The following is a 72,089-nucleotide window of genomic DNA, read 5'->3' on the forward strand; positions in this document are numbered from 1 at the left end:
ACGGATGAATTAAGTTGTAATCCCAGGACTCCGGATATAGATAGAAGGAAGAAAGTTGAGCTCAGCCTGAGTTCCACGGTGAGACTCTCTCAAGTTTTAACAATGGAATATGTGCTGATGACTTACCTTGTTATAAACAACCCAGTATCTTTCTTCATCTTATGCCATCTTTTCTGCTAACAGTATCCTTTGAAAAGGTAACTCCACTCTATGATGAAAATTTTCACATCCTGGGGGGGGGGGGTCATTAACTCTAGGAATATACGTAAAATATTTCAGATAGATGGTGTTGCTTATTCATGAACAAATCTGATTGTGTATCTTTCTTCTTTGCTCACTACCATCTCAAGATAATTTCCACAGATCTTAAAGACCAAGAGCAAGGAGAATGTTTTCTTGTAGACCAAAGTTATAACACTGCTCTTGGGCAAATGAAAATGGATTGAGATAACAAAACTACTGTAGGCATATCTAGCAATATATGTCTGTGCTAAATTTTAGGGATTTTTTTGTGATGGACTTTTGATGTATCTTCATATACTTTCTGTGTATGCTTTTTATTCAGTGGAGGTATGCATTTAAATTTAATTACATTTCCAACACAAAAAGAAGGTACAGGGGCCACATTCCCAACATTGTGAAGACAGAACAATTATATTTAGATAACAGTGGGCAACAAGAATGCAGGACAGGGAGGTATTTCTGACTCACAGAAAGGCTATGGCAGCATTTCATAGAGAATAGATTTCAAGGTGATGGAAAAGTAATGACTCAGAACTTGCTTTGTTTACTTTAATCAAACGCAGAAACAACCTAAAATTCAATTAACGATTTTAAAAACAACAAAATCCTGAATGTCACGAGTAAAAAAAACCCAATCTCAAGTGCAATTATTCTCAACTGAGTTCAGAATCATTGCTTTTTCCTAAAGGGAAAGAAAATAAGACTGATTTTGAAATTAAAATGTCAACTACATTACAAATAGTTGTGTAGTATGAGTGCAAACACATGATGTCAACATATTATGAATGTAGCATGCCCATACAAAATGAAGTGCTAGGCATTTCTAGATAGGCTAAGTAATTGCTTAAGGCAGGGCCCCTGGATCTCCTTGGGAAGGGGAAGTAGAATAGATTTGGGGAAGGTAGCTATGGGAACAGGAGGAATCAGGCAGAGGTGAGGAGGGATAGGGGGAAATACTACTGAAAGAGAAAACTATTGAAACTTGGGGCATTTTGGAGGTGATATGGTAGATCTAGTGTATTGGAAATTCCCTGGAATCTACAAGGGTGACCCTAGGGAATATTCCTGGTAATGTGGATACAGAGCCTGAATCTGCCATCTTCTGAAACCAGGAAAGGCTCCCAGTGGTGACATGGCAGTCAGGATGTAATATATAGAAGAAGAATGAAGTAAAAAAAAAAAATCCACTTTGGATATTAGCCAAACAGTTCAGAATACCCATGATTTAACTCACAGACTGAGGGTAGCTTACTAAGAAGGAAGGACCAAGTATGGATGCTTCAAACCCACTTAAAAGGGAGGACCATAATGAACATGGGAGGCAGAGGGGGGAGAGGGACCTGGGTGGAAAGAAGATGGGGAGGGGACATGGGGATGTTAGAATCAGGTATGGCAGAGGGAGTCAGGGGAAAAGTCCAGAGGGCCAGGAGAATGAATCTAAATATGTAGCTGTAGGGGTTGGGTGGGGGATGGAGGCAGGGGTGAGGGGTGGGAGATGGGGGTGGGTGAGAAGCAGAGGGTAGAGGAAACCTCTAGAAAATCCAGAGACCTGTCATGTGAGAGGCTACCAGGACTCGATGGGGATAACATTAGCTGAAATGCCCAACAGTGGTGAGATGGAATTTGAAGAGACATGGCTCCCAGTTGAGGCAGGAGGCCACTCACTCATCTTCAAAAATTTTCACCCAGAATTTTTTCTGTCTAAAGGAAATGCAGGGACAAAAATGGAGCAGAGATTGAAAGAAAGGCTATTCAGTGACTGGCCCAATGTGGGATTCATCCTATGTGTGCACACCAAACCCTGACTATTACTGATGCCATATTGTGCTTGCAGACAAGATCCTACAAGATGGCTGTTCTCTTAGAGGCTCTACTAGCAGCTGACTGATACAAATGCAGAGACTTAGAGCCAACCATTGGACTGAGGTTGGGGAACCCCTATGGAAGAGTTAAGGGAAGAACTAAAGGAGCTGAGGGAGATTGTAACTCCATAGGATGGGCAATAGTGTCAACTAACCCAGACCCCTCAGAGCTCCCAGAGACTAAGCCAAAAACCAAGGAACATGCATGGGTTGGTTCATGGCCCTTGGCACATATGTAGCACAGGGCTGCCTTGTCTGGCCTCAGTGGGAGAGGATGTGCTTAATTTTGTGGAAACTTGATGGCCCAGGGAAGAGGAATTGCTGGTGGGGGTGAGGAGGGGGTGGGTGGGGGAGCACCACCTCAGAGGTGGGGGGGTGAAGGGGTGAACTCAGGAAGGTGGGATCAGGAAGGGGAGAAACCTTTGAAATGTAAATAAATAAAATAATTTAGTAATAATAGGGCTAGAGAGATGGTTCAGCAGTTAAGAGCACTGACTGCTCTTCCAAAGGTCCTGAGTTCAAATCCCAGCAATGACATGGTGGCTCACAACCATCTGTAACATGGTCTCGCTCTTCTGGAGTGTCTGAAGACAGCTACAGTGTACTTAGATATAATAATAAATAAGTCTTTAAAAAATCAAACAACTTAAAAATTAGTAATAATAATAATAATAATAATAACCTCCCCCACTTTTCTAAAAAGTCATGGAAACCTGCTACTGTAGAAGCTACTTAAATATACTGTAAACATATATAAAAAAGGATCAAAGTGGAGTTATCTTAATAATGTTCCCAGAAGCTAGCAAATTAAAAAAAAAAAACTCAGTCCCAGAAGTGGGTTACTTCTTAAGGTGCTGTTGGCCAATAATCTCCCAAAGACCTTTCAAATATTACAGACTACTCCTGCTTCTCTTGGCTACACTCCAGAAATTGATGGTAAGAGCCTCTTGCTGAAGGTACCACTCACTTGAGTCATAGACCATGAAGAAATGAAACTGGAACTAGCCAGGAAGTTAGGACCCTGTTGACTAGCATTCAGAATGCTGGAATGTATTAAGCAGGCTGCTGGAGGGGGAACGTAATCATCGATCTTCCCCGTATTCATACTTAATATCTTGACTTTACTGCCATAGCCCCATAAGCCAACCTGAATCCTGGGACACTGATAATAATTCCAACAGATGTTTCATAATTTAGGATTGCTTTAGGAATCATCAGTATTTTTTGTGCTTCCATATGAACTTTATGATTGTTTTATTTCAATATCTGTGAAGAATTAAATTTCTGAGTTGGCATATTGAATCCATAGGTTGCTTCTGGTTAGATGAACATTCTCAATCTCCTGGCAGCAACAGGCCCATGGACCCCAGCATGGCCCTCCAGGGCAGCACAGACCACAGAGGTCTTTTGAGGAGGCCTAGTCCAGAAAAATAAGGCACTCTTTAGATATTCTTCTCAGAACCAGGGTAATAGTGGGGCTGGGCAGTACGGTCAGGGGGCAGAGTCTGCACAAGCTATAGGCTGCTGCATACCACCCTGTAGGTCCTACTCAGACACATGTTTCCCAGTCATTGGTTCAGGGTCAGAGTGATGTCCCTGCTGAGCAGGGCATCTTGAGGGTGGGTTCTGTGGAGAACCTGGCAGCTACACATCTCCCTATCCTGATATCTGCTGTCCTGAGACAGCAACTCAATTCTTCATAGAATTTTCTATGAAGAATTGAGTTGGAATTTTGCAGATTGCATTGAATCTGTAGATCATCAAGATAGATAAACCCTTAGCCAGACTAACCAGAGTGCACAGAGACAGTATCCAAATTAACAAAATCAGAAATGAAAAGGGAGACATAATTGAGGAAATCCAAAAAATCATCAGACCCTACTATAAAAGCCTATACTCAATAAAACTGGAAAATCCGAATGAAATGGAAAATTTTCTAGACAGATACCAGGTATCAAAGTTAAATAAGGATCAGATAAACCATATAAACAGTTCCATAACCCCTCAAGAAATAGAAGCAGTCATTAATAGTCTCCCAACCAAAAAATAGCCCAGGACCAGATGGGTTTAGTGCAGAGTTCTATCAGACCTTCAAAGAAGACCTAATACCAATACTCTTCAAATTACTCCACAAAATAGAAACAGAAGGAACACTACCCAATTCATTCTATGAATCCACAATTACTCTGATACCTAAACTACACAAGGATCCAACAAAGAAAGAGAACCTCAGACCAATTTCCCTTATTGATGCAAAAATACTCAAAATTCTTGCCAACTGTACTGGCTGGTTTTGTGTGTCAACTTGACACAGGCTAGAGTTATCACAGAGAAAATAGCTTCAGTTGGGGAAGTGCCTCCATGAGATCCAACTGTGGAGCATTTTCTCAATTAGTGATCAAGGGGGGAGGGCCCCTTGTGGGTGGTGCCATCCCTGGGCTGGTATTCTTTGGTCCTATAAGAGAGCAGGCTGAGTAAGCCAGGTGAAGCAAGTCAGTAAGAAACATCCCACCATGGCCTCTGCATCAGCTCCTGCTTTCGGACCTGCTTGAATTCCAGTCCTGACTTCCTTTAGTGATGAACAGAAGCATGGAAGTGTAAGCTCATTAAACCCTTTCCTCCCCAATTTGCTTCTTGGTCATGATGTTTGTGCGGGAATAGAAACCCTAAGACAAATTGGTACCAGTGTAGTGGGGTATTCCTGTGCCAACCTGACCATGTTTTTGGGAGGACTGTGGAAGAACCTTGGAACTTTGAGCTAGAAAAGCCATTAGAATATTAAGAGCTCGGTGAAAAGTTCTGTAGGAGCTTGGAAGACAATGTTAAGAACAGTGCAAAAGATGGAGGCCTGGCTTGTGAAATTTCAGAGGGAAGATTAAAGACTCTTAGAGTGGCTGTGTTTTGATTGTGAAGATTCTGTGGTTTTGGTTAGCTGGGGCTGAAGAATCAGCTGTGAGTAACAAGATACCAGAACCACTAAAGCAAACCTTTGTTTGTTACTGGGACTATTGATGCTGGTTAGCTAGAGCTAAGAAATTAGCAGTGATTAAGAAGAGACCAGCATCACTGAGATGAAATCTTCTTGGAAGTGTTTTCTGAGAGCACAGAGAGTGTGTTCCAGAGATAGCCCACAGTTGTATTTTGTGCTGTGGCTGGACTTGGTACTGTGTAAGAGTCACCCAGATGGTACTGGTTTTGAAGGCATGAAGGGGTCATGAAGAGCAGCTGAGGCTCTTGGCACAGCAAGAGGCCATGGAAGGCCATTGGTGAAGGTGCAGCCTCCGTTGCAATTGATAGCCCAGGACTTGAAGGGGTCATGCATAGGAGCAGAGGCTTGTCACCATGAAGAGAGCCTATGAGAGGCTATTGGTGAAGCCTAATTACAGTGGAAGATAGCAGCGTTTTGGAGATGCCAGTACCATGCAATGACCACCAAGAACAGCAGCAGCAGTGGAGTACAGGCAGCTGGAGCCTAGAAGACAAGCTGTGTGCTATAAAGGGCAGAGCTGGAGAAGTGACCCAAGCCCTTGGAGGAACCCAGAAGATCATGAGTTGGATCCCAGACATTGAACCACTGGAGTTTGAGTTTTGCTTTTGGTTGTGACTGTGCCCTGATATGTTTCCCTCTTGAAGGAAGAAAGCATTTTAGTGGAGCCCACAGTTGAGAGACTTTGAATTTTTAAAAGACTTTGAATTTTAAAGATATTGGACATTTTGAAGTGATTGAACTTTTAATGTGTAAAGACTGTGGGACTTTTAAAGTAATTTAGATCTTGGGGAGGAATAAGAAAGTAAGGGTTGAGGCTTAATAGTGATGTGTTTGTGTGTCAAGTTCACAAGGGGTCAATTGTACTGGCTGGTTTTGTGTGTCAACTTGACACAGGCTGGAGTTATCACAGAGAAAGGAGTTTCAGTTGGGGAAGTGCCTCCATGAGATCCAGCTGTGGGGCATTTTCTCAATTAGTGATCAAGGGGGGAGGGCCCCTTGTGGGTGGTGCCATCCCTGGGCTGGTATTCTTTGGTTCTATAAGAGAGCAGGCTGAGTAAGCCAGGTGAAGCAAGCCAGTAAGAAACATCCCTCATGGCCTCTGCATCAACTCCTGCTTCCTGACCTGCTTGAGTTCCAGTCCTGACTTCCTTTAGTGATGGACAGCAGCATGGAAGTGTAAGCTCAATAAACCCTTTCCTCCCCAATTTGCTTCTTGGTCATGATGTTTGTGCAGGAATAGAAACCCTGACTAAGACACCAACTGAATCCAAGAACACATCAAAATGACCATCCATCATGATTAAGTAGGTTTCATCTCAGGGGTGCTGGGATGGTTCAATATATGGAAATCCATTAATGTAATCCACTACATAAACAAACTCAAAGAAAAAAAAAAACCACCAAATGGTCATTTCATTAGATGCTGAAAAAGTATTTGACAAAATTCAGCATTCTTTCATATTAAAAGTCTTGGAAACATCAGAAATTCAAGGCCAATACCTAAACATAGTAAAAGCAATATACAGAAAACCAACATCAAACTAAATGGAGAGAAACTGGAAGCAATCCCACTAAAATCAGGGACTAGACAAGGCTGTCTACTCTCTCCCTACTTATTCAATTTAGTACTCGAAGTCATAGCCAGAGCAATTAGACATCAAAAGAGATACAAATAGGAAAGGAAGAAGTCAAAATATCACTATTTGCAGGTGATATGATTGTATACTAGAGTGACCCCAAAATTTCCACCAGAGAACCCCTAAACCTGATAAACAATTTCAGCAAAGTGTCTGGATATAAAATTAACTCAACCAAATCAGTAGCCTTCCTCTAATCAAAGGATAAAGAGGCTGAGAAAGGATACATGCTCTACTATGTTCATAGCAACCCTATTTTTAATTGCCAGATGCTGGAAAGAACCCAGGTATCCCTCAACAGAAGAGTGGATGCAAAAAAATGTGGTATATCTACACAATGGAGTACTATTCAGCCATTAGAAACAATGAATTCATGAAATTCTTAGGCAAATGGATGGAGCTAGAGAACATCATACTAAGTGAGGTAACCCAGGCTCAAAAGGTGAATCATGGTATGCACTCACTAATAAGTGGTTATTAACCTAGAAAACTGGAATACTCAAAACATAATCCACACATCAAATGAGATACAAGAAGAAAGAGGAGTGGCCCCTGGTTCTGGAAAGACTCAGTGAAACAGTATTCGGCAAAACCAGAACGGGGAAGTGGGAAGGGGTGGGAGGGAGGACAGGGGAAGAGAAGGGGGCTTACGGGACTTTCGGGGAGTGGGGGGGCTAGAAAAGGGGAAATCATTTGAAATGTAAATAAATTATATCGAATAAAAAAAAAGGAGGCTGAGAAATAAATTAGGGAAACAATGCACTTCACAATAGTCACAAATAATATAAAATACCTTGGTGTGACTCTAACTAAGCAAGTGAAAGATATGTATGTAAAAAACGTCAAGTTCCTGAAGAAAGAAGTCAAAGAAGATCTCAGAAGGAAAGATCTCCCATGCTCATGGATTGGCAGGATTGATACAGTAAAAATGGCCATCTTACCAAAGCAATCCCCATCAAAATTCCAACTCATTTATAGAGTTAGAGAGAGAAATTTGCAAATTCATTTGGAATAACTAAAAACCCAGGATAGCAAAAAATATCCTCAACAACATTCCCAACAATAAAAGAACCGGGGTGTGTGGGGGGGAACCTCCATCCCCAACCTCAAGTTGTGCTTACAGAACAATAGTGTTAAAAACTGCATGGTATTGGTACAGTGAAAGTGAGGTAGATAAATGGATTATAACTGAAGATCCAGAAATGAACTCATACACCTATGTTCACTTGATATTTGACAAAAGAGCTAATACCATCCTGTGGAAAAAAGACAGCATTTTCAACAAATGGTGCTGGCTCAACTGGTGGTAAGCATGTAGAAGAATGCAAATGGATCCATTCTTATCTCCTTGTACGAAACTCAAGTCCAAGTGGATCAAGGCTTCCATATAAAACCAGATACACTGAAAGTAATATAAAAGAAAGTGGGGGAAGAGCTTTGAGCACACAGGCACTGGGGGAAAATTTCTGAACAGGACACCACTAGCTTATGCTCTAAGATCAATAATTGACAAATAAAACCTCACAAAATTGCAAAGGTTCTGTAAGGCAAAAAACACTGTCAATAGGACAAAATGGCAACCAACAGATTGAGAAAAGATTTTTACCAATCCTACATCTTATAGGATTGGTATATAATATCTAATATATACAAAGAACTCAACAAGTTAGACTGTCTCCTGGGAGGCACTGCCAGTACCTGACAAATACAGAGGTGGATGCTCTCAGCCAACCATTTTTTTTTTATTTTCTATATTCTTTGTTTACATTCCAAGTGATTTCCCCTTTCCCAGATCCCCCAGCCCCATATGTCCCATAAACCTTCTTCTCTCCATCCATTCTCCATTCACATCCCTTCCTTTTCTCTGTCCTTATATTCCCTTCCAATGCTAGCTCAATCCTTTCCAGGATCAAGACCCTCTCCATACTTCTTCATGGGAGTCATCTGTTATGTGATTTGTGCCTTTGGTATTCAGAGCTTCTGGGCTAATTAATATCCACTTATCAGAGATTGCATTCCATGTGTATTCTTTTGTGATTGGATTACCTCACTTAGGATGATATTTTCCAGATCAAACCATTTGCCTAAAAATTTTGTGAATTCATTGTTTCTAATTGCTGAGTAGTATTCCATTGTGTAAATATACCACATTTTCTGTATCCATTCCTCCTTTGAGGGACATCTGGGTTCTTTCCAGCTTCTGGCTATTATAAATAAGGCTGCTATGAACATAATGGATCATGTGTCTTTATTGCATGCCGGCGAATCCTTTGGGTATATGCCCAGGAGAGGTATAGCACGGTCCTCTGGAAGTGTCATGTCCAGTTTTCTGAGGAACAGCCAGACTGATTTCCAAAGTGGTTGTACCATCTTACAGCCCCACCAGCAGTGGAGGAGTGTTCCTCTTTCTCCACATCCTCGCCAACACCTACTGTCTCCTGAGTTTTTGACCTTAGCCATTCTGACTGGTGTAAGGTGAAATCTCAGGGTTGTTTTGATTTGCATTTCCCTAATGACTAATGATGTTGAGCACTTCTTAAGGTGCCTCTCGGCCATCTGAATTTCGTCAGGTGAAAATTCTTTGTTTAGATCTGTACCCCATTTTTTAATAGGGTTATTTGGTTCCCTGGGGTCTAACTACTTGAGTTCTTTGTATATGTTGGATATTAGCCCTCTATCAGATGTAGGGTTGGTGAATATCCTTTCCCAATTTGATGGTTGCCATTTTGTCCTTTTAACAGTGTCCTTTGCCTTACAGAAAGTTTGTAATTTTATGAGGTCCCATTTGTCAATTCTTGATCTTAGAGCATAAGCTATTGGTGTTCTGTTCAGGAACTTTCCCCCTGTGCCCATGTCTTCAAGGGTTTTCCCCAGTTTCTTTTCTTTTCTTTTTTTTGGTCTTTCTTTTTTATTGATATATTTTTTATTTTCATTGCAAATGATTTCCCCTTTTCTGGGTCCCCACTCCCTGCAAGTCCCATAAGCCCTCTTCCGTCCCCCTATTCTTCCATCCACCCCTTCCCACTTCCCTGTTCTGGAATTCCCCTATACTCTTGCACTGAGTCTTTCCAGAACCAGGGGCCACTCCTCCATTCTTTTTGGACATCATTTAATTTGTGGATTATGTCCTGGGTATTCAAAGTTTCTAGGCTAATATCCACTTGCAATTAGACAACATAAGGAAGTCAAAGGGATACAAATTGGAAAGGAAGAAGTCAAACTATCACTATTTGCAGATGACATGATCGTATACTTAAGTGACCCTAAAAACTCTACTAGAGAACTCCTACAGCTGACAAACAACTTCAGCAAAGTGGCTGGCTACAGTATCAATGCAAGCAAATCAGTAGCCTTTATATATTCAAAGGATAAACAGACTGAGAAAGAAATTAGGGAAATGACCCCCTTCACAATAGCTACAAACAGCATAAAGTATCTTGGGGTGACTCTAACCAAGCAAGTGAAAGACCTATATGACAAGAACTTCAGATCTCTAAAGAAGGAAAGTGAAGAAGATCTCAGAAAATGGAAAAACCTTCCATGCTCGTGGATTGGCAGGATTAATATAGTTGAAATGGCCATCTTGCCAAAGGCAGTCTACAGATTCAATGCTATTCCCATAAAAATCCCAACCCAGTTCTTCATAGAGCCAGAAAGAGCAATTCTCAAATTCATCTGGAATAACAAAAAACCCAGGATAGCTAAAACTATTCTCAACAGTAAAAGAACTTCAGGGGGATTCAATATCCCAGACTTTAAACTCTACTACAGAGCAATAGTGATAAAAACTGCATGGTATAGGTACAATATCAGGCAAGCGGATCAATGGAATAGGATTGAAGACCCAGAAATGAACCAACACACCTATGGTCACTTGGTCTTCGACAAAGGAGCTGAAAGCATCCAGTGGAAAAAAGATAGTCTTTTCAACAAATGGTGCTGGTTCAGTTGGAGGTCAGCATGCAGAAGAATGCGCATCGATCCATTCTTATCTCCCAGTTTCTTTTCTATTAGTTTCAGTGTGTCTGGTTTTATGTGGAGGTCCTTGATCCACTTGGAGTGGGGTTTAGTACATGGAGATAAGATACTGAATCCCCCAGAATTTCTTTTGTTGTTGAGAATAGTTTTAGCTATCCTGGGTTTTTTGTTATTCCAGATGTATTTGAGAATTGCTTTTTCTAACTCTGAAAAACTGAGTTGAGATTTTGATGGGGATTGCGTTGAATCTGTAGATTGTTTTTGGCAAGATGGCCATTTTAACTATATTAATCATGCCAATCCACCAGCATGGCAGATTTTTCCATTTTCTGAGGTCTTCTTCGATTTCCTTCTTCAGAGACCTGAAGTTCTTGTCGTATAGATCTTTCACTTGTTTGGTTAGAGTCACACAAGATACTTTATATTGTTTGTGGCTATTGTGAAGGGTGTCATTTCCCTAACTTCTTTCTCAGCCTGCTTATCCTTTGAGTATAGGAAGGCAACTGATTTGCTTTAGTTGATTTTATAACCAGCCACTTTGCTGAGTTGTTTATCAGCTGTAGGAGTTCTCTGGTGGAGTTTTTTGGGTCACTTAAGTAGACTATCATGTCATCTGCAAAGAGTGATAATTTGACTTCTTCCTTTCCAATTTGTATCCCCTTGACCTCCTTATGTTGTCTAATTGCTCTAGCTAGAACTTCAAGTACTATATTGAAAAGATGTGGAGAGATGGGGCAGCCTTGTCTAGTCCCTGATTTTAGTGGGGTTGCTTCAAGTTTCTCTCCATTTAGTTTGATGTTGGCTACCAGTTTGCTGTATATTGCTTTAATGATGTTTAGGTATGGGTCTTGAATTCCTGTTCTTTCCAAGACTTTTAGCATGAAAGGATGCTGAATTTTGTCAAATGCTTTTTCTGCATCTAATGAGATGATCATATGTTTTTTTTCTTTCAGTTTGTTTATGTAGTGGATTGCATTGATGGATTTCCTTATGTTGAACTATCCCTGCATCCCTGGGATGAAGCCTACTTGATCACAGTGGATGATCATTTTGATGTGTTCTTGGATTCGGCTGGCAAGAATTTTATTAAGTATTTTTGCATTAATATTGATAAGGGAAATTGGCCTGAAGTTCTCTTTCTTTGTTGGATCTTTGTGTGGTTTTGGTATCAGCGTAATTGTGGCTTCATAGACGAGTTGGGTAGTGTTCCTTCTGTTTCTATTTTGTGGAATAGTTTGAAGAGTATTGGTGTTAGGTCTTCTATGAAGGTCTGATAGAATTCTGCACTGAAGCCATCTGGTCCTGGGCTTTTTTTTGGTTGGGAGACTTTCTATGACCTTTTTTATTTCTTCAGGTGTTATGGGACTGTTTAGATGATCTATTTGATCCTGATTTAGTTTTGGTGTCAGACATCTGTCTAGGAAACTGCTCATTTCCTCCAGATTCTCCAATTGTGTTGAGTATAGGCTTTTGTAGTAGGATCTAACGATTTTTTGAATTTCCTCAGTTTCTGTTGTTATTTCTAAGTTTGTTAATCTGTATACTGTCTCTGTGCCTTTTTGTTAGTCTGGCTAAGGGTTTATCTATCTTGTTGATTTTCTCAAAGAACCAGCTCCTGGTTTTGTTGATTCTTTGTATGGTTCTCTTAGTTTCTGCTTGATTGATTTCAGCCCTGAGTTTGATGATTTCCTGTCTTCTTCTCCTCCTGGGTGAAATAGCTTCTTTTTGTTCCAGGACTTTCAGATGTGTTGTTAAGCTGTTAGTGTATGCTCTCTCCATTTTCTTTTTGGAGGCACTCATGGCTATGAATTTTCCTCTTAGCACTGCTTTCATTGTTTCCCATAGATTTGGGTGTGTTGTGTCTTCATTTTCATTAAATTCTAAAAAGTCTTTTTTTTTTTTTTTCCACATTTTTTTTTATTTGATATAATTTATTTACATTTCAAATGATTTCCCCTTTTCTAGCCCCCCCCCCACTCCCCGAAAGTCCCGTAAGCCCCCTTCTCTTCCCCTGTCCTCCCTCCCACCCCTTCCCAGTTCCCCGTTCTGGTTTTGCCAAATACTGTTTCACTGAGTCTTTCCAGAACCAGGGACCACTCCTGCTTTCTTCTTGTATCTCATTTGATGTGTGGATTATGTTTTGGGTATTCCAGTTTTCTAGGTTAATAACCACTTATTAGTGAGTGCATACCATGATTCACCTTTTGAGTCTGGGTTACCTCACTTAGTATGATGTTCTCTAGCTCCATCCATTTGCCTAAGAATTTCATGAATTCATTGTTTCTAATGGCTGAATAGTACTCCATTGTGTAGATATACCACATTTTTTGTATCCACTCTTCTGTTGAGGGATACCTGGGTTCTTTCCAGCATCTGGCAATTATAAATAGGGCTGCTATGAACATAGTAGAGCATGTATCCTTATTACATGGTGGGGAATCCTCTGGGTATATGCCCAGGAGTGGTATAGCAGGATCTTCTGGAAGTGAGGTGCCCAGTTTTCGGAGGAACCGCCAGACTGCTTTCCAGAGTGGTTGTACCAATTTGCAACCCCACCAGCAGTGGAGGAGTGTTCCTCTTTCTCCGCACCCTCTCCAACACCTGCTGTCTCCTGAATTTTTAATCTTAGCCATTCTGACTGGTGTAAGATGAAATCTTAGGGTTGTTTTGATTTGCATTTCCCTAATGACTAATGAAGTGGAGCATTTTTTAAGATGCTTCTCCGCCATCCGAAGTTCTTCAGGTGAGAATTCTTTGTTTAACTCTGTACCCCATTTTTTAATAGGGTTGTTCGGTTTTCTGGAGTCTAACTTCTTGAGTTCTTTATATATATTGGATATTAGCCCTCTATCTGATGTAGGATTGGTGAAGATCTTTTCCCAATTTGTTGGTTGCCGATCTGTCCTCTTGATGGTGTCCTTTGCCTTACAGAAACTCTGTAACCTTATGAGGTCCCATTTGTCAATTCTTGCTCTTAGAGCATACGCTATTGGTGTTCTGTTCAGAAACTTTCTCCCTGTACCGATGTCCTCAAGGGTCTTCCCCAGTTTCTTTTCTATTAGCTTCAGAGTGTCTGGCTTTATGTGGAGGTCCTTGATCCATTTGGATTTGAGCTTAGTACAAGGAGACAAGGATGGATCAATTCGCATTCTTCTGCATGCTGACCTCCAGTTGAACCAGCACCATTTGTTGAAAAGGCTATCTTTTTTCCATTGGATGTTTTCAGCCTCTTTGTCGAGGATCAAGTGGCCATAGGTGTGTGGGTTCATTTCTGGATCTTCAATCCTGTTCCATTGATCCTCCTGCCTGTCACTGTACCAATACCATGCAGTTTTTAACACTATTGCTCTGTAGTATTGCTTGAGGTCAGGGATACTGATTCCCCCAGATTTCCTTTTGTTGCTGAGAATAGTTTTAGCTATCCTGGGTTTTTTGTTGTTCCAGATGAATTTGATAATTGCTCTTTCTAACTCTGTGAAGAATTGAGTTGGGATTTTGATGGGTATTGCATTGAATCTGTATAGTGCTTTAGGCAAAATGGCCATTTTAACTATATTGATTCTGCCGATCCATGAGCATGGGAGGTTTTCCCATTTTTTGAGGTCTTCTTCCATTTCCTTCTTCAGAGTCTTGAAGTTCTTGTCATACAGATCTTTCACATGTTTGGTAAGAGTCACCCCAAGATACTTTATACTGTTTGTGGCTATTGTGAAGGGGGTCATTTCCCTAATTTCTTTCTCAGCCTGCTTATCCTTTGAGTATAGGAAGGCCACTGATTTGCTTGAGTTGACTTTATAACCTGCCACTTTGCTGAAGTTGTTTATCAGCTGTAGGAGCTCTCTAGTGGAGTTCTTTGGGTCACTTAGGTAGACTATCATGTCGTCTGCAAATAATGATAGTTTGACTTCTTCATTTCCAATTTGTATCCCTTTGACCTCCTTATGTTGTCGAATTGCCCGAGCTAGTACCTCAAGTACAATATTGAAAAGATAAGGAGAAAGGGGGCAGCCTTGTCTGGTCCCTGATTTCAGTGGGATTGCTTCAAGTTTCTCTCCATTTAGTTTGATGCTGGCTACCGGTTTGCTGTATATTGCTTTTACTATGTTTAGGTATGGGCCTTGAATTCCTGTTCTCTCCAAGACTTTAAGCATGAAGGGATGCTGAATTTTGTCAAATGCTTTTTCAGCATCCAATGAAATGACCATGTGGTTTTGTTCTTTGAGTTTGTTTATGTAGTGGATTGTATTGATGGATTTCCGTATATTGAACCAACCCTGCATTCCCGGGATAAAGCCTACTTGATCATGGTGGATGATCGTTTTGATGTGTTCTTGGATTCGGTTGGCAAGAATTTTATTGAGTATTTTTGCATCGATGTTCATAAGGGAAATTGGTCTGAAGTTCTCTTTCTTTGTTGGATCTTTGTGTGGCTTTGGTATCAGCGTAATTGTGGCTTCGTAGAAGGAATTGGGTAGTGTTCCTTCTGTTTCTATTTTGTGGAATAGTTTGAAGAGTATTGGTGTTAACTCTTCTTTGAAGGTCTGGTAGAATTCTGCACTGAAGCCATCTGGTCCTGTGCTTTTTTTGGTTGGAAGACTTTCTATGACTCCTTCTATTTCTTTAGGCATTATGGGACTGTTTAGATGGTCTAGTTGGTCCTGATTTAATTTTGGTATTTGGTATCTGTCAAGGAAATTGTCCATTTCCTCCAGATTCTCCAGTTGTGTTGAGTATAGGCTCTTGTAGTAGGATCTGATGATTTTTTTGGATTTCCTCAGTTTCCGTTGTTATATCTCCCTTTTCATTTCTAAGTTTGTTAATTTGGATACTTTCTCTGTGCCCTTTGGTCATTCTGGCTAAGGGTTTATCTATCTTGTTGATTTTCTCAAAGAACCAGCTCCTGGTATTGTTGATTTTTTGTATGGTTCTCTTTGTTTCTACTTGATTGATTTCGGCCCTGAGTTTGATGATTTCCTGCCTTCTACTCCTCCTGGGCGAAATAGCTTCTTTTTGTTCTAAGGCTTTCAGGTGTGTCATTAAGCTGGTAATGTATGCTCTCTCCATTTTCTTTTTGGAGGCACTCAGGGCTATGAGTTTTCCTCTTAGCACTGCTTTCATTGTGTCCCATAGATTTGGGTATGTTGTGTTTTCATTTTCATTGTGTTCTAAAAAGTCTTTAATTTCTTTCTTTATTTCTTCCTTGACCAAGGTATCATTGAGTAGAGTATTGTTCAATTTCCACGTGTATGTGGGTTTTCTGTTGTTTCTGTTGCTATTGAAGACCACTTTTACTCCATAGTGATCAGATAGGAGGCATGGGATTAGTTCTATCTTCTTATATTTGTTGAGGTCTGTCTTGTGACCAATTATATGGTCGATTTTGGAGAAGGTACCATGAGGTGCTGAGAAAAAGGTATATTCTTTTGTTTTAGGATAGAATGTTATATATATATCTGTTAAATCTAATTGGTCCAAAGCTTCAATTAGTTTCATTGTGTCCCTGTTTAGTTTCTGTTTTCCTGATCGGTCCATTGAGGAAAGTGCAGTGTTGAAGTCACCCACAATTATTGTGTTAGGTGCAATGTGTGCTTTTAGTTTTAATAAAGTTTCTTTTACGAAAGAGGGTGCCCTTGCATTTGGGGCATAGATGTTCAGGATTGACAGTTCTTCTTTTTGTATTTTTCCTTTGACCAGCAAGAAGTGTCCCTCAGGGTCTCTTTTGATGACTTTGGGTTGAAAGTCAATTTTATCTGATATTAAAATGGCTACTCCAGCTTGTTTCCTGAGACCATTTGCTTGTAAAATTGTCTTCCAGCCTTTTACTCTAAGGTAGTGTTTGTCTTTGACCCTGAGGTGTGTTTCCTGTAAGCAGCAAAATGTAGGGTCCTGTTTACGTATCCATTCAGTTAGTCTGTGTCTTTTTATTGGGGCATTAAGTCCATTGATGTTAAGAGATATTAAGGAATAGTGATTGTTACTTCCTATCATTTTTGACGTTATTTTTTAAATTTGAATGCTTAACTTCTTTTGGGTTTGATGAAAGGTTACTGTCTTGCTTTTTCCAGGGTGAAGTTTCCCTCCTTGTATTGGTGTTGTCCTCCTATTATCCTTTTTAGGGCCGGGTTTGTGGATAGATATTGGGTAAACTTGGTTTTGTCATGAAATATCTTAGTTTCTCCATCTATGGTGATTGAGAGTTTTGCTGGATATAGTAGTTTTGGTTGGCATTTGTGTTCTCTTAGAGTCTGCATGAGATCTGCCCAGGACCTTCTAGCCTTCATAGTCTCAGGTGAAAAGTCTGCTGTGATTCTGATAGGTCTTCCTTTATATGTTACTTGGCCTTTTTCTCTTACTGCCTTTAGTATTCTTTCTTTGTTTAGAACATTTGGTGTTTTGATTATTATGTGACGGGAAGTATTTCTGTTCTGGTCCAGTCTGTTTGGAGTTCTGTAGGCTTCTTGTATATTCATGGGCATCTCTCTCTTTAGGTTAGGGAAGTTTTCTTCCATAATTTTATTGAAGATATTTGCTGGCCCTTTAAGTTGTAAATCTTCACTCTCATCTATGCCTATAATCCTTAGGTTTGGTCTTCTCATTGTGTCCTGGATTTCCTGGATATTTTGGGTTACAAGCTTTTTGCATTTTGCATTTTCTTTAACTGTTCAGTCCATGGTTTCTATGGAATCTTCAGCATCTGAGATTCTTTCTTCTATCTCTTGTATTCTGTTGTTGATATTTGTATCTCTGTCCCCTGATTTCTTCCCAAGGCTTTCTATCTCCAAAGTTGTCTCCCTTTGAGTTTTCTTAGTTGTTTCTACTTCTGATTTTAGATCCTGGATGGTTTTGCTTAGCTCCTTCACTTGCATGTTTGTGTTTTCCTGTAATTCTTTAAGAGATTTTTGTGTTTCCTCTTTCATGAGCTCAGGCTGTTGACCAAAGTTCTCCTGTATTTCTTTAAGAGATTTTTGTGTTTCGTCTTTCATGACCTCAGCCTGTTGAGCAAAGTTCTCCTGTATTTCTTTAAGTGTTTTTTGCATTTCCTCCTTGTTGGCTTTTGTATTCTCCTGGATTTCTTTCAATGATTTTTGTGTTTCCCTTGCAAGGGCTTCTAACTTTTGATCCATTGTCTCCTGAATTTCTTTATGTATGACCTTCATGTGTTCCTGTACCAGCATCATGACCAGTGATTTTAAATCCAAATCTTGTTTTACTGGTGTGATGGGGTATCCAGGACATGTTGGTAGAGGAGAATTGGGTTCAGATGTTGCCATATTGCCTTGATTTCTGTTAGTGACGTTCCTGCGTTTGCCTTTTGCCATCTAGATCTCACTGGTGTTACTTTATCTTGTCAGTGCTGGACTCACCAGTGCAAGCTGCCCCTTCCCAGTTGGCCTCTGGTGCACAGCTTACCTCCTGCACTGCTTGTAGACAGTGTGCTGCTGCCCAGGCTGTTCCGATCCCAAAGCAGGCACCCGAAGGCTCCCGCTGGGGCCCGCTGGCTTCACTGGAGCACACTGACTTCTCCCAGCTGGCCGCCCGGAAGCCCAGCTAGCCACTTGCAGGACTTAGAGATGTAATGCTGCCGCCCAGACTGATCTGGATCCGGAAGCGGAGAGAGTAGAGCTAAGGGCTTCTGCCTGAGGCCTTGCCCCAGATTGTGTCTGTGGAGCAGATTGAGCCCGTGTGGACTCCCAGGGAGTGCCGACGGTGTATGCTACTGTGACCTCCCCTGTGTTCCGCTCACTCCGCTGGGCAGCCGATCTGCCAACCGGGCTGTCGCACACAAGGTTAGCCTGGCCGCCCAGTCCCTGAGTCCAGGCAAAAGCCTGGGAGGCCAAGGTCCGAGCAAAGTTCCCCTAGGGCTATGACTGTTAATTGGGTTTGCCAGGTGACTAGGATGGCGGGCGTGCGCGCCCGCGCTCCCTGAAAGCGCCGGGAGAGTCTGCTTTGCTAACAATCACCTGGGCGGGTTGACTCACAGATGGCCCACCAAGCCGCCCAGTTCTTGGGGTCAGTCCTGTGCCTTTTGGGGCCTGGACCCCCCGCTTTGTTAGCCTTAGGCTATGCCTGTTACAGGTCTGCCCGCCTGAGCTCTCTGTCGTCCTGCAGGCAAAATGGCGGCGGCTCGCTCGCAGGCCTGGGCAAAAAACCTCCTGGTTGGGTTGGCACCCCGATGGCCCCCCGACCCGCCCAGGGCCTGGGTGCAGGCCAACGCCCGTCGGGCTCAGACCACCGCGGTGTTGGCCTCGGATTATGTTTGTGTACCTCAGTCTGTCCGATTCCTGGAGTAAGGAACCAAGATGGATGCTCCTCTCCTGACTGGTGGGAGGCCGAGTTCTGAAGTGGCCTCTGTGCAGGAAAGGCGCCGCACAACTGCAGCTGCTTGCTGCCCGACTGGTCAGCGAAGGTCAGTGGTCGTGGGCGCAGGGCCTAACTGGTCCCTGTGACGCCTTGGTTCCACTGCTGATGGCCCTTCAGCTGGAGCAGCCACTGCTGCCGCTGCTGCCGCCGCTGCCGCCGCCGCCCTGAAAGCCATAGGGTCCTTTTTATGTATCCAGTCAGTTAGTCTATGTCTTTTTATTGGGGCATTGAGCCCATTGACGTTAAGAGATATTAAGGAATAGTGATTATTACTTCCTGTAATTTTTAATGTTATTTTTTTTTTTAAATTTGATTGGTTATCTTCTTTTGGGTTTGATGAAAGAAGGTTACTATCTTGCTTTTTCCAGGGTGAAGTTTTCCTCCTTGTATTGGTGTTTTCCTCCTATTATCCTTTGTAGGGCTGGGTTTGTGGGTAGATATTGGGTAAACTTGGTTTTGTCATGGAATATCTTAGTTTCTCCATCTATGGTGATTGAGAGTTTTGCTGGGTATAGTAGTTTTGGCTGGCATTTGTGTTCTCTTAGAGTCTGCATGAGATCTGCCCAGGATCTTCTAGCTTGCATAGTCTCAGGTGAGAAGTCTGGTGTGATTCTGATAGGTCTTCCTTTATATGTTACTTGGCCTTTTTCTCTTACTGCCTTTAATATTCTTTCTTTGTTTAGTACATTTGGGGTTTTGATTATTATGTGATAGGAGGTATTTCTGTTCTGGTCCAGTCTGTTTGGAGTTCTGTAGGCTTCTTGTATGTTCATGGGCATCTCTCTCTTTTGGTTAGGGAAGTTTTCTTCCATAATTTTATTGAAGATATTTGCTGACCCTTTAAGTTGTAAATCTTCACTCTCATCTATGCCTATAATCCTTAGGTTTTGTCTTCTCATTGTGTCCTGGATTTCCTGGACGTTTTGGGTTACAAGCTTTTTGCATTTTGCATTGTCTTTAACTGTTGAGTCCATGGTTTCTATGGTATCTTCAGCATCTGAGATTCTTTTTTTCTGAGTTGTTTCCCTTTGACTTTTCTTAGTTGTTTCTACTTCTGATTTTAGATCCTGGATGGTTTTGCTTAGCTCCTTCACTTGCTTGTTTGTTTTTTTCTGTAATTCTTTAAGAGATTTTTGTGTTTCCTCTTTCATGACCTCAGCCTGTTGACCAAAGTTCTCCTGTAGTTCTTTAAGTGATTTTTGCAGTTCCTCCTTATTGACTTTTGTATTCTCCTGAATTTCTTTCAATGGTTTTTGTGTTTCCCTTGTAAGGGCTTCTAACTCTTGATCCATTTTCTCCTAAATTTCTTTAAGTATGTCTTTCATGTGTTCCTGTAGCAGCATCATGATCAGTGCTTTTAAATCCAAATCTTTTTTTTTTCGTGTGATGGGGTATCCAGGACATGCTGGTAAAGGAGAATTGGGTTCAGATGCTGCCATATTGCCTTCATTTCTGTTAGTGATGCTTCTGCATTTGACTTTTGCCATCTAGTTCTCACTGGTGTTAGTTGGTCTTGTTGTCAATGCTGGACTCACCAGTGCAAGCTGCCCCTTCCCAGGTGGCCTCTGGTGCACAGCTGACCTCCTGCACTGCCTGGAGACAGGGTGCTGTGGCCCAGGCTGTTCAGATCCCGAAGCAGACACCTGAAGGCTCCCGCCCGGGGCCTGCTGAACTCACCAGAGCACACTGACTCCTCCCAGCTGGCTTCCTGGGTGCCCCTCTGGCCTCGTGCAGCGCCTGGAGATGTGGTGTTGTAGCCCAGGCTGTTCAGATCCCGAAGCAGACACCTGAAGGCTCCCACCCAAGGCCTGCTCGACTCACTAGAGCACACTGCTCTCTTGTATTTCTTTAAGGGATTTATTTATGTCCTTCTTGAAGTTCTCTATCAGCATTATGAGATATAATTTTAAATTCAACTCATGCTTTTCTGGTGTGTTGGGGGTATCTGGGACTTGCTGTGGTGGAAGAACTGGGTTCTGATGTTACCAAGTTGCCTTAGTTTCTGTTGGTTGGGTTCTTGTGTTTGCCTTTTGTCATCTGGTTATCTCTGGTGTTAGTTGGTCTTCCTGTCTCTGGCTGGAGCTTGTCCCTCCTGTGGGCCTGTAAGCCTGTGTCTATACTCCTGGGAGACCAAATGTTTTTTGGCAGGGTCTGTGCACAGAAGGTTGTGGAGCCACCTGGCTCCCTGGTGCAAATGGTGGCCAAAAGATTCCTGTCCCAGCAGCTCCACTGATGGTATGCCTTGTGTGCTCCTAGCTGTTCCCCTCCAGAGAGAAGGTGCAGATTTTACCTCTGCTTGGAAGTGAAAGCACTGCTGGGAGATCGCTCTCTTCTGGCAGGTGGTGTGCACTGAAGGCTGTGGAACTGTCTGGTTCCCTAGTGCAAATGGCGACCAGAAGACTCCTGTCCCAGCAGCTCCACTGGGATCAATATTTCTTATCCTTCTTTTTCACAGAATAGAAAACAAATAATAATAAGGGATATTAAAAAGACAATAAAAGAATCTGTTTAATTAAGATACAAACCACGCAGTTATAAAGATGCATTCCCGGCATAGATTACAATAAAATACTGTTGTGGGAAATGTCACTTCAAACCATGTTAAGGACAGAGGAACTTGTTTTCCTAGGAGTAATGATTGGCTTATAGAAGTTTGTACATTTTCATTTTAAACAAACACCTTTAAGTTATCAAGGGACAACTTTAAGAGACTTGTATGCATGGCTTGTAAAACAGTAAAATTTAATGAGACTTAGTTTTCAGGTGGCCTGGGTCTACTCTCAGATGTCCATGCATTTGCTGTCTGAGTCAATACTCTATTAGAATAGAAGCCTCACAGTACTCAGCCGTGAAATAATCTAGCTTCCTTTTGATTCTATGGCTTTACTAAAGAATGAAGAGACATTTAGTGTGCTGTTGGATCTCTCTCTCTCTCTAATATATATATATATATATATATATATATATATATATATATATATATATATATATACACACACACACACACACACACACACACACAATTTAATGATAGTGATTAAATTCAATTTTTATCTGATACTAAATTTAATAAGAACAGAATCCCCACCATCAGTGGCAATTCACACAACATTCCTTCCTGATTTAGTCAATTTTGTGAAGGGGATTGTAGGCTGAAATTGCTCATTGACTCACACTTTTCAAAATTGAAAAGTGCTAGTTGTTAGCATTATTTGCATGTTTAATTTTGCCTGAGTACCTAGAGAAGTCATTATGCTTATATTTAAGTCTTAAAACAAAATATTTGTTTTGTGGAATATCAACACTCTTTTGCATAGAAAACAAAATATTGGTTCACACAGACAGGCTTTTGTCATTCTTTCCAGGGCATCAGCTCTAAATGTCACTAGCAGGATAGATACACAGAACATTTCATTGTCATGAGTGCTGACCTTTTTATTCACTAGCATGTGTCATGTAGACATACTCTCCAAAAGGGCAATGCATTACATAAAGGCAGCATTTACAATCCTATTTCAATTAGTTTCTTTTTAGTTGAGGAGGAGTCATAGAAAATTACTGGTATACAATTCATTGTTTTCATATTTTTAATTTATTTTACTTTGTAACATCTATGAAACAAATCAAACTTTCTACAATCAATTTTATTCAGCATTAAACAAAATGGATAGGATTTTCTAGCATCATTACAAGACTATTTGACTTTTATTAGTTCAACTTGTTTAAGTCACCTGTCTCTGAAGAATTTCTGAAGCATTCCAGGACTCCTGAGCCCATGTACTAGACAGGAAATCATGTGTCCTCTGGTGAGCAGCTGTCACTCCTCCTGGAACACAATGGACAGGGTTTTGCTTTACCCTCCCATTAGATCTGCATCTACCACAGGGCTCCCTTGGCTCAGGAGTCATTGATTTCAAACAACTTTACCATCTCCCTCTCATCTCACCTGATTGTGCTCTTTAGAGAAATCATTCTTGCAGGCATTGGCTTTAGATCCTGGGTATTCATAACAATGGTCTCATATGGACAAAGTTAGTATCCCAAATCCCTGTCCCAGATCTGCCAAACACACCTGTCCTTAGAGCCGTAGTTCCAGCATGTGCTTGCTCTCTACCTTTTGCCAATCAGATCTGCTTCTGAAAACACTCCTCCTGGAGGACTGGAGAGATGGTTCAGTGGTTAAGAGCAGTGGACATTCTTATAGAGAAGCTAAGTTCAGTTTCTACCACATCCATGGCCACTTATAACCATCTGTCACTCCAGTTCCAGAGAATCCAGTTCCCCTTCCTGCCCTTGGTGCCCTTGGTGGGCACCAAGCATGCTGTGGTGCACAGATATGCATGTTGCTAATATAACAATACTCATAAAATATTAGAGTGAAACAATATTTCACGTCTGTATCAGGAATTACATCTGCACGGTCCTTGCCTGTGGATTTCAGGGCATTCCAGGTGAAGGAAGAAAGTGGTTTGCTCTCAGGCCTGTATGCCTAACTTTCATAGCCTCCATTCTTCTGAGGCTCACCCTTTGTCTTTTGTGATCCTGTGCCTCATGGCAGTCACCATGGGACCCCTGGGAAGGCTGCCCATGTTATGATGGTCTAGCCTGGGTAGTAAGGTGAATTCTAGTCCTGCTCATTGTCTCATGTTAGATTTCTGAACCTACATCAAGCCCCGAGGACAAGATGTGGATGTTTCTAAGGAAAGTTCAGTGTGCAGTTTTTCTTATGTCTGATCTGGAGGACAGATTTAGGCAGCAATGCCTTGGAGGTCACTGGCCCAGGTTCAGCACTGGGGGTCAGTGTAGCTGGGGGCAGGGTCACAGTTCCATGGTATAAGACTGGGTCAGTGGGGACCAGGAGAGACACGGCGGCTGTGATTCCATGTTCTATGTCTGTACCATCAAGCTGCGCAGCTCAGTTTCCATATGACAAAGACTGTTTTGCCCACTCAGCATAGGAGACCCAACATTTCTGTGCACTCAGCTTTTTATGTTATCTGCCTGAGTCACCTTCTGTCTGGTTCTCCAAGGACATGTATTGGGGGTGGAGGTTACAGAGACCAACACTTGCTGAAAGAGGCCTTTGCAAGGATCAGAGGTCCCACAGGAAGACATGTTCTGTCTCCTGTCTGCACAGGACTGCTACCCAAGGCTACCATTAGAAGTGACAATTCTAACCTCATAGAGGGTAAGGATGGTTGCTTTAAAGCATGAACCTGAGACTCAGAATAAACCTACCTGTGGCGGATAAATGGTCACAGCCTCTCAGCAGGTGATAGGCTGAAGCTATCTGAGAACAGCAGGACTCTCATTTACTTGAGTCCCAACTGACACAGGGCCCTATGAGTGTGAAACCTGGAGTCAGTGAGCGCCAACCCAAGGGACTCATCCAACCTGGACATTACCTGTGAGTAACTTTTGTCCTATCATTGCTATAACTGCCAAAATACAGATTGCTGCAGCCAGGACATTTAGGACATTTGGTCCCTACAGGGCATCCTGTCCTAGCCCATGCACATGAGGGGGCCCAGCACTGAGCTAGAACGGGGTGGAAGGACTTCTTAGAGAGGCTCAGGAGACATAAGGGACATCTTGGACTCAGGCTTACAGAGTGAACACCCGAATGTCTGGTGGGCTTGTTCTGTGTATTGTGGTGATGATGGATTGGGGTTTGTTATTCTACTAACCTGCACCCAAGATCTGACTGGGACCTGCTTAACTGAGGTTATAACACAGATACTGTAGTCCTCTATAGATCATGATTTCCCTTTCCCTTTGCTGACGTCATATGTGGCTTTATTCTATTTGCTCCAGATGGTCCAGATGTACTGCTGATATTCCCCTCGGACATTCATTTGCATCCAGAGTCAAAACTCAACCTCTCCTGCCATGCAGCCTCTGACCCACCTGCACATTACTCTTGAGAAGCCCCAATCATACTACCAAGAGCTCTTTACTCCCAACATTACCACAACTACTAATGGATTCTATATTTCCCTTGTCCAGAACTCAACCATTGGCCTCAATAGGACCACAGTGAAAGAAACTTACATGTCTTTGTAAGTGGATTATTAAAATGTCAGCATTGAGCTTTGGGATGAAGCCTTGGCTTTACGAATAGATACAGACATTAATTCCCACCCCAAGCCCACAGCCACAAACAGTTCCCAATCCTTTCAAGCTCTGTCTTTTCCACTTCTTCTTGCATCTCTCATTTTTCCTGGGTGACCCTGAATTAGTGTTGGAGGGAGAGAGAGAGAGAGAGAGAGAGAGAGAGAGAGAGAGAGAGAGAGAGAGTCTTTCTTTAAAACTGGGAGGAACTTACCAGGGGGAAAGGTGTATTTAAGGTCCAGTGGATTTTTCTTTCTGTCACCTACTCATGCCTTACTGTCCCCTCCATTTACTTTCATGATCCCCATGACCTAGAAGGATCACTCAGATCTTGGAACCATGCTTATGTTTCTTTACCACAAATTCTCCCAGATCCTGTGTTTTGTCTGCAATTTCTTCACCATTATATGAAAAAATTTCTACATGCAAAATTTATAAATGTAAGTACATAATAATCACCCTTGAATCAGTAGTAATGATTTTCCCAATATTATAGTGAATGCTGATGTTATATGTACTTAATTCTTGCTAATCTGATGGGTTATTTTGATGGGTTCTACTGTGTGAGTTGGCATGGTAGGAGACTATGTCCTTGTAACAGTTTTGCTTCATGGGCCCAAGTAAGATATCAAAAAACAGGACTGTATGGGATTTGGAAGGTAGAAGGAAGGCTGCGGCATTATGTTCTGGAAATCATGACAACTTGATATGGGGAATGCAGAGATGTTCATTGGGTTTATTTGAGCCATTGCATCCTTGCTTGCTTCTATACTCATGAAAGAAGAGGAGTGTTGCCCTTTGACTTCTGCAGGCAGCATCTGGAAGAAACATTGTTTGTGTCAATTCATATAATAAACGTTCTTCCTTTGTGGTTTATTTTGTTCAACCAATGTGCTGTTTTTCAACCAATTTACTGTTTTTCAAATTCTCTCAGATATTCACTCATCAACTCAAGTAAGAGCTTCTGATATAAAGATAAAGCACTTATCTCCTATTTCCTTGCTTTGATCTTTAATTCTGTCAACTCCCACTAGGGGTGAAAATGTAATGATTGTCCTAGTTTGGTTTCTGTTGATGAACATCATGACCAGAAGCAGCATGGAGAGGAAAGAAATTATTTGGCTTAACCATCCTTATCATTATTTATTAATGAGTGAAGTTAAGGCAGAAACTCAAAGCAGGAATTTGGATGCAGGAATAGAAGTATAGACAACTGGAGGAGTACTGCTTACTAGCCTTCCCTCCACGGCTTGCTCAGCCTACTCTGTTATATTATTCAGAACCTCTACTCTGCCCAAGGATGGCATTACACACACAGACACAGACACAGACACAGACACAGACACAGACACAGACACAGACACAGACACAGACACACACACACACACATACACACACACACACACACACACAGATATGGGGTGTACACGTGCACGTGTACACACAGACACAGATATACACATACATCTTCATATATCTTGTATAATATGCCTTCTTGAAATGAATATACATTGTTGAGTGACTAACCAAGTATGCAATGTCCAGTAGTTCATGTTTAGCTTTTTGTGCAGTAATAACACATAAGACATTCTCAAAATTTCAACTGAAAGTTATAATAGATGAGGGGTTATTTCATTGTGCTTTTAACTAGCTTTTCACATTTATTAGCAATGAGCCTGGCTGATGATCATTTGCATTTCTTTTTATGAGAAATATTTGTTTACATAGCCTTCATTCAGTTGTTAATTGAGTTAGTTTCTTTGCTGCTGAGCTGTTTGTGTTTCTTACATGTTTTGAGTATTTCTCATTATTAGATGTGTATTTGACATCGGTTGTGTCTTTGTTAATGATTCCTGCTATGTCAGAGAAACTTTTTTTTTCCATGTTCTCTTTTTGATGTTTCTTGGAGACTCTTTTTTTTTTTTAATTTTTTTTATTCGGATATAATTTATTTACATTTCAAATGATTTCCCCTTTTCTAGCCCCCCACTCCCCGGAAGTCCCGTAAGCCCCCTTCTCTTCCCCTGTCCTCCCACCCACCCCTTCCCACTTCCCTGTTCTGATTTTTCTCTATACTGCTTCACTGAGTCTTTCCAGAACCAGGGGCCACTCCTCCTTTCTTCTTGTACCTCATTTGATGTGTGGATTATGTTTTGGGTATTCCAGTTTTCTAGGTTAATATCCACTTATTAGTGAGTGCATACCATGAGTCACCTTTTGAGTCTGGGTTACCTCATTGTTTCTAATGGCTGAATAGTACTCCATTGTGTAGATATATCACATTTTTTGCATCCACTCTTCTGTTGAGGGATACCTGGGTTCTTTCCAGCATCTGGCAATTATGAATAGGGCTGCTATGAACATAGTAGAGCATGTATCCTTATTACATGGTGGGGAATCCTCTGGGTATATGCCCAGGAGTGGTATAGCAGGATGTTCTGGAAGTGAGGTGCCCAGTTTTCTGAGGAATCACCAGACTGATTTCCAGAGTGGTTGTACCAATTTGCAACCCCACCAGCAGTGGAGGAGTGTTCCTCTTTCTCCACACCCTCTCCAACACCTGCTGTCTCCTGAATTTTGATCTTAGCCATTCTGACTGGTGTAAGGTGAAATCTCAGGGTTGTTTTGATTTGCATTTCCCTAATGACTAATGAAGTTGAGCATTTTTTAAGATGCTTCTCCGCCATCAGAAGTTCTTCAGGTGAGAATTCTTTGTTTAACTCTGTACCCCATTTTTTAATAGGGTTATTTGGTGTCTTTGTTAATGATTCCTGGTATGTCAGAGAAACTTTTAAATTTGATGTTATTTCATTTCTTTTGGCTTTTGCTGCCTGTGGTTTGTGACTCATATTAAAAAAGTAAAGATCAACTTCATATATAAAAACCCATATTTAAACATTCATATCCTCCAGGGGATTAGGACCTAAATATAGTGAGGAACTGGTTGACTTCTCCCAGGATATTTGGGCCATTATTGTAGTTATGCACCTATCTTGTCAGACTAGTCATTATTTAGCTCACAGGCACCATTTACCCGGTCAGCTGGGTAATATGGTATGATGACATGTAAGACATTTGGGGCTCCATAAGAAGGAGAAGGAAAAGAATACCAAAACAAATGACATAGAAAATATTCTTCATAAAACCACAGAAGAAAATTTCCCAAATATAAGTAAAGACTATCTAAATGCAAGGACACACAGACCAATGAGCAGAAAGAATCATCAAAAACAAAAATTAAAACAAAAACAAAAAATCCACAAAAAACCCTTGAAACTTCCAGGTGTCATCCTATAGTTAAAACACTGAATGTATAGAACATAAAGAAGAAAATTCACTGAAAGCTGCAAATAAAAACAGCCAAGTCTCATAAAAACTCAGTGGATGATTGCTGACCTTTCAATGCAAACTGTTGAAGTTTGTTCTATTGTTATGTATTGCAATACTAAATTCCATACCTGAAGGTCTGGGTCTATGAGTGACTTCTCATGTTTACAAGCTTTTGTTGTGCAAACCTTCTTCCTTGACTTAAAGCTATTGGTTAAATAAAATTGGCAATAGCCAATTACTGGTAGCATTAGAGGTAGGTGGGTTTGGAGTGACCTGGTTGGCAGAGGAGAGAGAAGGAGAAAAGAGAAGGAAGGAGAGAGGAGGTGGAAGCTGCCACGAGGGGAGAGGGACCATGAGCACATGGCCAGGAGAAATGACAAGTGTCTGGGTGTACATCACTGGAGAGGTAAAGAGTAGATTGGGGTGACTCCCAATAATTATCAAAGCCAAATAAAATAGCCATAATCTGAGTCTCATTTATTTGTAAGGTAGTCTAAATTTCTAAATTGTTCGTCCTATACAAACTCTGAAAGTGAAAGATCTTGGAATGATGTCTTTCAAACTCTGCAAGCTCACAGTCTGTCAATCCAGTCAAATATATCCACTAAAACTTCTTTGTCATAATTAAGGTGAAAGTGAAACTTTCCATTATAACATCATGCTAAAGGAATTTATGATATGGAATCCATATGGTACAGGAATCTTTAGTCTGAAAAGAAAGATAAATCCATTTGAGAGACTATATATACAACAGTGAGTGGTTCTCAACCTTCCTAAGGCTGTGACCCTTTAATACAATTCCTCATGGTGTAGTGGTCCACAACTATAAAATTATTTTCATTGCTACTTCATAACTGTAATTTTGCTACTGTTTTTAATCATAATATATAAATATTTGTTTTTTTGGATGAATTTAGGCTATCCCTGTGAAAGGGTCATTTGATTCCCAAAAGGATTGTGACCTATAGGTTGAGAACTACTGCTATAGAAGGGAACAGAAATAAATGATATTAAGATACTCATTAAGCATCCAAAAATTAAGAATGTATTAAAAAATACAAAATCATCAACCTGAGAAAGCAATACACACCTTTCAATAATAACTCAAAATGTAAATGGTCTTTATCTATTACAAAATGCAGACTGTAAAAGAAAACAAAATCCTTTTGTTTGTTGCCAAGAAACAAGGCAATCTCCATCTTAGGGCGAAAGGAAGACAAGTATTTCAAACAAATGGAATTAGGAAACAGCCAGTCATTGTTATTTTAATATCTAACAAAGTTGACTTCAAGTTGAATTTTGTCAGAGAAAAATAATATTGCTTTATATTACTCAAGGGAACCCTTCATCAGGAAGACATTACAGTTGTAAATATACACACATCAAATACATGCTCACACAGTTTTGTAATGAAAACATTACTAGAAATCATAATCTGATTTAAAAACTCATTCCTCCCTTTTAACAAGCTGTTCTAACTCTGAAAAAGGACAATATTGATTTTAAATGTTTTTATGACCAAAACCACATGAATTAACCATGTTAAAGAATTAAGGCTTTATTTTGGGTCACAGTTTTACAGAGTTCAGTTTTTGATCACTTTTCCCTATTGATCAGAACATCATAGTGTCAGGAAGACATACAGAGCTGCCCAACCCACTGCAGAAAGATAAACAAAGGGGTCAGTGTGAGGCAATGACCCTAGTTTATCCCTACTTTACATGGTCTCCAAAATAGTAGTGGCACCTCCCCACTCCCAGCCTCCTGTGAGTGTAAGATTTCAACATATGAGGTGATTTGTGGGATATTTCTCATCTAAGCCTTAAAAAGAAAATATAATAGCATCATATCTGATGATTTAGGAAATATTGATATTTTAACATTTCCAATGATGGTACCTTATACATCATTACGTTGATTTACCATTTTTTATCAATAATTTGGTTTATTGGGTTAGCAAGTACCAATTTACATAACTTATTATATAGCATGGCTTTCAATAGCTTTAAGAAGTCTTTAAAAGAAATTCTAGGACTGTTTTGAACAGCTTTCCCTCATGTTTCCTGCAGAAACAATAACAATAAAATAATTACTTTGGAAGGTCATTGAATAGATTATATGATAGGAGCTTTTTATATTGTCTAATATAAAATGTAGAGGAACACCTACCTAAAGACTTTATGGTTACCTTCAGAAAGATGAGAATAGGTGAATCCAAGACCACAAATGGGAAGTAGAGGAGGACAGTGACTCTTTTTTTTTTTTTTTTTTTTTTTACTGTGCGATCCTGTTTATTTATTTATTTTATTTATTCGATATATTTTTTATTTACATTTCAAATGATTTCCCCCTTTCTGGCTCCCCACTCCCTGAAAGTCCCATAAGCCCTCTTCCCTCCCCCTATTCCCCCATCCACCCCTTCCCACTTCCCTGTTCTGGTATTCCCCTATACTGCTGCACTGAGTCTTTCCAGAACCAGGGGCCACTTCTCCGTTCCTCTTGGACATCATTTAATATGTGGATTAGGACAGTGACTTTTAGTGTTAGGGTACAGTGGGACTCCACTGACCAAGGGGAAGCAGTACAGCATAGGAGAGAGTATACAACAGTCACAGTAACTATCAACTCACCAGGACTTGCAGTAGTCCCAGAACTCAATTATGAACTGGATAAATGAGAATTCCAAAAGCTTAAATTTAAACAGAATAAATTAGCTTTGTTAAGATGCTAATTTATTTCAGTAGCCAAGCTGTGCTGACAGCCAGACTCAGTAGAAAATAATTTAGGAAGACATCCAAAGTCAGCCTCTAGTCTGACCCCCACCCTCCACAATGACAGAACTAGACATATAGATATGCATGAATACACACATGCAGCCACACACATGCTCACATGCACATATGCATGCATGCTAAACATGAACATAGATCAGATCAGATCACATCACACCACAACACATCACATCACATCACATCATATCACATCACATCACATCACATCACATATTCAGGCCAAAAAATAATACAAACTTCAACAAGTAGTCTAGGAATCCGGCTTGATAATTTACATTTCAGATGATGACTATGAAGGTAATTATCAGAACATAAGTGATAGAGATGTTAGTTTTATTCAACAGACAGTTGTTGAGGACCATCTTCAACACATCAGGTACTGAGGAGTTGGGTGGAATTGACCATTAAACACTTAGTGGACTTTTTCTCTGAGGGAGTAAAACTTAACTCTCTGGGGTCAGCAAAAGGGGGAAAATCATACACACACACTTAGCAGATGAGGAAGGTTCTCACGAACTCCAATGATTTTATTTTTTCTTTTAGCTTTTTTATAACACCCAAGATAAAAATTCTCTATGTAGATAAAAACATTACCTAATAGCCACAAGTTACATATTCTCCCAAAAACAGATTAAAATTATTACACTAAAGGAAATTGCAGCAGGAATACTGAGTAGATGTTCTTTGTTTGAAATTAATGCTTAACTAGCCATTTCCCACCTATCCTTCTCTTCACAAATTCATTGTAACCCTAAATCAATAATTCTTTTGTCATTGATTAACAAAGTTTAAGCAAGCCAAGTCTATAGTAGCAAGTACGCTTGGTTGATGACAATTTATATTTGCCAAGAAACAGATCATGTATCTTATGTCTTATTTTTGAGGTCTTGTTCAGCTAAACTGGCTAATCATCTCTTCTCAATTTTTCTACTTTTAATAGAATTATTTACTCTTTGTTCATAATCATGTCTTTTTATGGTGCATACCTGAAACCTGTGACCATATCCCTAGAATACAAGATCAAGAAACTCCTGAAGGAAGAACAACAATATCAACCAACTAGTCCCCCCAGAGAGCACACATGGAGGGACCCATGGCTCTGCCACATATGTAGCAGAAGAGAGCCTTATCTGGCCTCAGTGGGAGGGGAGGCCCTCGGTCCTGTGAAGGCTCGATTCCCCAGTGTAGGAGAATGCTAGGGTGATGAGGTGGGGGTGGGTGGGGGAGCACCCTCATAGAAGCAGGGGAAGGGGGGGGAAACATGTTCCAGAGTGGAAACCAAAAAAAGGGATAGCATTTGACATGTAAATACATAAAATATCCAATAACAAAAGAAACTCAGACCCAACCTACAATGAATATTTTGTTTATTAACTTGTCCTAAGCTTATTTTCTTTTCTTCTTTTCTTATTAGATATATTCTTTATTTTTATTTAATAAATTTCCTGGTCTCCCCAAAGTCCCATAAGCCATCTCCCCTCCTCATGTTCCCCAATCAAACCCCTCTGCTTCCCTGTCCTGGTATTCCCCTACACTGCTGAATCCAGCCTTTCCAGGACCAGGGGTCTCTCCTCCCTTTGATGTCCAACAAAGCCATCCTCTGCTGCCTATGCATCTGGAGCCATGGGTAACACCATGTGCACTCTCTCGTTGATGTTTTTGTCCCTGGGAGCTCTGGGAGTCCTGGAGGGTTCATATCATTGTTCCTCCTATGGCGCTGCAAATCCCTTCAGTTCCTTGGGTCCTTTCTGTAGCTCCTCCATTGGGGACCCTGTGCTCAGTTCAATGGCTGGCTGAGAGTGTCCCCCTTTGGATTTGTCATGCACTAGCAGAGTCTCCCATGTGACAGCTATATCTGGCTCTAGTCAGCAAGTACTTGTGGGCATCAATAATAGTGTCTGGGTTTCATGAAATTCTTAGGCAAATGGGTGGAACTGGAAAATATCATCCTAAGTGAGGTAACCCAATCACAAATGAACACACATGGTATGCACTCACTGATAAGTGGATATTAGCCCAGAAGCTTGGAATACCCAATTCACATATCAAATGCTACCCAAGAAAAAGGAAGAAAAAAGTATGGATACTCTGGTCCTTCTTAGAAAGGGGAACAAAAATACCCACAGAAGGAGATACAGAGACAGTATGGAGCAAAGACTGAGGGAAAGACCACTCAGAGACTACCCCACCTAGTGATCCATCCCATATACAATTATTTTCTAAGTACAATTACTTGTCTGTAACACATGAAAGCTCACTGCGTTCCTTTTGTAATGTATGCATCTAGTTTTGTGAATAGGAGGCTATGTACTTAGAACAACGGGTTGGAGTTTACCTCATTTGCCCTGGCTGGTATAGTGTGAGAAATGCAACAGCATTCTGGTTAAGCTCTGTTGGTTAAGAGTCTGGTTAGCAAAGCAATGTATGAACCATAAGCAATGAGGAATTTAACACACTATTTCTATATTATATAAATTGTTTGAAACAGAAGAAATAGGAAACAAACACCAACAAATATCATAAGGCTGGGCAGCATTTGTTTTGAAATGATAAATGATGACATTTATTTCTTCATATCAGAAGTTTTCAGCTCTGAGACCCCAAATTTGTTACACACCTGGGTCCTTTCTCTAGCTCCTACATCAGGTACCTTCTGCTCAGTCCAATGGTTGGCTGAGAGCATCTACCTCTGTATTTGTTAGGTACTGGCAAAGCTTCTCAAGAGACAGTTATATCAGGCTCCTTCCTGTCAGCAAGCGCTTGTTGGCATCTACAATAGTGTCTGGGTTTTGTGACTGTATATGGGATGGATCCCCAGGTGGGGCAGTCTCTGGATGATCTTTCCTTTAGTCTCTACTCCACATGTTGTCTCTTTATCTCCTACAATGTGTATTTTGTTCCCCTTTCTAAAAAGGACCAAAGTATTAATACTTTGGTCTTTTGTTCTTCTTGAGCTTCATTTGGTCTGTGAATTGTATCTCGGGTATTCCGAGCTTCTGGGTTAATATGAACTTATCAGTAAATGCATACCATGTGTGTTCTTTTGTGATTGGATTACCTCACTCAGAATGATGCTTCCCATCCTTTTGCCTCAGAATTTCATGAAGTCATTGTTTTTAATTGCAGAATAGTACTCCATTGTGTAAATGTACCACATTTTTAATGTTCATTCTTCTGTTGAGGGATGTCTGGCTCCTTTCCAGATTCTGGCTATAGTAAATAAGTCTGCTATGGACATAATGGAGCATGTTTCCTTGTCATATGTTGGGTAATTTTTTGGGTACATGCCCAGGAGTGGTATAGCTGGATCCTCAGGTAGTACTATCTTTAATTTTCTGAGGAACTGCCAGATTGATTTCCAGAGTGGTTGTACCAGCTTGCAATCCCACCAGCAATAGGGGAATGTTTCTCTTTCTTCACATCCTTGCCAGCATCTGCTGTCACCTGGGTTTCTGATTTTAGTCATTCTGACCGGTGTGAGGAGGAATCTTAGGGTTGTTTTGATTTGCATTTCTCTGATGAATAAGGATGTTGAACATTTCTTTAGGTGCTTCTCAGTCATTCTGTATTCCTCAGTTGAGAATGTTTTGTTTAGTTCTGTACCCAATTTTTAAAGGGGTATTTGGTTCTCTGGAGTCTAACTTCTTGAGTTCTTTGTGTATAGTGGATATTAACCCTCTATCAGATATAGGATTGGTAAAGATATTTTCCTTCTCTATGGGTTGCCATTTTGTTCTATTGACAGTGCCTCAGAGTAAAAGGCTGGAAAAAACTTTCAGGACTAGATTTTTTTAGTCCAGAGTTCTATTAGACTTCAACAAAGAGTTAATCCCAACACTTTCTAAATTATCCCACAAAATAGAAACAGAAGGAACACTGCCGAGTTTGTTTTAGAAGCAATAATTACTCTGATGCCTAAACTACATAAAGCCCTAACAAAGAAAATTATAGACCATTTTCCTTTATAAATGTACATGCCAAATTTGTAAATAAAATACTTGCAAACCAAATCTTAGAACATATATAAAAGATCATCTACCATGATCAAGTAGGCTTCATCTCAGAGATGCAGAGATGATTAAACATACATAAACTGTTAAATAAAATCTTCCATACAAACATAGTAGAAAGAAAAAAACTACAAGATCATTTTACTAGATGTAGAAAGGCCTTTGGAAAAAACCCAGCACCCTTATTGATAAAAGTCCTGGAGAGATTATGGATACAAGAGACATACCTCAACACAGTAAGTTTACAGGAAACCCAAAGCTAACAGCAATTGCAATGGAGAGAAATAAAAGAATTTCCCATAAAATTAGTGTCAAGACAAAGTTGTCAACTCTCTCCATACCTAGTCAATATTGTACTTGATGTGTTATTGAGAGTAATAAGTCACATGAATGAAATCAAGGGGATACCAACTGGAAAGGAAGAAGCCAAAGCCTCTTTGTTTGCAAGTAAATGATAATATAAAGTGATGATAAAAATTCTATCAGAAAACACACATAGCTGATAAAGACTTTCAGCAAAGTATCTGAATATAAAATTAACTCACAAAAATCAGTGGCCCTCCTATATAAAGATGATGGACTGAGAAAAAGTAATGGAAACTTTACTTTTCACAATAGCTTTAAATAATATAAAATATCTTGGGTTAACACTAAGCAAGTGAAAGACTTGTATAATAAAACTGAAGAAAGAAATGGAAGAAGATATCAGAATACCAAACATCTCCCATGCTCATGGACCAGTAGGATTAGCATAGTAAAAATGGTCAACCTTCCAAAGCAATCTTCAAATCAATTTCCATCAGAATTCCACCACAATTCTTCACAAATCTTGAAAGAACAATTTCAGCATCATACAGAAACAAACAAAACTAAAACCAGGACATCTAAAATAATCCTGAATAATAAAAATTGCTGGAGGTATCAACACTCCTGATTTCAAGTTGTTCTACAGAATTTATTGAACATGGAGAATCAAGCCTACCTAGAGCCTTCAACTTTATGGGTTAGTGTTTTTGGCATTGGAAAGTACTTGGCTTGCTATTGAAAGAAAGAGGTAATCACCAACCCAGCTACAATCTCTTTGATCTACAATGGGGCCCTGGTTGCAAGATATTCTAGTGCAATGGTGGCACAAAGCTTGTGTGAATAATCAACCAATATCTGACTTAATTAAAGTCTGCTTGATGAGATAGAACCCTTACCCAATATTGCTTGATTACCACAAACCTGAGACTAAGTAGGCCAAAGCTCTAGGGCTAAAGCAAATACTATTGTTTTACTAAAGGAATGTATCAATAAAATAACTCCTTATGATAGTGTTCTATATTCATAGATCAATGCCTTGCTCAGCCATCAACAGAGGAACTTCTGCACCAGATAGAAACAAATAAAGAGACCTAGAGCCTGCTAGCCATTATTAAAAGTTTGAGACACTTTGGAACACTTAGTCCATAGGCAAGGTCTTCACCAAGACCTGTGATAGAGGGAAGAATGTAAGAGAGAGAGGGGGGGTGGAGGGCATCCTAAACTCAATGGGACCAACATATGCGTGAACTCACAGAGATTGTGGCAGTGTGCACAGGGTCTGCATGTATTTGCACCAGATAGGGGTCCTAAAACCAAAAGGAGAAGTGGATAGTAGATGCTCCTATCTCAAACTTTAAAGTTATCTCTAATTGATAGCCATTTGAAAATAAAAATTTAGTTTATCCAAGGGTGTCTCAATGGAGAAACAACTCTTAAGGGTAGGCTACATGTTCATTAGTAGATGGCCAATTGGAAATAAACTCTATGGGGTTTCCTTGCCTCACAGTGTGATGTTGGGATATTTCTTTTTTCTTTACTTTTTTTCTTTTTCTTGTTGTTTTTTGTTTTTATTTTTTCTCTTTCCCCCTACAGGTCCTTTGCATATATATTATTTTTATGGAATTTCATTTCTGTGTGAATAAGTGGGTTTTTGCTTCTTGTGCCTTCTCCTGGACTCTTTCCCTTCTCTTTGTTGTTTTGTGCCATTTAAATGATCTTGTTTCATCTTATCTTTTACTTTATTTTATTATTATCTCTTAAAATCCTGTTTGAGATACAGAAAGGAAGTGGCTCTGGATGGGAAGGGAGGTAGGGAGTGAGAAGAGTAAAGAGACAAGAAATTGTAATCAGGATATATTATATGAAAAATATTTTCTATAAAAGAAAAAGATTTCAGTCTTTTATGAATATCCTCATTATAACTTTAATTTCTTCTTTTCATTTTTAAAAAAATATTATATAATAAATTATAAAATAAAATATCTTTAATTTTTTTTACAGTCCAGTTGTTATTCCCCTCATGGTCTGCCCTCTAACAGTTCCTCATACCATTCCTTCTCCCCTGTCTCCAAGAGGATGTTCCCACACCCCACCATTTACTCCTCTATCCCCAACCGTCACCCTCTACTCCTCCACCTCCCCACCTCCCACCTAAGGGGTCCAGATTAGTTGATACCGCTGGTCTTCCTATGGGGTCACCCTTCTCCTCAACTTCTCCTGCCTTTCCCTAATTCAGCCACAGAGGTCCCCGACTTCAGTCTATTGGTTGGGTGTAAGTATCTGCATTTGTGTCAGGCAGCTGCTTGCTGGGCTTCTTGTACAGCCGTGGTAGCTCCGATTTCAGTCTTATACCACAAGTCACTAAAGATGGAGGCGAAGAGATCAGTCACTGAAATACACTTTGCTGGTGCTTTGGTACATCTGTGAAAAGTAATGCCCAGTGGTGGACTTTGGATCAAGAGATAACTGCAATAAAAGATTGTAGCAGTAGATGTGTTAGTATGATGACCTGATATTCCTTCAATCAATTTCTGTGCATTTTCACTTTTAATTTACTACTAAGTTATGAAAAAATATGTTTTCTGCAAAAAATGCATAATCGAAGTATTTAAATATAACTACTCTATGATTTCATATGATATAAAAATGTCATTGCCCAATTTTCTTCACTATTCTTAGTAACTATATAGATACATTTCACTAATATAGCATTTCATGTAGTTTTAATAATTAATGATGCACTAGTGAGAAGTTCTGCATATAAAAATCTGCTTTACTGGAACTACAGTGATTAATTGTATTTCCTATGTACAGATCACAGAGTAATTAGAAATGTTGCTACATACAACCTTACAATTTCTTTTCAAAAAGCCCACACCAGTACAAAGTTTTATAGTTTTTACATGTATTAGTAAAAGTGTTCTGTTACTTCTGTATATGTCTCTCTTAGACCTCAGATATGAATATATACATTTTAATTTCTTACCAAACATGGGAATTTTACTTTTGCCTTTTCCTACTTTGTTTTCACTTAACTTTAAATAGCTTAGCACCAAATGTGGCAAATGCATTTTAGCATTTTTTTCTCTTTGATGTGAACTGCTAGTGAGAGTTAAGATTGTAAAAGATATTTACCTGTTCTTATCATTCTCAGAATTGTCTGTATCCACTAGAATAACTGACTGAGTAGGACTAAGAGATTTCTGGGAATAGTGGTGCAAAAACTTCAAATTTTGTTGGGCACCTCTAGGATTAAAGAAACTCTTATTAAAGTAATTTTATTGACTGGGTTTAGGATAATTAAGCAGCAGAATAAAATTGGACAGAACGTTACAAAGATAGAATTTAAAGGGCAAAGTCAAGGAACAGAACAGTTTCATTTCCATGAATTCTCATTTTCAAAGGCAGGCTGTGAGTCTCCTGAGTGCACAATGCAAACAACACCGACAGTGGATTTAATGTGTAATTGATGGCGAAGTGGCAGGAAAACATAAATCAAGAGTCTGGCAAAATAATGGTGAGGCCTTAAGAGGGAGGGAGGCTAGGGTTTTGACACAAGAATAATGAAGATAGATCAAGATTTGTTAAGTAAATTATGTTACATTCATTCAAATTACTCATTACTGCACTAGTTGTTGTATTTAGAAGTATAACCCTAATGAGAATGTCCCACAAATCAGCTAGCTCATGGTGTAATTTGCCTTTCTTCTTACTTGAAACACAAAACTGAAGGACGAAGAAATAAACCCATCCTATTTCCACATAATCTTTAGCAAAGGTACCCAACACATGCATTGCAAAAATTATTTACTGAACCACCACAAGAGTACTGGGAACTGACCTTAGTACTTCAGGAAGAGAAGCCAGTGCTTTAAACCACAGAAATTGTTTTATAGAGACAGAAAGGGTCTGGGTATAGATGGAAGGGCTGAAGTGTAGAAGAATTGGGAGGAGTTATGAAAAACCATAATCAGAATATATTGTATGAAAATAAAATCTATTTTTAATTGAAAACAATACTGTTGAAAAAACTGGATTTCTACGTGTAGAAGAATAAAAGTGTATACTTATTTTTACACCCACAGAAGAGTTAATTTGGAATTGATCAGAGACATTAACATAAGGCATAAAACTTTGATTTTGAACAGGTTGTAAACACTGGACAAACACTTCAGAAATAGGAATTATCTGCAATAATTACTTGGATAGTATACCAATACCATAGGAAACAAACAAACAATTAACCTACAGGATTATATAAAACTAAAATGTCAAGGAAATGATCATTATAGCAAAGTGATAGTATTCAGAATAGGAAGAAATCATTGCCCATGGTTCATTGGATAGGTTGTTATCAAGTATGAAGAAGTAGACTAATCAACTAAAAAAGGACAGCAAACAATGAGCCAATAATCCAGAGACACACCTCTAAAGGGGATTGCAAGTGACAGCACGCACACACACACAAGGAAATGTTTAGTACCATTAGTACCTAGAACAAATAGTATATGTGCACATGTATGAAACTCTCAGAGAACAAATGAATGAACTTTATTGAGTAGTCTGAATGACTATAAAAATGAGTAAAATTGATGAGAATGTGCCCTCCCCCCAGCCTTTTTGAGTGGGAGTTTCAAAACTCTGTTAACCACTGCTTCCCACCCAGGGTGGAGCGCTCACACCATGGTGAAGACCATTATTCTCCAAGGACACTAGCCACCACGTGTGGAGCAAGCAGAACCAGTTCTGTAGCCCCCGCCTATATATTCGGAGACATCCACTAAAATTTGAGTCTTGAGCAGGAAATCTTGTCTTGACTCCATGTTTCTCCTGTCACCCTGTTCCTATCCCTAGCTTTCTTTCCAGGGAACTTGGTATTGCATTCAAATGTAGCCATGGGTGGCTACATGAGGAGACAAGGAGGAACATTTACTTAATAATTCACAGATCAAAACTTAAATTATCACAGTCATCAAAATAATGAGATTTCCTCCAAGACTTAAAAAAAGTTACCATAGGGAAAATCTAAAGTCAGTGTACATACCACATAAGGCAAAATAAAGAAAACCTCAGACAACCCTGCTTACTGGGGTACATCTTACCTTCCAAGATATAAGTCAATGCGGGTATCTGTGAAGAAATGAAAGGGTAAAGAAATATGACACGTGGATGCGATACTGTACTACAAAGTTGTAAAGGATGAGATTATACTATTAAACAAAATCATCAGTGGAGTTTTGTAACATCACAGCAAGGCAAAACCCAAACAGGCAGACAAAAACCAGATACAGGAAGGCAAGTATGATGTGTCTTTGAGAACATGTTCAAAGCAGCATAGGGACCTATGTGAAGACATCACAGTGTGATCCTTTAAGTTGTACAGCTGGTATGTGTTGATAGTAATAAAACTGTCCTTTAAAATAATGTCAGTGTTGATAGTAATAATGCAATAGATTAAAAATGTCCAGGTACAGAAATAAGAACTCACTTTGAAGCTTTAGTATTAAAGAAAAGTAGCCACTGCTGATGAGAATGTATAAATGTTGGTGTTAAAATTGGGGCATCATTTACAAAAAAACTGTGTGTAGTTGCACACATGGTTACAATCTCAGCCACTTGGAAAAAGGAAAAAGGGATTACTGGGGCTTGATGGCCACCAATCAGTACATTCAGACACAATACATTCTATTCTGGCTCCATGTGTGCCACAAGCACATGTCCACTCCCACATGTGTGCATATACACCCAAATGGATGTAAACAATACAGTCCCCTATAGAAATGCCCACAGCCCACGAAAACTAGACAATCCTGCACTGAGGCCCACTTTATAGGTGATTTCAGATTGTGTCAAAATGTAAGTTAAAAATCACATGTGTTTTCTAAATTTTGAACTTAGATCCCGATAATTGCTCAGCAAATAGTCTTACTTACTGACATGGTGCCATAATTTTAATGTCAATGGTCATTCTCGTGAGAAGTTGGTACTTTTCTTTCATATGAAAGTTTCAAAATGAGTTAAGGGGTAGATGGAGGAACAGGGGGAGGGAAGAGGGCTTATGGGACTTGCAGGGAGTGGGGACCCAGAAAAGGGGAAATCATTTGAGATGTAAATTAAAAATATATCAATAAAAAAGAAAAAAGTCTATTGCATTATTACTATCAACATTGAAATTATTTTAAAGGACAGTTTTAAATGGGACCCTAGTCTGTAAACATAGTGGAATAAATTTACTACACATTCTGTGTTCAGTCCTTTGGCCTCTGGAAAGATAATATAGAGTCTATACCTAATTTTAAATATGTCAGAAAAAAGAGACTCAAAATAAAATTATTGGAAAAAGTAAAATGACAGCTATCTTCTAAGATTTATATTATGTTTAGTTTTAAAAAATGGGCTACCTCTACTTCCTTTCAGATTTTCATTTTGTGAACACTGAACATATAAAATAGATAGCATGTTTATTTGTGACTGGCCTTTTGCACTTAGCATAGTGTTTTAAAGGTACGACCTGCTTAATATGAATCTCTTTAGCATTCACTCTACTTGTTGCCAAGTGATATTTTTTACTGTACTGTAATATCTTGTTTTATTAATCATTTTGTCCCCTTATAGACATTTGTCTTCCCATCATGGCTGGGCTGAATATTTCAGCTGTGAGAATTTTGGTATACAACAAACACAAACACATACACACACTCAGGCATGCACACATATACACATGCACACCCATACACACAAACACACATGAACACACACACAGACACAATTCCACAATAACGAAGAGAAAGCATTGGGGTAATTCTTTATTTCTAGCACGAAATATGAGTGCAGTTTGATCACAAGTCTTCACAAATTCACAGTAAACAATGTCAAATTTATAAGGTGTAGCAGATATTCACCCAAGTTATAAAATGTGGAGCAGTGTGACCTTTAAAAGGCTTTCTGAATCTTGGGATTTATGATTCTGTAATTTTCCTTTTATTACTTGCAAAGCCATATAATGCTGAAGAGGATGGAGCGAGGAGGCAAACAGCCTTGAGAGTGAATTGTGGTTGGGTTCTGTACTTTTTCTGTAAGATCAAAACTGTCAGAATCTGCAAAGCAGAGGATACAGCCACAGTTTTTAAACCCTATGTGAAAAAATACAATCCTTCAACATTCCTGCTGGATTCTACTTCCCTGTCTCAGAGAAAAATAAATATGCTTTACAAACAAGTCCCAAAATGAATCGATAAAAAATATGTAACAGCGCAGTAAGGATACCTCAGTTGGTAAATGCTTGCTGCATAATGGGAGGGCCCGGGGTTTGATCCCAGCACTCCTGTAAAAGCCAGGCGCCACGCTATCTGCCTCTAATCCCCGCACTGGGAAGCAAAAGGCAGGTGGATCTATGGGACTCAGTGGTCAGTGAGTCTAGCCTAATCACTTAGCTTCAGGTTCGGTTAGTAGCCCTGTCTATGTTAACCTATTGACTGCACATGTACACTTACCACAGGGGACAGGAGAGTCCATACATGTACATGAATACATACAAAAGTTACAGTTACACTAGCTCAAAGGTTAACTTTTAATATTTTGACTGTTACATACCTCTAGAGCCTTCTCCATCAAAATCACAGCTATATGCTATGGGCCTTAATGATACCCTAAAGCTAACACAATCGCAACCTATTTATTAGACTAAAAGGGATGAAGGTGCTGACATTGGGGGTCACTGGTTCATGACAAAAAATGTTCAAAAATGGCTTGTAAGACTGAAAGAAGTCACATACTGAGCCTTGTGCTTTTATGTTGGCTACCACATGGGGCAACCTAGGTCAGGCCTGGGGCATGGAAGAGGCTTGAATTTAGATCTCAGAACAGGGAAATACTAAAGGAGTTTTGAGACTCTTTATCTCACTGAGAGGCAAAATGTAGAGACATGCAATAATTTAGATGAGGAGTAAGTAGTGACAAGTGTGCAATTCCAAAAATGTATGCAGGAAGAGAGACAACAGGAAGTCGAACTTAAGTAGAGAAAGAAGGATCCCACCTGGGGATCCATCCCATATACAGTCACCAAATCCAGACACTATTGTGGATGCCAAGAAGTGCATGCTGACAGGAGTCAGATATAGTTGTCTCCTGAGAGGTTCTGCCAGAGCCTGACATATACACAGGCAGATGCTAGGAGCTAGCCATTGAACTGTTCACGGGGTCCCCAGTGAAGAAGTTAGAGAAAAGACTGAAGAGCTGAAGGGGTTTGCAACCCCATAGAAAGAACAACAATAGCAACCAAACAGAGCTCCCAGCCAAATCACCAACCAAGGAGTACAAATGGAGGGACCCATGGCTCCAGCCATATATGAGCAGAGGGTGGCCTTGTCAGGCATCAATGGGAGGAGAGGCCCTTGGTCCCATGAAGGCTCGATGCCCCAGTGTAGGGGGAATGTGAGGGCAAGGAGGAGGGAGTGGGTGGGTGAGCGGTGCAACACCCTCATAGAAGCAGGGTGAGGAGAGATGGGATAGGGGGTTCTGAAGGGGAGACCTGTCAAGGGGAAAACAATTGAAATGTAAATAAACAAATATCCAATTAAAAAAAAGAAAAATAAATGATGATATGTATATGAGAGAGGACATGTCATGTTTTTGCCTTTCTGAGATGGGGTTACAACACATAATTCTTTCTAGTTCCTTTTATTTCCACATGAAGACTTCACAGTTTCACTTTTTAAAACAGCCAGTAAAAGTTCATTCTGTATATGGGCCCCATTTTCATGATCCACCTTTCTGTTGAACTCCATCACCATTCAATCATTATTTCTAATGGAAACTAAAATGATCAGGAAAATATTCCTCTAAGAATAGAAAGGCAATAGGCTGTGAAATTAAAATTAAAATTTAAAAATAAAATTTAGGTTTGTGAAAGTCCAGAAGGAGAGCTAGCAACTGTCTCAGTGATAATAAAGAAGGTTTATCACCTCCACCATAGAGCTCGGCTGTTCAGTTCTCTCTTGGCCAGGGATTTTATAGACTAGGAGAAGAAGTCCTTGGAAAGCTTCACTATAAATAAATATCTGGCTTGATGTTTATTTAGTCTCATCAGAAATTAGATGAGTTTAGAATAGATTTGACAGAGACTAGGTTGTTCATGATTAAATTCCAAACAGTGACAGTTATTGTTAAGCTTGGGTGTCATGAGAGATTACATAGTTTATTTTCCATTTGTTGCATAAAATAAAAATGAAAAATGAATTCATGTCTATCAATTAAATGAATGAACTCTTAGTTCAGTCCCCATAAGATTCATTACTGCCCAAACAACTACATTTCTATATTGAAGAAAGAATGCACTCATTTTTGGTAGAAAAATTTAGGAAGTAATTTAGATTGATTAGTATTATATTGACTGGAAAAGTGAAAAATTTTAAAGATGAGTTATACATATTGCAGAGGGAAGACTCAACTTGACAGTGTTGGAAGACAAACCTTGAAATCCAAGGAGCTCTGGCCCATGTGTAGCAACATTCTGTAGACTTTGAACACTGGAAGGGAGTCAACTGCCACCTTCTAAAGCTCCATTATAAACTCTCGTCTGTGTGCACAACAGAAAGACTCAAGTTTAAGTTCACTACTGCATAGTAACAAAGAATTTTATTGATATATTACTAATAAGTTTGGCAAAACTTTCAAGCTATCCTGGGGAAAGAGTTTTTCATAAACTTAGTATACCGTATGACCAATAAAAGATTAATCCCAACTAATCTGTATAAAAAATAAAAGGGAAATCTGGAAGAGCCAATAAACACCTGCATTTCTTACAGTTATTTGTGAGTATAGTGCAACACACACACACACACACACACACACACACACACACACACACACCTTGAAATGGTGAACTTTCTAGACAAAATCTAAAGTTTAGAGAATTCTTTGAGATTCTGGAGTAGCAAGAATTTTATGAGTACCTTTATTTTCTTGAAGGCCAATAGAATAGTGTTTTACATATTGTGGTTATTTTTATTAAAGATTTCCTTCCAGGGAAGGTACACAGGAAAAGTAAAGAGTGGAAAACTATATTTTAAAACTTAATTACCAACATATAGGAGAAAAATAAAGAAAGAAGAAACAACCCCTATATATGTTAAATGCTTGACCCTGATTTTTAGAACTGGCATAAATTTTTCTTTATGTTTTGAATATTTTTGTAATAGAAACATTTCTTTGCCTTTAATCTCAAGATATCTTTCCCTTATGGTAAAAAAATCTCTAACCCTTTTTGTTTTTGACAAAAGGGTATGCATTTGGAGCCACTAAAATGTCAAGCAGCTTCATATAAAAATGTGCAAATGGAGAAGTTGCCATTCAGAATTGCCTTAGCCATGGCAAACACAAAGCATTTCCAAATGCTGACTCATTTCTTGTGAGACAACTCAATAACTCTTTTCATAAGCCCTTTATATCTTCAAAGCATTCCCTGTTAGCTACCTCTATAGTTATTTCATAGACTCTGTCCCAAATACATCAAGGATATAATAATTTCATCTATTATGCATAATAGATGAAAACTCACAGTTCTAAAAGAACACACACAGATGTGTGTATGAGAAGAAAATATGTAAGTATTATTATTAATGTCAATTTCACTCTGTTAAGGGCACTTAGAACTATTTTCTTTTGCCTGGTGTGTCAGTGAGGAGACTGTCCTGTACGTCAGTGAATAGAATACACTTCTTTCAATGTGCTTGTGTGACACTCAGTTGTCTAGGGGAATAAATTGAACAAAGGAACAGAAAGAGAAGAAGTTCTTTATCTGTCTCTGTCCCTGTTTCTTTCTCAGACCAGAGCCTCTTCTCTTCTTTTAACTTTGGTCATCAGTCTTCCAATCTGTCTAGTCTCATATGCTAGAGCTTGCTCTACCAGCCTCTAGAAACACTCTTACCTATTCTACCACTTATCATCTCTCTGTATAACTTGCAACATATTAGCTATCTCTATTTACTTCTCTGTTGTTTGTATTTCTATCATCTATCACTTATCCTCTTATTCCTCTTATATATCTATGCATAACAACCATATTTATCTGTATGTGTGCATCATCTATCAATATATACCATCTTTCTATTACTTGACAATATTTATCTTCTGTCTTCCCCTATTATCTATCATATACTAATATTTCCATAGTCCATCTCTCTAATTTAATTATCTGTCATCTATCTACATACCTACCATATAATTTTTATATCTATTCCATATATCTGTCATCTATATAATTTATTAATTAATCAGAAATTTTTCTCTCTCTATATCAATCAATCATGTTTCAAACCCAGTTTGGGTATCTTAAAAAATAACTTGTCTTCACTAATATTTTTAAAGTTTTAATGACTGTAAGCAAATTTTTAGCTTTTACAGTTTCTATTTATAAATTGAAACCAAGTCAATTTATATACAAATTTGAATCAAAATCATGGTAATTAATGTTATTTATTAGGTGAACTGCAGACCCTGAGTCATATAGTAGTATATTAACACCAATCCTGTTTATAATCTATGTAAGATAAAACTATTCAATCACTACATAAATTTCCCATTAACTGTTAGATTCTGTTTCTCAAAATTAAGGAACTTTACTATCAAATAGGATATCAACATTTGACAATATGTTATGGTTACTTTAACAATAGTGGCAGAGTATATCATTTCCCTTATCTTAGAAAAACTATACCTTGAACCATGGCTTGCAATTTGTACCCAGTCTCAACTCTCAGACTCTGGTGATCATTACATTTTCTACTTGTCTGGGTTCAATGTTTCATGCTCCAAACATATGTGATGTCATGCCTTTTTTATCCTCTGTGCTTAACTCACATTATTTACAGTGATGTCCTTTACATTCATTTGTGTTTTGACAAAAGATAATTTTCCATGCTGTGAAAGCCTAGATGATGAGTATCAAAGGTTTGGGCCAGGTTAGAGCTATAGGGATATAAAGCAGAAATTTCTGGTTTCTTTGGAGACTCATGTTTTAATGATGTTTTGCTAGGGCAGACAGGTAAAAGAATATTTTGCTAAATCAGATGCAGGTGAAAGAATGTTTTGCTATAGCAAACATGTGAAAGGACTCATGTTGTTTAGACACAGTATAAATATGACCCCATAGACAGTGGGATCTCAAGCTTTGGTTTGCCTTGCTCTTCTCCGCTCATCTTTGCTAAGGACATGCATGTATTGGTTTGCCTTACATTGTGTTGCTGAGCTTTGCTTGTGGTGACTTCAAAGCAATAAGCTTGCTAAAGAACTTCTGGTAAGGTTCCTGCTGCTTTTTGTTGTTCCTGTGGACTCAGGCGAGTTTTGCAGTTTCTTCTTCTAGATTGAACTGCTGCTGCTTCTAATTTGTGTGTGGTGTCTGCTGAGTGGACTGGACTACAGCCTAGATTCATGCTTGGTGTTTGCTAGTAGAATGGACTGAGAACAATGAAAATTGGAAATATCCCAAAGAACTATTTCTAAACAGGTTCATGTTCCCTGTATCCTAATAACTTTTTCCCCCCACTTACCTCTGGTGAGTGGTGGGCTAGAGGGGAGGTTGAACCCTTATTAAAGTAGGTTGTGAAAAATGTATGCCTGCAGGGAAAGGGCAGAATATTTTTTGTTGTTTCATGTTTATTTGAAATGCACATTTTCACATGTGATGCCATTTACATCCTTCCTTTTTTCCTTTAAATTTTATTTAAAATTTTTTTTACACTCTAGATTTTATCCTCCTCCCAGTCCACCCTGACTATTCCACATCCTGTACATCCTTCCCCAACCCATCTCCACGAGGATGTCCCCACCCCCTGCTTGACATCCTCCACCTCACCAGACCTCCGTACTTTCCAGAGCCTCCAGTCTCTTGAGGGTTAGGTGCATCTTCTCTGACTGAACCGAGACCCAGCAGTCCTCTGTTGTATATGTGTTGGGGACCTCATATAAGCCTGTCAAGGGTTTTAGAGATCTTAGTGTTCCAGATTAATCGAGACTGCTGGTTTTATTACAGGGTGGCCATCTTTTTTAGCTTCCTCCAGCTTTTCCCTAATTGAACCATAGGGGTCAGCAGCTTCTGTACAGAAGTGAGACTCATTGGCAATTTATTATTTTGAAGGTCTGTCTACAAAGGAGACTAGAATCTTTCTCCTCCTTGCCCTATGAAGTGAGTAGTCTTCCCTGCTATCCTCTCTTGCTGTTGTATCCTAACTTAGTTAAGGCCCAAGTAACCAGACTACTTGATCATTGCCTAGTACACACAATACATGACCAAAATAAGCCATGTTTAACTTTCTGTTACTCTCCTCAGATATGTTATAGTTGAAGGAACAAACACTAATACATCAATTTTAGGTATATGTCCTAAGTGGCAGTTTGATTGCTTTCAAGTCTTAATTACTAATTAGAAGAAGTAAGGTATTAACATATGGTCTCATATGTCACAACACTCCTGTGTTCTCTTTATGTTTCCTGGCTACCATGAAGGCAGCAGACTTATAGTGATATGATGTCTCATTCTGGTACTAAGGATTTTGATTTAGTAAAGTAGCAGTTGTAAGATTTCTTCAAAGGTCTATGAATTCACTAGCCCTGCATAGTTGGCTAGGTTTTTAGTAGGGATGGTTGTCATTTGTTGTTGAGTGTGTCTTAAGTCCAATTAGAGAGTTGTTGTAGCTGTCAGTGTATTCATGCCACTATTCCACTCTTAGTGTTATTATGCCATGTAAACAATTGTTGCGGTTCGTAGGTGTCATAGCTGGGTTGAACTGTTGGTTGCTTCCATCCTTTGAAACCTTGCATGGTACCATGAGAACTAGTCCTCAATGATGGGGCTCTCAGGTCAATTTCAGCTCAAGCTTGAGTCGTGACTCTGGAGTGCAAGGTGTCAAACTATATTTTTTAATTGAAAATAGATTTTTTTGGTTGTAAGCATACCCTTTAATCAATAAGCCACTGGATGGCTAGGAACCAGATGCTGGATAGCCCAGAGATCTAGGATAGAACCAAATACAATTGTCAGAAAAAAATTCAATGAAATGACTCCTAATTTGATATTCTAGAATAGTCATAGACTGGAGCCTAGCATAATCATTATTGAACAGGCTTCATTCAGCACCCAATAAGAGAAGATGAAGAGACCCATAGTCAAACATTAGGTGGAACTCTGGGAACCACTCAGAAGATGGGGAGGAAAGATTGTAGGAGCCAGATATGTCAAGGGCACCACAAAAATTCAGCCCATAGAATCGACTAAGTAGGGCTCATAGGGACTCACAAAGACTGAAACAGTAATCAGGGAGCCTGTATAGTTCTGACCTAGGTCCTGTGTATATATGTTATGGTTTCGTAGCTTGGTGTTCTGTGGACTCCCAATAGTGGGAGTTTGTATTTAACTAATAGGAGTATTGTCTCTAACTCTCTGCCTATTTTTGGGACTCTGCTTGGATTGCCTTGTCTAGTCTTGATATGGGGGTTTGTGCCTAGTGTTGCTGTAACTCATTATGCCAAGTTTGGTTGATATCCCAGGGAGGTCTTTTCTGAAGGAAAATGGAGGAAGAGGAATGGATCTGCTGAAGAATGAAGGTGGAGGGTACTGGGAAGAGTAGAGGGAGGGGAAAACTATGGTCAGAATGTAGTATATGAGAAAATAAATAAATAAATAAATAAATAAATAAAAGAAAAATATTTTTTATGTTACATTCTGATTATAATTCTCCTTTCCCAATTCCTTTCAGATTTCTTCATCCATCTAAATCCACATTTGTTCTCAGTCACTGGGAAACAGACATCTAAAAAATAAGATAAAAACAAACAACCTAAATAGTACAAAACAAACAGAAAAAGAGTCAAGGAAAAAGCAAGAGAAACACATTTAGACAAAGACACCCACATTCACATCACAGAAATATAAAAACATGAAATTGGAAACAATAATCAGTACTGGGATCCCATCAGGCCATGTGTGTGCTGCCATAGTCTCTGTGGATCTCTGCTGCATCAGTCCTGCTGTGTTTAAAAAACTTTGTTTCTTTGGTGTTCTCCATACTATATGTCTTACATTCTTTCCATTCTGTCTTTCACACAGGATTCTCTGAGCTATGAGAGGAGGGAATTGATGGAGACATTCTAGTTAGGGATATGTGTTCCAAGGACTCTTATTCTGTACATTTCCTAGCTGTGGGAGTCTCTGTATTTATTCCCATATAGTTCAGAAAGAAGCTTCTCTGATGAATCCTGAGTGAGGTACTGACCTATGAGTATAGCAGCACATCATCAAGAGTCATTTTATGGTTGTGTGTCTTTAGCAGAAAAGTAGTGTTTCATTTTCCCCTTGGCCAACCAAGCAGTGTTGGGATGAGTTCTGTCTCAAGGAATGGGTTTTAAATCCAATCTGGAATTGGTTGGTTAGTTCCACAATCTTTTTACCACAGTAGTAGTACATTTTTTATATTGTACACCATTGTGTATTGAAGACTTTGTAGCTTCAAGGGTTAGCATGTGCTTTTCTCCCTTGGTTGCATACAGTATCTTCCAGGATCATAAAGACTAGTCAGTAGGAGTGCAGGCTCTACAGGTATGAACCATCTCTACTTCTCCATATTGTTTACTTTAATTGAAGGTATTTTCTTTATATTGTGATGATTTTCCTTCCCTCTACTCCTCCCAGTTCCCATCAAGTTCCCCACCTCCCATCCCATCAAGATCCATTCCTTTTCTGTCTCTCATTTAGAAAACAGGCCTAAAGTTGTCCCACAATCCTCCATGCACAAATCCTGCCAGGAGAGAACTGGTCTCCCAGGAGTGCTCTCCCTCCTAAGCTCAGAGGTCAGACCACCACTTTTGCTTGAATAACTGTTCAAAGTGAAACCCTCTAGGAGCACACAGAGTACAGGAACAGCAGAGCAGCTGGGGACAGGATCTTTCCAGTGACTTTATGAATTCTTGGGCAAATGGATGGAGGTAGAAAATATCATCCTGAGTGAGGTAACTCAGTCACAAAAGGATACACATGGTATGCACTTATTGATAAGTGGATATTAGACTAAAATCTCAGAATACCAAAGATACAATTCACAGATTACAGGAAACTCAAGAAGATGGAAAACCAAAGTATGGATGCTTCAGCCTTTCTTAGAAGGCAGAACAACATACTCACGGGAGGAAATATAGAGCCAAAATATGGAGCAGAGACTGAAAAGAGTCTATCTAGAGATTTCCCCTCCTGCACCCCTCCAGCTCTGTCCCATATTCGGACACCAAACACAGACACTATGGAGGATGTCAAGAAGTGCTTGCTGGAAGGATCCTGATATGGCTGTCTCTTGAGTGTTTCTGCCCAGAGCCTGACAAATAAAGAGGTGGATGCTGGTAGCCAACCATTGGAGGACTCCAATGAAGGAGTCAGAGAAAGGACTGAAAGAGCTGAAGGGGTTTTGCAAACCAACAATAGGGAAGAACAACAATATCAACCAACCAGACTCTTTCCCCCCAGAGCTCCCAGGGACTAAACCACCAACTAAAGAGTACACATGGAGGGTTCCAAGGCTTCATCTGCATATGTAGCAGAGAATGGCCTTATCAAACATCAATTGGAGGAGAGGCCCTTGGTCCTTGGTAGGCTCCATATTCCAGTGTAATGGAAAGGAGGCAGGAGTGGGTGGGCTGGTGTTTGAGCACCCTCATAGAAGTAGCAGGAGGGAGGATGGGATAGGGGGTTTGGTGAGGGGAAACTGGGAAATGGGATAACATTTGAAATGTAGATAAATAAAATATCCAATAAAAATAATTGGATCTGGACAGTGGTGGTGCATGCGTTTAGTGCCAGCGCTTTGGAGGCAGAGGCAGGCGAATTTCTGAGTCTGAGGCCAGCCTGATCTAGAAAGTGAGTTTCAGGACAGCTAGGGTTATACAGAGAAACGCTGTCTTGAAAAACAGAAAACAAAAACCAACCAAGCAAGCAAACAAAAACCAAAAACAAAGCAAAAGAAAAAAAATTTGAATAAAAGAGGTGAATTAAGTGACAATGCTGTCCCCTGGTATGCTCCACAAGGTATAAATATAATCACAGTGAAATACTGTGATTAAATATTTGTTTTCCATGTAATAGTACAGAATTATTTTCAAAAGGAGGATATATGAGCTTCCCTTCTTGAAAATACTCATCAATTTATTTGAATCATGATGAAATTTATTTTAGAAGGGAGAGAGAAAACACATTCAATGTATGATAAAATAGAAATAAAACTACATATTGGATTTTTTAATTTGTACTATAAAAACAAACAGGCTTCTAAGGCATAATAATAAACCCAAAACATAATCCACACATCAAATGAGGTACAAGAAGAAAGGAGGAGTGGTTCCTTGTTCTGGAAAGACTCAGTGAAACAGTATTCGGCAAAACCAGAACGGGGAAGTGGGAAGGGGTGGGTGGGAGGACAGGGGAAGAGAAAGGGGCTTATGGGACTTTCGGGGAGTGGGGGGCTAGAAAAGGGGAAATCATTTGAAATGTAAATAAAAAATATATCGAATAAAAACATGAATAAAATAAAAAAGGAAATAAAATAAAATAAAACAAAATAAAATAAAATAAAAACTAATTAAAAACCAATAAAAGATTATACATGGAGGGAGCCATGGCTCCAGATACAGATGTAGTAGAGGATGGCCTTATCAGACATCAATGGGAGGGGAGGCCTTTAGTTCTTTGGAGGCTTGATGCCCCAGTGTAGTGGGATCCTAGAGCAGTGAGGTGGGAGTGGGTGAGTGGATGGAGGAGCACTCTCATAGAAGCAAAGGGGGAGGGGAGGAAATGGGGGACGGGATTGGATGGGGGGTAGGGGAGTGGTTGTGGAGGGTAACCGGGAAGGGAGATATACTTTGAAATGTAAATGTATAATGATCAATAAAAAAATAAAAATTGAATAAAAAACCAAAACTAGGACATTGAAAGTGGACAGGACAGACACACAGAAGGAAAAGAACCCAAGGGAAGGCACAAGAATCTGAGATTTACTTGTTCACTCACTTAGGAATCCCACAAAACACTAAATTGGAAGCAGTAATATGTATCCTGATGGGTATTCATTCAGTTCCTGTGCATGTTGTCCCAGTCTCTGTAAGTTCATAGGAGCTTTGCTCATATTGATTTAGAGAGGGCCTTGTTTTCTTGGTAACCTCCATCTGCTCTAACACACTTTCTGCTGCCTTTTCCTTGGGTTCACTGAAGACTGAGGGGAAGGGGAACTCAGTAAGGATAGGCCATTCTTTGCATAATATCTTGCTGTGTGGGTCTCTGCGGTTATTCCTGAAGGTCACAAGGGAAACTTTGATGATAGCTGAGAGAGGCACTGATCTATGAGTATAGCAGAATGTCATATCAGCAGTCATTTTATTGCAACCTCTTTTTTTCTTTTGAATAATAGTATGTGACTTTACCATAGATCCCTGGTCTATCTTGTCTTTTGTTTTTGGTCATCCAAGCGGTATTGATTAAGGGTTCTGCCTCATGAAATGGACCTTAAGCCAAATTAGATATTGATTGACTGTACCCACAAGCTTTGTTTCACCATTGCTCTAGAATATCCTGAAAGCAGAACACAATTGTAGATCAAAGGATTTGGGCTGGTGTTTTTTCTTCTGATAGTATGCCTAGGACCTTCTTGTACAAAAGATACTAACTAGACTATAGGGGTGAAAGCTCTGTATAGGCTCCAGCTTGACTTCTCCCTGTTCAATGAATTGTATAGGTGTTATCTTCAGCAATGGGGTCTTGCCATCAGTTTGTGGAGACCAACCTATAGTCTTGGCAACAGGCTGTGTTTAGGATTTCCATGGTATCTAGTTGATCAACAACTAAATTAGGTGTAATGCAATATCTGTACTAGAAGTTACAGTTGGTGACAAGAGATGGAAAGTTGGTCCTCTGTTTCCCCCATTATTTGGGAATTTCATTTAGATCTCCTTCATGTATGTTTAGATCATAGGAAGATTCTGCTTCATTAGGTTTCCATTCTATCCCTCAAGTGACCCTTAATTTTGTCTCTCCCCATATTCCCTTCTTTGCCCTTCTCTTTCTTTCTGTTCCCAACTTGATCATCCAGTTTCAAAATCACACCCACCCATGTCTATTTGTTATCTTTCCTTTTTCCTATTGAGATCTATATGTATCATATAGTCCCTTACTCTCTGCCCAATCTCTGTGGTTCTATCAATTGCAGTTTGGTTATCATTGATTTAACAGCTAATATCCCACATATAAGCAAATACCTACCGTGTTTGTCTTTTTTGGGGGGTCTGGATTAGATAACCATGATGATTTTTTTCTTTCTCCATTTACCTGAGAATTTTATGATTTCATTTTTTAAACATTTGGGTAATATTCAGATGTATAACTATATCACATTTTCTTTGTCCATTCTTCTGTTGACAGACATTTAGTCTGTTTCCAATTTCTGGCTATTATGAACAGAGCAGTAATGAACATGGTTGAGCAAGTGTCTCTGTGGTAAGATGAAGCATTCTTTGGGTATATACCCAAGAATGGTATAGATAGATCTTGAGGTAGATCTATTCCTAGCTTCTGAGGGACTGCCACACTGAGTTCCATAGTGAATATTCAAGTTCGCATTCTCATCAGCAATAAATACGTGTTCTCTTTACTCCATATCCTCAGAAGCATGAGATGTCAACTATTTGTTGATTATATCCATTCTGTCTTAAGATGAAATCTAAAGATAGTTTGATTTGCAATTTTCTGATGACTAAGGATGTTAAACATTTTTAAAGTATTTTTTAGCCATTGTTCTTTTTCTTCTGAGAATACTTCATTTACATCTCATCTGAAAGCTTTTTCCTGTGCCAATGAATTTAAGATCAACTATCAGACTCACTGTATTTGGGTTTTAGCCATCCAGTTTTTTTTTTCAGTTTTCGTTTTTTATTTCCTGTGTTTTTTGGAGTCATAATCAAAAATTTTTGCTTATATCAAAACTTTGAAGTATTTCCCTTATGTTTTTTTTCTGGTAGTTTCTTTTTTTAATATATATTTTTATTTTCTATATTCTTTGTTTATAATCTAAAAGCTTTTTTATTTCCCAGTTCCCCCATCCCCATATGTCCCATAAGTCCTCTTCTCTCCATCCGTTCTCCTATCTTTCCCCCTCCCTTTTCTCTGTCCTGGTACTCCCTTACCATGCTGGATCAAGTCTTTCCAGGATTAGGGCCCTCTTCTTCCTTCTTCATGGGAATCATTTGATAGGCTAATTGTATCTTCAATATTCAGAGCTTCAGGGCTAATTAATATCCACTTATCAATGATTGCATTCCCTGTGTATTCTTTTGTGATTGCGTTACCTCACTTAGGATGATATCTTCCAGTTCCATCCATTTGCCTAAAAAATTCATGAATTCATTGTTTTTAATTGCTGAATAGTACTCCATTGTGTATATATACCACATTTTCTGTATCCATTCCTCCACTGAGGGATATCTGGGTTATTTTCAGCTTCTGGCTATTATAAATAAGGCTGCTATGAACATAGTGGAGCATGTGTCCTTATTGCATGCTGGGGAATCCTCTGGGTATATGCCCAAAAGAGGTATAGCAGGGTCCTCCGGAAGTGTCATGTCCAGTTTTCTTAGGAACTGACAGACTGATTTCCATAGTGGTTGTACCATCTTACAATCCCACCAGCAGTGGAGAAGTGTTCTTCTTTCTCCACATCCTTGCCAACACCTGCTGTCTCCTGAGTTTTTAACCTTAGCCATTCTGACTGGTGTGAGGTGAAATCTCAGGGTTGTTTTGATTTGCATTTCCCTAATGGCTAATGATGTCGAGCATTTCTTAAGGTGCTTCTCGGCCATCCAAATTTCTTCAGGTGAAAATTCTTTGTTTAGGTCTGTACCCCATTTTTTAATAGGGTTATTTGGTTCCCTGGGGTCTAACTTCTTGAGTTCTTTGTATATATTGGATATTAGCCCTCTATCGGATGTAGGATTGGTGAAGATCTTTTCCCAATTTGTTGGTTGCCGTTTTGTTCTTTTGACTGTGTCCTTTGCCTTACAGAAACTTTGTAATTTTATGAGGTCCCATTTGTCAATTCTTGATCTTAGATCATAAGCTATTGGTGTTCTGTTCAGGAACTTTTCCCCTGTGCCTATGTCCTCAAGGGTTTCCCCCAGTTTCTTTTCTATTAGTTTCAGTGTGACTGGTTTTATGTGGAGGTCCTTCATCCACTTGGAGTTGAGCTTAGTACAAGGAGATAAGAATGGATCAATTCGCATTCTCCTACATGCTGACCTCCAGTTGAACCAGCACCATTTGTTGAAAAGGCTATCTTTTTTCCACTGGATGTTTTCAGCTCCTTTGTCAAAGATCAAGTGACCATAGGTGTGTGGATTCATTTCTGGGTCTTCAGTTCTATTCCATTGGTCCACTTGCCTGTCACTGTGCCAGTACCATGCAGTTTTTTAGCACTATTGCTCTGTAGTATTGCTTGAGGTCTGGGATACTAATTCCCCCAGAAGTTCTTTTACTGTGGAGAAGAGTTTTAGCTATCCTGGGTTTTTTGTTATCCCAGATAAATTTCAGAATTGCTTTTTCTAACTCTGTGAAGAACTGAGTTGGGATTTTGATGGGGGATTGCATTGAATCTGTATATTGCTTTTGGCAAGATGGCCATTTTAACTATATTAATCCTGCCAATTCACGAGCATGGAAGATGTTTCCATTTTCTGAGATCTTCTTCAATTTCCTTCTTCAGTGACCTGAAGTTCTTGTCATATAGATCTTTCACTTGTTTGGCTAGAGTCACACCAAGAAACTTCATATTGTTTGTGGCTATTGTGAAGGGTGTCATTTCCCTAACTTCTTTCTCAGCCTGCTTATCCTTTGAGTATAGGAAGGCAACTGATTTGCTTGAGTTGATTTTATAACCTGCCACTTTGCTGAAGTTGTTTATCAGCTGTAGGAGGTCTCTGGTGGAGTTTTTTGGGTCACTTAAGTATACTATCATGTCATCTGCAAATAGTGATAATTTTACTTCTTTCTTTCCAATTTGTATCCCTTTGACCTCCTTATGTTGTCTATTTGCTCTAGCTAGAACTTCATGTACTATACAGAAAAAATATGGAGAGAGAGGGCAGCCTTGTCTAGTCCCTGATTTTAGTGGGATTGCTTCAATTTTCTCTCCATTTAGTTTGATGTTGGCTACTGGTTTGCAGTATATTGCTTTAACTATGTTTAGGTATGGGCCTTGGATTCCTGTTCTTTCCAAGACTTTTAGCATGAAAGGATGCTGAATTTTGTCAAATGCTTTTTTAGCATCTAATGAAATGATCTTATGGTTTTTTTCTTTTTTTCTTTTTTCTTTTTTTTTGGGTTGTACGATGGTTTTATTTTTGTTTTTCTGAGAAACCTTTATACTAATTTCCATAATGGGTGGATTCATTTACATTCACATCAGCAGTATATAAAAATCCATCTTTCCTTTACATCCTTATCAGAACTTGTTATTTTCTTCTTTTTTTTTTTTGGAATATATGAGTTTATTCAAAATCATTTCATTGTTATTTTATTTTTTTATTCGATATAATTTATTTACATTTCAAATGATTTCCCCTTTTCTAGCCCCCCCTCCCCGAAAGTCCCGTAAGCCCCCTTCTCTTCCCCTGTCCTCCCTCCCACCCCTTCCCCGTTCCCCGTTCTGGTTTTGCCGAATACTGTTTCACTGAGTCTTTCCAGAACCAGGGACCACTCCTCCTTTCTTCTTGTATTTCATTTGATGTGTGGATTATGTTTTGGGTATTCCAGTTTTCTAGGTTAATAACCACTTATTAGTGAGTGCATACCATGATTCACCTTTTGAGTCTGGGTTACCTCACTTAGTATGATGTTCTCTAGCTCCATCCATTTGCCTAAGAATTTCATGAATTCATTGTTTCTAATGGCTGAATAGTACTCCATTGTGTAGATATACCACATTTTTTGCATCCACTCTTCTGTTGAGGGATACCTGGGTTCTTTCCAGCATCTGGCAATTATAAATAGGGCTGCTATGAACATAGTAGAGCATGTATCCTTATTACATGGTGGGGAATCCTCTGGGTATATGCCCAGGAGTGGTATAGCAGGATCTTCTGGAAGTGAGGTGCTCAGTTTTCGGAGGAACCGCCAGACTGATTTCCAGAGTGGTTGTACCAATTTGCAACCCCACCAGCAGTGGAGGAGTGTTCCTCTTTGTCCACACCCTCTCCAACACCTGCTGTCTCCTGAATTTTTAATCTTAGCCATTCTGACTGGTGTAAGATGAAATCTTAGGGTTGTTTTGATTTGCATTTCCCTAATGACTAATGAAGTTGAGCATTTTTTTTTTCCGGTTTCATATTTCTTTTCTTTTCTTTTTTTTATTATTCGATATAATTTATTTACATTTCAAATGATTTCCCCTTTTCTAGCCCCCCCACTCCCCGAAAGTCCCGCAAGCCCCCTTCTCTTCCCCTGTCCTCCCACCCACCCCTTCCCACTTCCCCGTTCTGGTTTTGCTGAATACTGTTTCACTGAGTCTTTCCAGAACCAGGGGCCACTCCTCCTTTCTTCTTGTACCTCATTTGATGTGTGGATTATGTTTTGGGTATTCCAGTTTTCTAGGTTAATATCCACTTATTAGTGAGTGCATACCATGATTCACCTTTTGAGTCTGGGTTACCTCACTTAGTATGATATTCTCTAGCTCCATCCATTTGCCTAAGAATTTCATGAATTCATTGTTTCTAATGGCTGAATAGTACTCCATTGTGTAGATATACCACATTTTTTGCATCCACTCTTCTGTTGAGGGACACCTGGGTTCCTTCCATCATCTGGCAATTATAAATAGGGCTGCTATGAACATAGTAGAGCATGTATCCTTATTACATGGTGGGGAATCCTCTGGGTATATGCCCAGGAGTGGTATAGCAGGATCTTCTGGAAGTGAGGTGCCCAGTTTTCGGAGGAACCGCCAGACTGATTTCCAGAGTGGTTGTACCAATTTGCAACCCCACCAGCAGTGGAGGAGTGTTCCTCTTTCTCCACACCCTCTCCAACACCTGCTGTCTCCTGAATTTTTAATCTTAGCCATTCTGACTGGTGTAAGATGAAATCTTAGGGTTGTTTTGATTTGCATTTCCCTAATGACTAATGAAGTTGAGCATTTTTTAAGATGCTTCTCCGCCATTCGAAGTTCTTCAGGTGAGAATTTTTTGTTTAACTCTGTACCCCATTTTTAATAGGGTTGTTTGGTTTTCTGGAGTCTAACTTCTTGAGTTCTTTATATATATTGGATATTAGCCCTCTATCTGATGTAGGATTGGTGAAGATCTTTTCCCAATTTGTTGGTTGCCGATTTGTCCTCTTGATGGTGTCCTTTGCCTTACAGAAACTTTGTAATTTTATGAGGTCCCATTTGTCAATTCTTGCTCTTAGAGCATACGCTATTGGTGTTCGGTTCAGAAACTTTCTCCCTGTACCGATGTCCTCAAGGGTCTTCCCCAGTTTCTTTTCTATTAGCTTCAGAGCTTCTGGCTTTATGTGGAGGTCCTTGATCCATTTGGATTTGAGCTTAGTACAAGGAGACAAGGATGGATCAATTCGCATTCTTCTGCATGCTGACCTCCAGTTGAACCAGCACCATTTGTTGAAAAGGCTATCTTTTTTCCATTGGATGTTTTCAGCCTCTTTGTCGAGGATCAAGTGGCCATAGGTGTGTGGGTTCATTTCTGGATCTTCAATCCTGTTCCATTGATCCTCCTGCCTGTCACTGTACCAATACCATGCAGTTTTTAACACTATTGCTCTGTAGTATTGCTTGAGGTCAGGGATACTGATTCCCCCAGATTTTCTTTTGTTGCTGAGAATAGTTTTAGCTATCCTGGGTTTTTTGTTGTTCCAGATGAATTTGATAATTGCTCTTTCTAACTCTGTGAAGAATTGAGTTGGGATTTTGATGGGTATTGCATTGAATCTGTATATTGCTTTTGGCAAAATGGCCATTTTAACTATATTGATTCTACCGATCCATGAGCATGGGAGGTTTTCCCATTTTTTGAGGTCTTCTTCCATTTCCTTCTTCAGAGTCTTGAAGTTCTTGTCATACAGATCTTTCACATGTTTGGTAAGAGTCACCCCAAGATACTTTATACTGTTTGTGGCTATTGTGAAGGGGGTCATTTCCCTAATTTCTTTCTCAGCCTGCTTATCCTTTGAGTATAGGAAGGCCACTGATTTGCTTGAGTTGATTTTATAACCTGCCACTTTGCTGAAGTTGTTTATCAGCTGTAGGAGCTCTCTAGTGGAGTTTTTTGGGTCACTTAGGTAGACTATCATGTCGTCTGCAAATAATGATAGTTTGACTTCCTCCTTTCCAATTTGTATCCCTTTGACCTCCTTATGTTGTCGAATTGCTCGAGCTAGTACCTCAAGTACAATATTGAAAAGATAAGGAGAAAGGGGGCAGCCTTGTATGGTCCCTGATTTTAGTGGGATTGCTTCAAGTTTCTCTCCATTTAGTTTGATGCTGGCTACCGGTTTGCTGTATATTGCTTTTACTATGTTTAGGTATGGGCCTTGAATTCCTGTTCTCTCCAAGACTTTAAGCATGAAAGGATGCTGAATTTTGTCAAATGCTTTTTCAGCATCCAATGAAATGACCATGTGGTTTTGTTCTTTGAGTTTGTTTATGTAGTGGACTGTATTGATGGATTTCTGTATATTGAACCAACCCTGCATTCCCGGGATAAAGCCTACTTGATCATGGTGGATGATCGTTTTGATGTGTTCTTGGATTCGGTTGGCAAGAATTTTATTGAGTATTTTTGCATCGATGTTCATAAGGGAAATTGGTCTGAAGTTCTCTTTCTTTGTTGGATCTTTGTGTGCGTTTGGTATCAGCGTAATTGTGGCTTCGTAGAAGGAATTGGGTAGTGTTCCTTCTGTTTCTATTTTGTCGAATAGTTTGAAGAGTATTGGTGTTAACTCTTCTTTGAAGGTCTGGTAGAATTCTGCACTGAAACCATCTGGTCCTGTGCTTTTTTTGGTTGGAAGACTTTCTATGACTCCTATTTCTTTAGGCTTTATGGGACTGTTTAGCTGGTCTAGTTGGTCCTGATTTAATTTTGGTATTTGGTATCTGTCAAGGAAATTGTCCATTTCCTCCAGATTCTCCAGTTGTGTTGAGTACAGGCTCTTGTAGTAGGATCTGATGATATTTTGGATTTCCTCAGTTTCCGTTGTTATATCTCCCTTTTCATTTCTAAGTTTGTTAATTTGGATACTTTCTCTGTGCCCTTTGGTCAGTCTGGCTAAGGGTTTATCTATCTTGTTGATTTTCTCAAAGAACCAGCTCCTGGTTTTGTTGATTTTTTGTATGGTTCTCTTTGTTTCTATTTGATTGATTTCGGCCCTGAGTTTGATGATTTCCTGCCTTCTCCTCCTCCTGGGTGAAATATCTTCTTTTTGTTCTAGGGCTTTCAGGTGTTTCATTAAGCTGGTAATGTATGCTCTCTCCATTTTCTTTTTGGAGGCACTCAGGGCTATGAGTTTTTCCTCTTAGCACTGCTTTCATTGTGTCCCATAGATTTGGGTATGTTGTGTTTTCATTTTCATTGTGTTCTAAAAAGTCTTTAATTTCTTTCTTTATTTCTTCCTTGACCAAGGTATCATTGAGTAGAGTATTGTTCAATTTCCACGTGTATGTGGGTTTTCTATTGTTTCTGTTGCTATTGAAGACCACTTTTACTCCATAGTGATCAGATAGGAGGCATGGGATTAGTTCGATCTTCTTATATTTGTTGAGGTCTGTCTTGTGACCAATTATATGGTCGATTTTGGAGAAGGTACCATGAGGTGCTGAAAAAAAGGTATATTCTTTTGTTTTAGGATAGAATGTTCTATATATATCTGTTAAATCTAATTGGTCCAAAGCTTCAATTAGTTTCATTGTGTCCTTGTTTAGTTTCTGTTTTCCTGATCGGTCCATTGAGGAAAGTGCAGTGTTGAAGTCACCCACAATTATTGTGTTAGGTGCAATGTGTGCTTTTAGTTTTTTTTTTTCCTTTTTTTTTTTTTTTGTCTTTTTTTTTATTTGATATAATTTATTTACATTTCAAATGATTACCCCTTTTCTAGCCCCCCCCCACTCCCCGAAAGTCCCGTAAGCCCCCTTCTCTTCCCCTGTCCTCCCTCCCACCCCTTCCCAGTTCCCCGTTCTGGTTTTGCCAAATACTGTTTCACTGAGTCTTTCCAGAACCAGGGGCCACTCCTCCTTTCTTCTTGTACCTCATTTGATGTGTGGATTATGTTTTGGGTATTCCAGTTTTCTAGGTTAATATCCACTTATTAGTGAGTGCATACCATGATTCACCTTTTGAGTCTGGGTTACCTCACTTAGTATGATGTTCTCTAGCTCCATCCATTTGCCTAAGAATTTCATGAATTCATTGTTTCTAATGGCTGAATAGTACTCCATTGTGTAGATATACCACATTTTTTGCATCCACTCTTCTGTTGAGGGACACCTGGGTTCCTTCCATCATCTGGCAATTATAAATAGGGCTGCTATGAACATAGTAGAGCATGTATCCTTATTACATGGTGGGGAATCCTCTGGGTATATGCCCAGGAGTGGTATAGCAGGATCTTCTGGAAGTGAGGTGCCCAGTTTTCGGAGGAACTGCCAGACTGCTTTCCAGAGTGGTTGTACCAATTTGCAACCCCACCAGCAGTGGAGGAGTGTTCCTCTTTGTCCACACCCTCTCCAACACCTGCTGTCTCCTGAATTTTTAATCTTAGCCATCCTGACTGGTGTAAGATGAAATCTTAGGGTTGTTTTGATTTGCATTTCCCTAATGACTAATGAAGTTGAGCATTTTTTAAGATGCTTCTCCGCCATTCGAAGTTCTTCAGGTGAGAATTTTTTGTTTAACTCTGTACCCCATTTTTAATAGGGTTGTTTGGTTTTCTGGAGTCTAACTTCTTGAGTTCTTTATATATATTGGATATTAGCCCTCTATCTGATGTAGGATTGGTGAAGATCTTTTCCCAATTTGTTGGTTGCCGATTTGTCCTCTTGATGGTGTCCTTTGCCTTACAGAAACTTTGTAATTTTATGAGGTCCCATTTGTCAATTCTTGCTCTTAGAGCATACGCTATTGGTGTTCGGTTCAGAAACTTTCTCCCTGTACCGATGTCCTCAAGGGTCTTCCCCAGTTTCTTTTCTATTAGCTTCAGAGCTTCTGGCTTTATGTGGAGGTCCTTGATCCATTTGGATTTGAGCTTAGTACAAGGAGACAAGGATGGATCAATTCGCATTCTTCTGCATGCTGACCTCCAGTTGAACCAGCACCATTTGTTGAAAAGGCTATCTTTTTTCCATTGGATGTTTTCAGCCTCTTTGTCGAGGATCAAGTGGCCATAGGTGTGTGGGTTCATTTCTGGATCTTCAATCCTGTTCCATTGATCCTCCTGCCTGTCACTGTACCAATACCATGCAGTTTTTAACACTATTGCTCTGTAGTATTGCTTGAGGTCAGGGATACTGATTCCCCCAGATTTTCTTTTGTTGCTGAGAATAGTTTTAGCTATCCTGGGTTTTTTGTTGTTCCAGATGAATTTGATAATTGCTCTTTCTAACTCTGTGAAGAATTGAGTTGGGATTTTGATGGGTATTGCATTGAATCTGTATATTGCTTTTGGCAAAATGGCCATTTTAACTATATTGATTCTACCGATCCATGAGCATGGGAGGTTTTCCCATTTTTTGAGGTCTTCTTCCATTTCCTTCTTCAGAGTCTTGAAGTTCTTGTCATACAGATCTTTCACATGTTTGGTAAGAGTCACCCCAAGATACTTTATACTGTTTGTGGCTATTGTGAAGGGGGTCATTTCCCTAATTTCTTTCTCAGCCTGCTTATCCTTTGAGTATAGGAAGGCCACTGATTTGCTTGAGTTGATTTTATAACCTGCCACTTTGCTGAAGTTGTTTATCAGCTGTAGGAGCTCTCTAGTGGAGTTTTTTGGGTCACTTAGGTAGACTATCATGTCGTCTGCAAATAATGATAGTTTGACTTCCTCCTTTCCAATTTGTATCCCTTTGACCTCCTTATGTTGTCGAATTGCTCGAGCTAGTACCTCAAGTACAATATTGAAAAGATAAGGAGAAAGGGGGCAGCCTTGTCTGGTCCCTGATTTTAGTGGGATTGCTTCAAGTTTCTCTCCATTTAGTTTGATGCTGGCTACCGGTTTGCTGTATATTGCTTTTACTATGTTTAGGTATGGGCCTTGAATTCCTGTTCTCTCCAAGACTTTAAGCATGAAAGGATGCTGAATTTTGTCAAATGCTTTTTCAGCATCCAATGAAATGACCATGTGGTTTTGTTCTTTGAGTTTGTTTATGTAGTGGACTGTATTGATGGATTTCTGTATATTGAACCAACCCTGCATTCCCGGGATAAAGCCTACTTGATCATGGTGGATGATCGTTTTGATGTGTTCTTGGATTCGGTTGGCAAGAATTTTATTGAGTATTTTTGCATCGATGTTCATAAGGGAAATTGGTCTGAAGTTCTCTTTCTTTGTTGGATCTTTGTGTGCGTTTGGTATCAGCGTAATTGTGGCTTCGTAGAAGGAATTGGGTAGTGTTCCTTCTGTTTCTATTTTGTCGAATAGTTTGAAGAGTATTGGTGTTAACTCTTCTTTGAAGGTCTGGTAGAATTCTGCACTGAAACCATCTGGTCCTGTGCTTTTTTTGGTTGGAAGACTTTCTATGACTCCTTCTATTTCTTTAGGCTTTATGGGACTGTTTAGATGGTCTAGTTGGTCCTGATTTAATTTTGGTATTTGGTATCTGTCAAGGAAATTGTCCATTTCCTCCAGATTCTCCAGTTGTGTTGAGTACAGGCTCTTGTAGTAGGATCTGATGATATTTTGGATTTCCTCAGTTTCCGTTGTTATATCTCCCTTTTCATTTCTAAGTTTGTTAATTTGGATACTTTCTCTGTGCCCTTTGGTCAGTCTGGCTAAGGGTTTATCTATCTTGTTGATTTTCTCAAAGAACCAGCTCCTGGTTTTGTTGATTTTTTGTATGGTTCTCTTTGTTTCTATTTGATTGATTTCGGCCCTGAGTTTGATGATTTCCTGCCTTCTCCTCCTCCTGGGTGAAATATCTTCTTTTTGTTCTAGGGCTTTCAGGTGTTTCATTAAGCTGGTAATGTATGCTCTCTCCATTTTCTTTTTGGAGGCACTCAGGGCTATGAGTTTTTCCTCTTAGCACTGCTTTCATTGTGTCCCATAGATTTGGGTATGTTGTGTTTTCATTTTCATTGTGTTCTAAAAAGTCTTTAATTTCTTTCTTTATTTCTTCCTTGACCAAGGTATCATTGAGTAGAGTATTGTTCAATTTCCACGTGTATGTGGGTTTTCTATTGTTTCTGTTGCTATTGAAGACCACTTTTACTCCATAGTGATCAGATAGGAGGCATGGGATTAGTTCGATCTTCTTATATTTGTTGAGGTCTGTCTTGTGACCAATTATATGGTCGATTTTGGAGAAGGTACCATGAGGTGCTGAAAAAAAGGTATATTCTTTTGTTTTAGGATAGAATGTTCTATATATATCTGTTAAATCTAATTGGTCCAAAGCTTCAATTAGTTTCATTGTGTCCTTGTTTAGTTTCTGTTTTCCTGATCGGTCCATTGAGGAAAGTGCAGTGTTGAAGTCACCCACAATTATTGTGTTAGGTGCAATGTGTGCTTTTAGTTTTTTTTTTTCCTTTTTTTTTTTTTGTCTTTTTTTTTATTTGATATAATTTATTTACATTTCAAATGATTTCCCCTTTTCTAGCCCCCCCCCCCACTCCCCGAAAGTCCCGTAAGCCCCCTTCTCTTCCCCTGTCCTCCCTCCCACCCCTTCCCAGTTCCCCGTTCTGGTTTTGCCAAATACTGTTTCACTGAGTCTTTCCAGAACCAGGGACCACTCCTGCTTTCTTCTTGTATCTCATTTGATGTGTGGATTATGTTTTGGGTATTCCAGTTTTCTAGGTTAATAACCACTTATTAGTGAGTGCATACCATGATTCACCTTTTGAGTCTGGGTTACCTCACTTAGTATGATGTTCTCTAGCTCCATCCATTTGCCTAAGAATTTCATGAATTCATTGTTTCTAATGGCTGAATAGTACTCCATTGTGTAGATATACCACATTTTTTGTATCCACTCTTCTGTTGAGGGATACCTGGGTTCTTTCCAGCATCTGGCAATTATAAATAGGGCTGCTATGAACATAGTAGAGCATGTATCCTTATTACATGGTGGGGAATCCTCTGGGTATATGCCCAGGAGTGGTATAGCAGGATCTTCTGGAAGTGAGGTGCCCAGTTTTCAGAGGAACCGCCAGACTGCTTTCCAGAGTGGTTGTACCAATTTGCAACCCCACCAGCAGTGGAGGAGTGTTCCTCTTTCTCCGCACCCTCTCCAACACCTGCTGTCTCCTGAATTTTTAATCTTAGCCATTCTGACTGGTGTAAGATGAAATCTTAGGGTTGTTTTGATTTGCATTTCCCTAATGACTAATGAAGTGGAGCATTTTTAAGATGCTTCTCCGCCATCCGAAGTTCTTCAGGTGAGAATTCTTTGTTTAACTCTGTACCCCATTTTTTAATAGGGTTGTTCGGTTTTCTGGAGTCTAACTTCTTGAGTTCTTTATATATATTGGATATTAGCCCTCTATCTGATGTAGGATTGGTGAAGATCTTTTCCCAATTTGTTGGTTGCCGATCTGTCCTCTTGATGGTGTCCTTTGCCTTACAGAAACTCTGTAACCTTATGAGGTCCCATTTGTCAATTCTTGCTCTTAGAGCATACGCTATTGGTGTTCTGTTCAGAAACTTTCTCCCTGTACCGATGTCCTCAAGGTTCTTCCCCAGTTTCTTTTCTATTAGCTTCAGAGTGTCTGGCTTTATGTGGAGGTCCTTGATCCATTTGGATTTGAGCTTAGTACAAGGAGACAAGGATGGATCAATTCGCATTCTTCTGCATGCTGACCTCCAGTTGAACCAGCACCATTTGTTGAAAAGGCTATCTTTTTTCCATTGGATGTTTTCAGCCTCTTTGTCGAGGATCAAGTGGCCATAGGTGTGTGGGTTCATTTCTGGATCTTCAATCCTGTTCCATTGATCCTCCTGCCTGTCACTGTACCAATACCATGCAGTTTTTAACACTATTGCTCTGTAGTATTGCTTGAGGTCAGGGATACTGATTCCCCCAGATTTTCTTTTGTTGCTGAGAATAGTTTTAGCTATCCTGGGTTTTTTGTTGTTCCAGATGAATTTGATAATTGCTCTTTCTAACTCTGTGAAGAATTGAGTTGGGATTTTGATGGGTATTGCATTGAATCTGTATATTGCTTTTGGCAAAATGGCCATTTTAACTATATTGATTCTACCGATCCATGAGCATGGGAGGTTTTCCCATTTTTTGAGGTCTTCTTCCATTTCCTTCTTCAGAGTCTTGAAGTTCTTGCCATACAGATCTTTCGCATGTTTGGTAAGAGTCACCCCAAGATACTTTATACTGTTTGTGGCTATTGTGAAGGGGGTCATTTCCCTAATTTCTTTCTCAGCCTGCTTATCCTTTGAGTATAGGAAGGTCACTGAATTGCTTGAGTTGATTTTGTAACCTGCCACTTTGCTGAAGTTGTTTATCAGCTGTAGGAGCTCTCTAGTGGAGTTCTTTGGGTCACTTAGGTAGACGATCATGTCGTCTGCAAATAATGATAGTTTGACTTCCTCCTTTCCAATTTGTATCCCTTTGACCTCCTTATGTTGTCGAATTGCCCGAGCTAGTACCTCAAGTACAATATTGAAAAGATAAGGAGAAAGGGGGCAGCCTTGTCTGGTCCCTGATTTCAGTGGGATTGCTTCAAGTTTCTCTCCGTTTAGTTTGATGCTGGCTACCGGTTTGCTGTATATTGCTTTTACTATGTTTAGGTATGGGCCTTGAATTCCTGTTCTCTCCAAGACTTTAAGCATGAAAGGATGCTGAATTTTGTCAAATGCTTTTTCAGCATCCAATGAAATGACCATGTGGTTTTGTTCTTTGAGTTTGTTTATGTAGTGGATTGTATTGATGGATTTCCGTATATTGAACCAACCCTGCATTCCCGGGATAAAGCCTACTTGATCATGGTGGATGATCGTTTTGATGTGTTCTTGGATTCGGTTGGCAAGAATTTTGTTGAGTATTTTTGCATCGATGTTCATAAGGGAAATTGGTCTGAAGTTCTCTTTCTTTGTTGGATCTTTGTGTGGCTTTGGTATCAGCGTAATTGTGGCTTCGTAGAAGGAATTGGGTAGTGTTCCTTCTGTTTCTATTTTGTGGAATAGTTTGAAGAGTATTGGTGTTAACTCTTCTTTGAAGGTCTGGTAGAATTCTGCACTGAAACCATCTGGTCCTGTGCTTTTTTTGGTTGGAAGACTTTCTATGACTCCTTCTATTTCTTTAGGCTTTATGGGACTGTTTAGATGGTCTAGTTGGTCCTGATTTAATTTTGGTATTTGGTATCTGTCAAGGAAATTGTCCATTTCCTCCAGATTCTCCAGTTGTGTTGAGTACAGGCTCTTGTAGTAGGATCTGATGATTTTTTGGATTTCCTCAGTTTCCGTTGTTATGTCTCCCTTTTCATTTCTAAGTTTGTTAATTTGGATACTTTCTCTGTGCCCTTTGGTCAGTCTGGCTAAGGGTTTATCTATCTTGTTGATTTTCTCAAAGAACCAGCTCCTAGTTTTGTTGATTTTTTGTATGGTTCTCTTTGTTTCTACTTGATTGATTTCGGCCCTGAGTTTGATGATTTCCTGCCTTCTACTCCTCCTGGGTGAAATAGCTTCTTTTTGTTCTAGGGCTTTCAGGTGTGTCATTAAGTTGGTAATGTATGCTCTCTCCATTTTCTTTTTGGAGGCACTAAGGGCTATGAGTTTTCCTCTTAGCACTGCTTTCATTGTGTCCCATAGATTTGGGTATGTTGTGTTTTCATTTTCATTGTGTTCTAAAAAGTCTTTAATTTCTTTCTTTATTTCTTCCTTGACCAAGGTGTCATTGAGTAGAGTATTGTTCAATTTCCACGTGTATGTGGGTTTTCTGTTGTTTCTGTTGCTATTGAAGACCACTTTTATTCCATAGTGATCAGATAGGAGGCATGGGATTAGTTCTATCTTTTTATATTTGTTGAGGTCTGTCTTGTGACCAATTATATGGTCGATTTTGGAGAAGGTACCATGAGGTGCTGAAAAAAAGGTATATTCTTTTGTTTTAGGATAGAATGTTCTATATATATCAGTTAAGTCTAATTGGTCCAAAGCTTCAATTAGTTTCATTGTGTCCTTGTTTAGTTTCTGTTTTCCTGATCGGTCCATTGAGGAAAGTGCAGTGTTGAAGTCACCCACAATTATTGTGTTAGGTGTAATGTGTGCTTTGAGTTTTAATAAAGTTTCTTTTATGAAAGAGGGTGCCCTTGCATTTGGAGCATAGATGTTCAGGATTGAGAGTTCTTCTTGTTGTATTTTTCCTTTGACCAGCAAGAAGTGTCCCTCAGAGTCTCTTTTGATGACTTTGGGTTGAAAGTCAATTTTATCTGATATTAAAATGGCTACTCCAGCTTGTTTCCTGAGACCATTTGCTTGTAAAATTGTCTTCCAGCCTTTTACTCTAAGGTAGTGTTTGTCTTTGACCCTGAGGTGTGTTTCCTGTAAGCAGCAAAATGTAGGGTCCTGTTTTCGTATCCAGTCAGTTAGTCTGTGTCTTTTTATTGGGGCATTGAGTCCATTGATGTTAAGAGATATTAAGGAATAGTGATTGTTACTTCCTATCATTTTTGACGTTATTTTTTAAATTTGATTGCTTAACTTCTTTTGGGTTTGATGAAAGGTTACTATCTTGCTTTTTTCAGGGTGGAGTTTCCCTCCTTGTATTGGTGTTGTCCTCCTATTATCCTTTTTAGGGCTGGGTTTGTGGATAGATATTGGGTGAACTTGGTTTTGTCGTGAAATATCTTAGTTTCTCCATCTATGGTGATTGAGAGTTTTGCTGGATATAGTAGTTTTGGTTGGCATTTGTGTTCTCTTAGAGTCTGCATGAGATCTGCCCAGGACCTTCTAGCCTTCATAGTCTCAGGTGAAAAGTCTGCTGTGATTCTGATAGGTCTTCCTTTATATGTTACTTGGCCTTTTTCTCTTACTGCCTTTAGTATTCTTTCTTTGTTTAGAACATTTGGTGTTTTGATTATTATGTGACGGGAAGTATTTCTGTTCTGGTCCAGTCTGTTTGGAGTTCTGTAGGCTTCTTGTATATTCATGGGCATCTCTCTCTTTAGGTTAGGGAAGTTTTCTTCCATAATTTTATTGAAGATATTTGCTGGCCCTTTAAGTTGTAAATCTTCACTCTCATCCATGCCTATAATCCTTAGGTTTGGTCTTCTCATTGTGTCCTGGATTTCCTGGATATTTTGGGTTACAAGCTTTTTGCACTTTGCATTTTCTTTAACTGTTGAGTCCATGGTTTCTATGGAATCTTCAGCATCTGAGATTCTTTCTTCTATCTCTTGTATTCTGTTGTTGATATTTGCATCTCTGTCCCCTGATTTCTTCCCAAGGCTTTCTATCTCCAAAGTTGTCTCCCTTTGAGTTTTCTTAGTTGTTTCTACTTCTGATTTTAGATCCTGGATGGTTTTGCTTAGCTCCTTCCCTTGCATGTTTGTGTTTTCCTGTAATTCTTTAAGAGATTTTTGTGTTTCCTCTTTCATGAGCTCAGCCTGTTGACCAAAGTTCTCCTGTATTTCTTTAAGAGATTTTTGTGTTTCGTCTTTCATGACCTCAGCCTGTTGAGCAAAGTTCTCCTGTATTTCTTTAAGTGTTTTTTGCATTTCCTCCTTGTTGGCTTTTGTATTCTCCTGGATTTCTTTCAATGATTTTTGTGTTTCCCTTGCAAGGGCTTCTAACTTTTGATCCATTTTCTCCTCAATGTCCTTCATGTGTTCCTGTACCAGCATCATGACCAGTGATTTTAAATCCAAATCTTGTTTTACTGGTGTGATGGGGTATCCAGGACTTGCTGGTAGAGGAGAATTTGGTTCAGATGTTGCCATATTGCCTTGATTTCTGTTAGTGACGTTTCTGCGTTTGCCTTTTGCCATCTAGCTCTCACTGGTGTTACTTGGTCTTGTCAGTGCTGGACTCACCAGTGCAAGCTGCCCCTTCCCCGTTGGCCTCTGGTGCACAGCTTACACTCTGCACTGCCTATAGACAGGGTGCTGTTGTCCAGGCTGTTCAGATCCCGAAGCAGGCACCTGAAGGCTCCCGCTGGGGCCCGCAGGATTTATTGGAGCACACCGACTTCTCCCAGCTGGCCGCCCGGAAGCCCCCACTA

This window comes from Apodemus sylvaticus, chromosome 1 (genome assembly GCF_947179515.1).
Source record: "Apodemus sylvaticus chromosome 1, mApoSyl1.1, whole genome shotgun sequence".
In the NCBI taxonomy this organism is placed as follows: domain Eukaryota; kingdom Metazoa; phylum Chordata; class Mammalia; order Rodentia; family Muridae; genus Apodemus; species Apodemus sylvaticus.